This window comes from Aulonocara sp. 'chitande type north' Nkhata Bay, linkage group LG14 (genome assembly GCF_057382095.1).
Source record: "Aulonocara sp. 'chitande type north' Nkhata Bay isolate Kocher_YH1m ecotype deep benthic linkage group LG14, A_spYH_male_GT1.1, whole genome shotgun sequence".
Classification (NCBI taxonomy): domain Eukaryota; kingdom Metazoa; phylum Chordata; class Actinopteri; order Cichliformes; family Cichlidae; genus Aulonocara; species Aulonocara sp. 'chitande type north' Nkhata Bay.
In genome coordinates, this window is record NC_141357.1 from 3,687,335 (window position 1) to 3,759,423 (window position 72,089).

A 72,089-nucleotide genomic window follows, 5' to 3' on the forward strand; every position below is an offset into this window, starting at 1 on the left:
TGTGGCTCCAGCAAACATCAGCTGATACTAGGAATTAATATTAAATAAATTCTTACAACAGCTGATCAAGCTTAAACGTGCTGCTGTTGTTTAGCGCAACCTCCGCTGGTTTCTTCTTTCTGGCGCGAAGTGGGCGATAAACAAACAAGAGAGGAAAGCTGATGAGCTGATCATTGATCAGTTTCATGATTGAAGTAGAAACAGGAGAGAGAGGGTGAGAGAATAACAGAAGAAGAGGCAGCTGTGCAGCGTAAAGACGCAGAATAAATCCAGCTTTGTGTGTTTTTCATTCTAGCTGAAGTCTGGGACAAACTGCGTTCATTTTCACAATACAATACAATACAATTTTATTTATATAGCACATTTAAAAACCCGAAGGCACACCAAAGTGCTTCACAATAATATGGAGAGTCAACATAAGTCAATAACAGGGTACAAATCGGGCACTAGCACAGACAGGATAGAGGCACTAACAGACCAGGAGAGTTAGATAAATACAAAATCTGCTAAGAAGACAAAAACAGCAGTAAAATTAATAAAAAATAATACATTTAATAAAATCTAATAAAAGATTTAAACGTTTAAAATGTAAAAGATTTAAAAGGGTATTAACTGGTCAGGAAAGCCAAGTCAAATAGATATGTTTTTAATCTTGATTTAAAGGATTGGATAGAATCCAAGGCTCGAATAGAAGCAGGGAGGCTAATCCAAAGGTTGGGTGCAGCTGAAGCAAAGGCACGATCGCCTCTGGTCTTCAGTCTAAATTTAGGTTGGGCCAGGAGTAATTGACCTGATGATTTTAATGCACGACAAGGAGTGTACAAATTGAGGAGGTCAATGAGATAGCTGGGCACAATGTTATTCAGGACTAGGGATGGGTATCGTTTAGGTTTTATCCGATACCGGTGCCAAACCGGTACTTTTGAAATGGTGCCTAAACGGTGCTCGAACCGGTGCTTAAAGAATGGAGAACACAGACTTTGTCCAAAAACCTCTCATGTTCAGCTGGTTTTTGTAAAAAGATAACAATGTTAGCCTTTTCTGCAGCTATAGGGCATATATGGTATCACTCTTGGCTGGAAGCAGTGCTTAAACAATGGAAAAAAGCACAAACTTTGTCCAAAAACCTCTCATGTTTAGCTGTTTTCCACTTTTTCTTTGGTCATTTTAGCCTTTTTGGCCAGGGTGAAGGGAGTATCTGCCATCAAACAAGAAGACAGCCGCATGTAGCTATGATGATGTTTGCTAGTTCACCTTACATGCATTAATGTAATAACGTGGTTAGCCTTACTCGAGGTAAATTACACACAAACAACATTAAGCTACTGACCCAGAGAAGAACGGCTGCTGCTGCATCATCATCTGTCATAATTTCTGCTACACTGGCAGGGCTAGGGGCCAGGACTCTATTCTTCGGGTTTTTGGGGGATGTTGCTAACTCCGGGTCCAATAACAGGCACCACACCCGCAGTAGACGTGCACGGTGTGAGATCTCACAGCAAGCTATCAAATACGGCGCATTTCTCGGCTTAAAAAAAGCCGCTATGTGTCGCCAGGTGTTTCATCGGATTTGAGGTGTTACCTCCTTTGCACAGTATCACAGTATCAGCTTAAAGCACTTGTTGCAGCCTGCTTAGTATGCATATTTTGCTGTGAAGTACAGCCAGACTTTTGACCGCTTTGCCTTGTGCATTTTTAATCTGTAGCTCTGCTCTAAAAGAACGTATGTACCTGGACCCGCCAACTATCCTCGGAAACGTAAAACGATTGGCTAGAATCTAAGGTGTATCACAGCTCAGGAAAAAAAAGCACCGAAATAAAGCACCGGAATGTGCGCTGCTTTTCGGTCTGGTTACTACCGTTTATGTCAGAACTGGTGCCATCATGGCACCGGATACCGGTACCCATCCCTATTCAGGACTTTAAAAGTGAGTAGCAAGATTTTAAACTCAATGCGATATTTGATTGGTAACCAGTGTAGATCAACAAGAGCCAGAGTAATAGTGTCATTTAGCCATGGTTGATGAGAAGTTCTGGGACATTTCATCTTTATAGGGGCCACAGTATCTAAGATGGAACAACCGGTGGATAACATAGCGTTGGCAAAATCATCAACCAATGGAGGTGTGTAACAGTTTGTATCAGTGAAGTCTGGATCAAAAAAGGCAACGTTTAGAAAGGTTGTAATGAAGTTAGCCACAGTCTCAGAGTTAATGATACGTACAGGGCGATGACAGCCTTTAGAATTTAAATCAATTGCACATAGCTCAACATCAAACATGCATGACCAAAAAATGGTCAGAAATACCAGCATTATCAATGTCCATAGTACAAATATCCAAAGCATATGAGAGGACCAAATCTAAGGTATGACCTTTAAGATGAGTTGGTTCCCTGACTCACTGTGTAAGGTTAAAAGAGTCAATTAGGGCAAGAAAATCCTTGGCTAGGGGGTCATCAGCAGAACAAATATGTATGTTAAAATCTCCAGTGATAAGAGCTTGGTCATAACTTAATAAAAATGAACCTAAGAAGTCAGCAAATTCACAAATAAAAGACCTATTATATTTAGGTGGTCGATAAATCACAGCACATAGAATCGTTGGGGGTCCGGCAAGCTTCAAAAGTTGAACCTCAAAACTAGAATAGGTAGGAGAGGGCAGTTGCCGAACTTTAAGTTTGTTTTTAAAAACAGAGGCCACGCCTCCACCTCTTCCCGAGGGCGTCGGTGAACTGAAGAATACACCATCCGGAGGTAGTAGCTCTGAAAAAGAAGAGGACTCACCAAGACGAATCCAAGTTTCAGTCAATAATAGAGCATCAAGCCGAGAGGTGAGGAAGAGGTCATTTAAGATGAAGGTTTTATTCACCAGCGATTTTGCGTTTAATAAAGCCATCCAAGAGATCGGCATCTTATCTTTGCTGGAAGCACGTCTTAGCTGGCTTAAATGCCTGTGCCGTACAACATCACTGGGGGACCCAATCCAAACACGAACAAGCAGAGAGACTACCGGAGAAACCGGACAGGTTTGTTTACCGACCGGACAGATCCAGCGATGGTTGAGCAGCCTGAAGGATGATGGATCCCGAGCGGATGGAAGTCGTATAATCCCCGCGGTGGTGAGGGAATTAGCTGCAGCTGATGCTTTAAGGGAAGCCTTTAAGCAAACCTGAAACCCACTCAGTTTGCCCCGCTTCCTATAACGCTTCTTAGGCGGGGAGCAGAGAGGGGAACCGTATGAACCAGTAGAAGAGATGATACGTGGAAAGGTAGCGTCCCCCAAATTCCAGCCTTGATCCAACCCAGCATAGGGGGGAAACGAAGATTTAACAGAGTATCCCGGTCATAGGTGATTAATGCATAACCATCTGGGGTGCATAGTGCCAGAAAGATAACAAATAATAAACAAATATCAAGGAAAAGAGATCGACAACAGAGACGAGGACGGCCTGCCGTACACACTGGCGCCATCTTTACTCGATACGAAATGCGTAATATTTTCTCTGAATATGAGACGATTATGTTTTTTAGGGGACAGTTGGCAACTCTAATAATTAACATTATGAGCAAAATAAAGTTCAACATCAGTAACATAGCACCCACCCAGCTGTATAGAAACCCCGTCATGCTAGTTAGCACGCAGTACGAAAAAGTCAGCATAAGGAAAATAAACTCCAACTAAACTTGGTTTATATCTGACCCAGATAGACTGCAGGTCATAACTTCTTACCTGAAGTTCAGTTCACCTGACACTCGGACGGGCGGCCGCTTCGGGTCTCTCCTCTTGCCTCCACTTTCCCTCATCCACATCTCCAAACACCACACGAAGTAACGAATAACGAGCCTATCTAAATCCCAGTAACAAGTAACGCATTCCTGATTTTGGCATAATAACTAGTTACCGTGCTTGTTACCACAATAATAACTTAGTTACTGTAACACGTTACTTAATTAGTCCCAACACTGCACGTGACCAATCACATTGTTGTGATGTCCCCCTTTTGTGCCTTTGAAAAATACCGACTTAAAAAAATATACTTCACTTGCGAGAAGAGAAATTGCTTCCAGGAACTTTAATTCTTTGAATTTCAGGATACTTTTCTTTAATAAACGGTAAGCATTATACATATCGTCCTTACAGAGGCAGTTTCTCTTCTCGCAAGTGAAGTAGATTTTTTGAAGGCGTTTGTTTTTTTCAAGGTTGCGGATGACGTCAGGAGAAGGTGATTGGTCACTTGCAATGTTGAACCTGGAACAACATTATTTATGATGACGAGGGAACAACACCAACATGAGGATATCAGATCGTCCTAGAGATAGTGTCTGTCTCCTGAATTCAAACTGGAAGCTGGTTCCACAGAAGAGGGGCCTGAAAGCTGAAGGCTCTGCCTCCCATTCTACTTTTAAATACTCTAGGAACAACAAGTAGGCCTGCAGAGCGAGAGCAAAGTGCTCTAATGGGGTGATATGGTACTACAAGGTCATTAAGATAAGATTATTTTATTATTCAAGACCTTAATAATAATAATAATAATAATGGATTGCATTTATATAGAACTTTTCTAGGCATCCAAAGCGCTTTACAATTCCACTATTCATTCACATACTGGTGGAGGCAAGCTACAGTTGTAGCCACAGCTGCCCTGGGGCAGACTGAAAGAAGCGAGGCTGCCATATCACACCATCAGCCCAACACCAGTAGGTGGTAGGGTAAAGTGTCCTGCCCAAGGACACAAAGACCAGGACAGAGAGAGCAGGGGGATTGAACCGGCAACCTTCCGGTTACAGATGAGCTTCCCAATCCCCTTAGCCACGGTCACCCCCACCTTATATGTGAGGAGCAGGATTTTGAATTCAATTCTGGATTTAACAGGAAGCTAATGAAGGGAAGCCAAAACAGGAGAAATCTGCTCTCTCTTTCTAGTCCCTGTCAGGACTCTTGCTGCAGCATTTTGGATTAACTGAAGGCTTTTCAGCGAGTTTTTAGGACATCCTGATAATAATGAATTACAGTCGTCCAGCCTGGAAGTAATAAATGCATGAACTAGTTTTTCAGCGTCACTCTGAGACAGGATAATTTGTAATTTTAGAGATGTTGCACAAATGGAAGTAAGCAGTCTTACATATTTGTTTAATATGTGCATTGAAGGACATATCCTGGTCAAAAATGACTCCAAGGTTCCTCACAGCGTTACTGGAGGCCAAGGTAATGCCATCCAGAGTAAGAATCTGGTTAGATACCATATTTCTAAGATTTTCAGGGCCGAGTACAATAACCTCAGTTTTATCTGAATTAAGGAGCAGAAAGTTAGCGGCCATCCAGGTCTTTATGTCTTTAAGACATTCCTGCAGTTGAACTAATTGGTGTGTGTTATCTGGCTTCATGGACAGATAGAGCTGGGTGTCATCTGCATAGCAGTGAAAATGTATGCTATGTCTTCTAATGATACTGCCTAAGGGAAGCATGTATAATGTAAACAGAATTGGTCCTAGCACTGAACCCTGTGGAACACCATAATTAACCTCAATGTGTGAAGAGGACTCTCCATTTACATGCACAAACTGGAGTCTATTAGATAGATATGATACAAACCACTGCAGCACAGTACCTGTAATACCTACAGCATGTTCTAATCGCTCTAATAGAATATTATGGTCAACAGTATCGAACGCTGCACTGAGGTCTAGCAGGACAAGCACAGAGATGAGTCCACTGTCAGAGGCCATAAGAAGATCATTTGTAACCTTCACTAAAGCTGTTTCTGTGCTGTGATGAGCTCTGAAACCTGACTGAAACTCTTCAAATAAGCCATTCCTCTGCAGATGATCTGTTAGCTGTTTGACAACTCTTTCAAGGATGTTTGATATGAAAGGAAGGTTGGAGATTGGCCTACAATTAGCTAAGACTGCTGGGTCTAGAGATGGCTTTTTGAGTAAAGGTTTTACTACAGCCAGCTTGAAGGCCTGTGGTACATAGCCGATTATTAGAGATAGGTTGATCATATTTAAGATCGAAGAATTAATTAATGGCAGGACTTCTTTGCGCAGTTAGGAATGGAGTCTAAAAGACACGTTGATGGTTTGGAGGAAGTAATTACATACATAGTGAGGAGTTAAAATTATTAACAAGATGATCGACCTCTGTTGGAGTAGCGTTCAGGTAGCTGCTCTACTCAATCTGTGGCTTGTCTGACCCTAGCACTTGTGTGGCACTTTACTCGAAAAGGCATGGTTTTGGAGCAGAGATTTCTTTCTTGCTTTGTGATTTAAAATTCACTTCACTGTGGACACTGGTGTTTTGGCAATTACCAGTTCATGGTTTGCTTCAGCCTTGGTAGTTCCTGGGTGGTTCCTGAACATCCCAAGCTTGTGACAGTCCTGGGTCATTTGACCCAGTGTTTTGATTTTTCTTAGATTTTTTATATTCTTTGTTTATGTTTAAGTCTCATTTAGTTATCTAAGCTCTTTTCTATTTGGCCTAGGTTGACCTGTTATAGTTTATCTATTAGATTCCTCCTGTGTCTTCATTCTGTCACGAGACTGAGTAGTCTGTACCAAACTGAACTCAGGCGCAGGACCCAGACAGAGACAGCAGGTGGTTTAACAATATTTATTTGACTGAAGCTCTGGAGATGTGTCAAAAACAAAGCAATAGAATGTGGAGCGTGACTTGGCGTGACCTGGGAAACGTGGCCAAGGGAATGCAGAACTAGGGCGAGGGAACGAAGCCTGAGATGCAGAGTGGAGCTGGGCAGGAATCTGTCACACTGAAGAGAGAAGACAAGAGTTAGGGAGGTAGTGGAGATAGCCCTGAAGTGGAAAGTATTGAGTGTAGCAGTCTTACTTGCAGTTGGGGACACAGAGGATTCAGGGGTGAATCCAGGGGTGCAAGGGCTACCTGGGATCTGGGGCCCGTAGATGGCAGGAGGGCAGGCAGGTGAGGCACGGAGTGATTCTCAGAATGATTGTTTGGTATCCTGAGTCTGAAAGTAGAGTGTGAGCTGAGGGTTTGAGCCAAGATGAATCCAGGAACTGTAGAACAAGAAAGTTTCATTAGTAAGGTAAACACCAAGAGAACTTGAAGCATGAGGGCTGGTTACTAACATGGGTTGCTGACAAACTGGTGGGGAAAGAACATCAGCGTGTGGCTTAAATAACTCTGGTCTGATTGCTTGCAATTGGCTCCAGGTGCGCAGAAACTGGAGGAGGCCCTGCCCAGGGGCGGATCCCAGGTAGGTTAAGGAGCCTCATGGAAATCTCAGCCACCCACCATGACACATCCCCTGTGTTGAAGTCTCCCTCACCCTATAGGTGTTTCAGCAATGTCTTTGTCTCCCATCTCCTCCTCCTGTTTACATGTTATGTGTGTTACGCCTTAGCCATCATGTTCTGTTTGTGCTTTGTTATGTCCATGTCTCATCTCCAGTCCTCTTTTCCCTCTGTATGATTTTACAGTGTGTGTGTCCCCGTTTGTCCGTCATGTTCAGTCCACATCTGCCTAGGTTTCCTGTTTTATTTTGACAGTCACGTGTTTTTTGTGTTCAGTATGTTTAGTTGTGCTTTCCTTGTAGCATCACGTTAATTTGTACTAGCTGTGTTCCCCATGTGTTTCCTCTTCCCGTGATCACCTCCTGTCTGTATATATTGTAAGTTTTCCTCCGACCTTTGTCATCGCTTTGGCTTTTTCCCTGTGGCTCTCCTGTGTCCTTCCAGTGTTTCCAAGGTTGAACTGATGATTTTGATACTCGATTGTAATGGAAAATGACCAAAACCCAAGTTGAGTAGAGTCAAGCCTCTTCGAGTCAAACTGAGTAGGTACCAGTGGAAAAGGGCCATTACTGTTTTACCTCTCTCCTGATTTCCTTTGTATATAGTGGTTTAGATTCAGTGATCAGTAAGGCCTGTTGCAGCTGATTTTCAGCCTATTTCTTGTATAATTTAACCTACCACAACCTTTTTTTAATGGTTCCCCTTATTTAATATTGGTTTCTTGACAGCCACCCTCACAACAAAATTAATTCTGAGTCTTTGATGAATTAACTGACTGGCCAGAGGCATCTCCCAGATCCTGTCATTTCTTTTTACATGACTTTCAGATACTGTTATATGTGCTATGGATAGTTTTTTTTAGGTGTAACACGTCTTCTTCCACTTATCCAATTTTGTTAAATATTATCAAATACAAATTGCACTCCATGCAAAGACATGTTTTGAGCTAATATCCCTTTTTGGTGCAGGAATACTATATTATGCCTGTCAAAATTTGTCATCTTGGGCATATTTCTGACATTCTGCTAAAGAAATGGGAACAATGAATGTTTTTGTAACAGTTTGACAGTAACAAAGTGCCAAAAAACCCCAATTTGAAATCAGTTGTCTGTTATTGTCACAGTGTGTGAATGTGGAGAAAGAGGACCCAAATGCAGGACTCGCAGGCTGACTCGGGAGGTTTTTACCAAGACTGGATGAGCTGAACACGAAAGATGAACTAAGCCACTGGACTGAAAACACACCCACGGAAGTGACGATGATGAGACAAGGAACTGAGAGAAACTGAGGGATTAAATACCCTGGATAATGATGATGTTTAATGGCCTGTATTTGCAGTACATGACAGTACTTGAACCGAGGGAAAATCAGATTGTATGTTACATCAAAGTAGTAACTTTTTAACATTATTTGTTCTCAAAATCTTATGTATTACACTTCAAAACTAATTTGGAAAAATTCTCAGACAGAACAAAACCAAACTGAAGCCATTCCAAAACAATATGACACAAGACAACATGCAATATAATTGCATAGTGCTCACTGACAGAAATCAATTTGGTAGATGCTAATAACCACAGTCCTGCATTGGTGAGTGCTCTCGTCAGCTCGTATGCTGTTCTATCGGGTACAGAGCAAAGTTGGGACAATTACAGTAATCTGCGAGTCGAGTGATGGTCCTCCATATAGAGTGGAGGTGAGCTGAGTGGTGCTTTGTGTTTATCAGCCTGCAGTGACAAAGAGCCAGAAAAGTAAGCAAGCATCATAGGGAGATTTGATGAGATGCATATTTAACAAGTACTGAAAAGAAGACAGGCAAATACTGAAATATTTGCTGTTTAAAAAAAATACCTCAGAGTAAAGTGTTTGGGGCTGAGAGCTTTAATCAAATTGCGTTCCATAGATACGAATCAAAGATACGACTCCAACATTTACAGGTATTTTGGTTTACATATATCATTATAACATATTTTTTATTTCCATGTGGGTATTAAAAATGATAATAACAACAACAACAGTTTCATTATAAATTGTGGAATATGTCAAACAAAATGAACACATAACTTTAGAAGTTAATGTATTGAATGCTGAAGAAATACTATGTGGCCTACAGCTCTTTATCCTTGAATTTGGGTGAATTCAAACCAGTTGGTATTAAACCAGCTACCCTTGACACACAATGTGTTACAGCGTCAGTAATGTAACATAAATGTAAATATAGCACAACCTAGGAAAAAAAATTTAGAAAACAAAAAGCTTTAGTGAAAGAGCATGCATGAAGAGTTCATATGAAGTTAAAATCTTTAGTATATGGATGGACACACATGCCCCAACCTGGATTTTTATGTAAAAAAAAAAAAAAAAAAAAACCTGACAGGTGTGAAACAACAGCGAGATGGGATTGTTTCTTTGCCAAGGGTGTGTTTTGTGATCTTTATTTTTGTGACTCAGTATCAAACAACCTTGTTAGCTTGATTTTTGTGTTACGACCCGGCTCAAAAGCCGCAACATAAAAAAAGGAGATGAATACCAGAGTATGGGTGAGAAGAGGTTTTATCTTAAAATGGAATAGCAGGTTGGCTCAAATGGCTGATGCCACCAAGGCAAAGACAAGTGAGCTCCTTGGGAAGCTTGCCTCAGGTATGCTTTTATCCACACCTGCCTAGGTGTGGCCAATTAGCACCAGCTGAACACACTAAGCAGATTAGAGGCTGCAGAGGGACTTAACATTTCTTTCAATCAAATTACCCCAGGGATACCAGGGAAAACATGCCAGGCAGCAAGTCCAAGTTAAAATTCAGAGTTGAGTAACCCTAAGATTGCTTCTCTGAGGCTTCAGTTCCAGAACAGCTGATCACATTTAATTTAGTAAGCTCTGAGTTAAGTTCATTCTGAGTTATGTACCACCCCAGTGCATTGTGCTATATTTTTAAAAGATAATTTAGCTCTTCAGAATATTAAGAAGAGATATTCTGCGGCATGGCTGAAACAGACGGGGATGTTGGATCTTTAAAAACATTTTCAACATTCCTGGTGATTTTTTTAGAGATCTGTTGGTGACATTATCAATCAATGGCCCACCTAATTTTGAGGAAATTTGTCCTCATTTTTTGCTTTTATGGGACCTGTTCAGTGGACTTTGTGGGTTTGAGAAACCACTTCATTATAGCTGCAATGTCCCTCCAGTTATGTGGAATTATGAGGTGTAAACTGTGGACTCCTCTGCAACTCCTCCAGCGGAGATCATCTGTTTGGATGCTTCTGTGGGGAATCAAGGTTGGCCATCCAAGCCAACAGGTGTGCGGAAAAGGGGAGGGGCAGGGCTACCATATCCCTGGAAGGTTACATATTAGGACAGATATCAAGTTTCTGATGGAGTAAAACTGTGCCTATCTCCTTGGTTTAATGGAAATAGAACAAAACTGACTCCAGTCTGGAAGAAAATTGTTCCAATTTGCAATGACCGGCAAATCACTTGGTGGAAGATTGTGTCTCTGTGTCAACAAAAGGCTAGAGTATCGTCAGGCAAACACTGAGTGTAGCTGACATTTAACTGTTGCCTGTATCCCTGCAACTCTTTTATTTAGCAAGGGAATTCCAGCAGTTATTCAACACACTTATGTATATTCAAAGGCCATGGCTGATATGGCAACAGAGGCTCCTGTGCAATGGCTTTAAGGGACTGCACCAAATGAACTCTGGATTCAGGTTCTGTAAAACTGAAAGTTTTAAAAGACTTATTGAGAGACAACAAGTTATTTACTGAGAACTGCTATTTGCATGGGAGCATTGTGGACAGATTTAGCTAAGATGGAGGCAAGCACAAGACATCATGGTGTGAGAGGACGAGAACAGTCTTACTTTTAAACAAGAGTGGTTTGGTGTAGGAAGGTGTTTTCCAAAGGAAGGAGACTGAGAGTAGGTGTGTGAATGGGCATGCAGGTGAGTATCTCAGGTATGTCCTTCTATTACACATTTCAGGTACAGACAGAGCTGAAGCTAGAGATAGAGCCAGTGCAGAACTCCGTAGAGTAGCAGATGAAGGAACGAAGGAGGAATCCAGATGAGGTAGGAAGTAAGTAACACAGAAGAAACAACAATATTAGAGTTAAGGAAACAGAATGTAGATTTCCAGTAAGGAGAGCCTGATTGCCACTGCTAAAGATCTGCTGCCCATTCATATACTGCAAGATTGACAGCATTAACTCAGAACATTTGTTAGGAGGACTGACCAGAGAGCAATAATTCAATTCAGTTTTATTCATATAGCACCAAATCACAACAACAGTTACTTTAAGGTGCTTGTTAATGTAAGATAAAGGCTCTACAATAATACAGAGAAAAGGCAAAACTCTAACAAGCCTCTTTGAGCAAGCACTTGGTGACAATGGGAGGGAAAACTCCCTTTTCACAGGACAAAACCCCTGGCAGACCCCGGTTCAGGGAGGGGCAGCCATCTGCCGTGACTGGTTGGGGTTGAGGCCAGGAAGACAAGACAAAAGGTACACTGTGGAAGAGGGCCACAGAGTAAATGCATAGTGGTGTATAAACATATAGTGAGTTAATATAAGGTTAGTGAAGATACACACAGTGCACCATGGGAAGTCCCCAGCAGGCTAGGTATATTGTGGCGTAATTAGGAGAGGATTCAGGGTAATCTGATCCAGCCATAACTATACACTTTATGAAAGAGGAAGGTTTTAGTCCTAATCTTATAAGTTAAGAGAGTGTCTGTTAGGTACTAAGCTACTGTTAGGTACTCTGCTGGTAGTGTAAGGGGCCCTCTTCTATGGAAGAGGGGCCTTCCATAGAAGAGGGGCCTGGAAAATGAAGGTTCTGTCTCCCATTCTAAAACCCCAGGAACCACAATTAAACCAGCAGTCTAAGAGCAAAGTGCTCTATTGGGGTGATTTGATCTTATAAGATCTTTAAGAAAAGATGGGGCCTTGTTATTGAAGACCTTGTTACGTCAGGAGAAGGATTTTAAATGTGATTCTGGATTAACAGGGAGCCAATGAAGCAGTCCTACATATTTCAAATGCACACTGAAGGACATGTCCCGGTCAAAAGTGATTCCAAGATTTCAGTGATGAACAGTCTGTTTTTTAAAATTCACAAGTAAAATAGTGTGCAGGTTACTAAGGATAACGTGGTCAAACCAAGATTCTGTTTTGCTTAAAAGCAGTAATGTAAATATTATGTTTAATGCTCTGGATTATTAAATAGAAACATCTGTGGTAGTTTCTGTGTAATAAGCAGGAAACATATCTGCAAAATGCTAAACTAACGCTTTCTATTTAACTCGTACTGGGAGTCTGCACTTTCTATTTTATTCCTGGATGAAGACAATGAGAAAGGAAAATTACATCCAACTGCCAACTTAAGACACTTTTGGCCTCCTTTTTGGCTTTCTTCATACATCCATGCTTGCATAAACCACTTAGTTAGCTTACACTACCAGCAGAGTACCTAATTTTAGCTTAATAGGTAATATTACTTAAAGTAGTAATAAAAAGTAAGGTTGCCTTGATATAAGCTGAGAATTATTATTGTAAACATGGATAAAGATATAGCTGTGGTTAGTAATACTTTCATATAACACTAATATAATGTGACTAATGTTATTTATAGTATTCCCCCCAAAATTAAGTAGTTCAACAGATTAGGTTTGGGGGTTAGAGGTGTGTTTGCAGAGCATTATCATTCCCAACGTGTAACATACCGAGGACTTGTCACAATTGTCCGTATTTTATGCGTTGGAATGAGAACATGTTGGGTATACTCACCCCCAGTGAATAGCATTAGCAGTGGTTTATTTCTAATGACAGACATTAAATATTCCAATGTGTTACCACATGCTATTTTGGGCAGAAAAGGATGAAATAATTATGTTACTGTATACACAAATTATTTGGTGCAGGGTTTGATCCATATTTGTGAAATTGTTGCTCAAACAACTGCCAATTACATCATACTTACTTTAACATTGTTCGTCTTTTCAGTATACAAGCGGTTGGCTTGCTGTTACTTGCTGCAGGCTGAGTGTTTGGATGGTTAGAGCATAACCCTGAACTGGATAAGTGGGAGAACGTTGATGACATCTTATTTTTGTGTAGTGGATATTTTATGTATTCAATGACCTTTTTCTGCTGAAATATTTTTAGCATATTATTTTTTGTCATCCAGACAAGATATATGCTGTGAAAGAGGGTCATCTACACTCCCATGCAAATCTAATGTATCCATATGTATTTTTATTTTAAACTTTTAAACTCTGACATGTATTGTTATTTTCCAGCTATAGCTTTTGATTAATACATGTTTATTAGGTTTAATAGCATTTAATTTTAAATATTAAGAAACTGTTTGAAACAGGTGGTTTAGCATTTTGTATAAGTGTTTCCAGTTCATTCCATCATTTCCATGGTATTAAAATCCAGCTCACAGAAACTGCCACAGGTGTTTTCTGGTAGTCATCACTATTCTTTAAGTTTGTTTTAAAGGGTTATTAATATGTTATGAAATAGAAACAGTCAGTTCTGCATTTTGCAGCTTTGTTTCTTGCTTATTAAACAGAAGCTACCACAGATGTTTCTATTTAATATTTACATTGTTCCTTTTAAGCAAAGCAGAAAACTACACATTCCTTAGATATAGGACTCAGGAAAGCAGGAGTGAAGTCAAAATCTCAACTCTATTGCTGGAAATCCACAGGAAACAAAATGCAGCAAATATGGTGAAGGGCAGAAGGAAACAGAGTGGAAAGACAGAACAGGGGAACACACCACAAAGAACAAAGGAAAACACAGATATTTAATAGACACTCAGGGAGGAGGAAACTATTGATGGGACATAGTGTGCTGAGGCTTCAGAGTGTGTGCCGAGAAATCCAGGAAGTCTTTACGAACCGCATAGCGTGTAGAGAAGCTGTTTTCATGGAAACTGCAGAAAGGAGAGGGGTTTCCACCCTGTATAGTAACACTTTGTGCTGATCGCTCTTAATAAAGTATTACAAATAATGCCTGTAAATGATGAAATGTTTTACTACTATAATTTTATTTCTCTCTTTTTTAACGGCTATTTTTTTTATTCCTAGTGTTTGTTGTGTGCCAGCCAACTAGAGTACAACAAAACCTTATGTTGTCACTGTCTGTGGAGGACCCAGGTGCGAACACAGGAGAGGAGACGGGAGTGAACTTAAACAGAAAGCGAGCCTTTATTTGGCCTGATACAGAGGGGAGTAGACAAAACATAACAGGGGGAGAGACCGCAACTAACCAGAAACTTAAACTGGAAAAACACTAACATGACTGAAAGGAATAACTATGATCACTGTGAACAGATGCTGTGCAGATGCAAGGAAACTATGAACCAGATGGCGTGATGAAACAGACATGAACATGACCTGCACGGAACCTCATCGTGCGGGTGCATGAAAAACAACATAAACCAAATAGCAAACAAGAACTGCACACAATCCTGAAAAACACTTAACTTGACCAGAGGGAAGGTAGGAAGGACGACGCGACACAGACTGAATGAAACACAGAGACTAAATACCCACAGGGATGATCAGGGGAAGTGGAAACACATGAGGAAGAACAGCTGACACACATGAACCTAATGACAGGACAGGGGCAGTGAAACTAAATACAATGAACAAAGAACACCAGACTCTTTCAAAATAAAACAGGAAACATAGACATGACACGAACTTGATAACAAGGACCACACAGACATGAAACATGACAGGTAGACAGTACAGGGGGAGATGACAGAAACAACTAAATGGTCTGTATTTGTATAGCGCTTTACTTGGTCCTAAGGACCCCAAAGCGCTTTACACTATACACAATCATCCACCCATTCACACACAGGTGATGACAAGCTACAGTGTAGCCACAGCCGCCCTGGGGCGCACTGACAGAGGCGAGGCTGCCGGACACTGGCGCCACCGGGCCCTCTGACCACCACCAGTAGGCAACGGGTGAAGTGTCTTGCCCAAGGACACAACGACCGAGACAGTCAGAGCCGGGGCTCGAACCGGCAACCTTCCGATTACAAGACGAACTGCCAACTCTTGGGCCACGATCGCCCTAAGAAACAAAGGACTAAACTGCAACCTAGAAATTAACTAGACACATAAAATCTCAAACACTGGGTCACATGACCCACTACCGTGACACATCTATGGGTATCCTGCATATATCCTAACTTTTGCGGGCTTGCTGTGGGATACTCTTACACCCCTGCTTCCTCAGCACTATGTGAAAGGCTTCTCTCCGAAGCTGGAGAGGTTGTTACGGACAAGAGAACACAGTGGAAAAAATATGATTTTTTTTTTTTATAAAAATGAGTAAAGTCACCATTACTCCAATGTTCACAAGCACAATCACTGTCCAATCATTTGAAAACACTGCAGCAGTTTTAACAGAAACATCTCATATCCCATTTGATTTATTTAAACACTGACTGAAATGATACTGACACATTTTTTGACATTGATAGACTTTTATCACCATTACCCACACATTAATCAAAAATAAATGAAAGGAACCAGAAAAAAAATCTGATTTAGATGTTCTTATTTATTTTCTTGGTTGTGTTCTTGGTTTTCTTGTAAGATAGTCCCGAGGATAGTCCAGAGGAATGACAAATAGGACTACAAATAGAAATGACAGTAATGGTTTTGACCAGCAGGGGGGTTTGTGTGCACATAAAGCCTTGACAGATTAACCTTTGTCTGAAGCAACTAAGTGTAAAGTTTGAAGTCTTCTTGGTCTTGATCTGGCCATCACTGGAGGAAACAGGTGGCAAACACAGCAGGAACAAATCAGAATAATGAGACAGGGGAAGTAAAACTCCAAACAAAGCACACAAAACGATAAAAGAGGAACAAACATGGTGAAACCAACTCAGATATCCAAAATAAAAGGTAAACAAATACAGTGACAACATGATGAAAAAAGCCACTTTAATAATACATTTCCATCAGTGTGATTGATTAAAAAACAGAAAATGATTGATCACTGACCAGTGTGTTATGAGTTTTATACAGATAAGTTTTATTTAAACAGTGATTGCTATAGTAACATACAGTAAATGTTTTCAGTGCAAGGAAGCTAGCTGACGGTCTGACAGCTGCATTACTGTCTATAGAATAACAGAATCGTAGTGAAAAAGTACAATGAAAAAAAAGAAAAACAGATACCTAGCTGGGATTTCAATGCTTGAAAAAACCCTCTGAAAATTAATTTGCCATGCTATGTACTTTAATAGTGATTTTTTGAATGAGGAAATGAATGGGATTGAAATTGCTGCACCTCAGACAACTTACTGATGAAAGAAGAGGAGAGCAGTCAGTCAGAAACTGGGAGTTTGTTTAACAGAACCTGCTAGTCACTAGGTTAATGCATCACGTGTTCTTCAGTGACAAATCTACATCGTAACTTATGACAATTTTCCACTGGAGCATGATTTAGGCATTAACTCTCTTCATCCCATTAGATGCAGCAGCAAAAACCAGAGTGAACCACAATTTTAGCTAATGGAAAAGGTGCTAGCTAACTAGCCATCCAGCAATAACACACTTATCATTGAGCTGCCCTGACATTATGAGATAGCTTGGATATTTGACAGACATTCTGTCCACATTCCAGCAGCGTCTTCACATTTAGTTTGTCCCACTGTTGGTAGTAAAATAGGACTCAGTTCACCTCTGAGCCCTCACTCTGAACAGCACTGTCACTCAGCGACATCAGTAGATCACACTTCAAGTCACAAAACCAGAGTGTTCCTCAGTACTGATTACTGAGTTCATACAAACACTTGTATAATAAATCCCCGAGCTCAGCAGATCTCAAGTAACTTTATTGAAGCAGGAAGAAAAAAACTTATTGAGATTTAAAATCCCATTTACAGGTGATTCATTTAAAAATAAAGGCTTTAAGAACACAGCTGGCAGATGTTAACTGGTAATTTATAACAACAAAAAAACATGTACTTTTAAAGTAAGCTTTTACTACCAACAGTGATTTATTGATTTTTTTCAAGTTGTTATACATTATATTGTATTATAAGTAGAAAAATGTTGTGTGTCTAAGGGTGATTCTTTTTTTGTTCCAGCACAGGACATTACTGCAGAAACCAGCACAGTGCCACCTCCAGGGTGCAACTCCAGCGACAGAGCCGTGGGACTTGAAATACGCTGTTAAAGAATAAGGCAACCTATTTAAGGTATTTCTGAAAATCATGTTATCTACATTTTTAAAGGAGATCTTCTTTTGTTATTTAAAAAACAACACAGAGTTATGAGTTAAATATTTCCTATGTTTGCTGTTGGCAGTACTATCCAATGAAAAAGACAAACCCTCTGTTCCAACAATGTTACTTAGATGTTAAATTTGAGATGGAGGGAGAGGAATCTCTAAGTCACTCATACAGTATATCTTGTTATATTATGACTACAAGTGGACCCAAATAAAGCAATGGGACAGGTTTACATTCATTTTAATTTTAAAACTCAGCAGGCTGAGCAGTTGAAACACCAGGAAGTGGGGTTTTAAAGACAGAGGACAGCCAAGAATGAGACCTCTTGGTCCTCTGCTTTCTGACCTCCACTCTCCTCACCTCTGCCCACAACCCTCCACCACCCTTCAGTTAGAAGTGCAAGTTTTGCAACACATTCCACACGAGCAGGGTGTTGATGGATGTGTTTGAATGAAGTCTGAAGTGAAATGAAAATGCACCGTACAATCTTGTGTCAAAAGGCAAATCCATGATAAGTAAGTATTATAAGTATTATATGACTGATTGAATAGAGTTTAATGACCCCTAATGTCCCCTTATTACATAAAAAAAATATTACGACCTCAAGTTTTTACAAAGAAAGCATCTCCAGTTTTATAGCGACAGTGATGCAAATTCAGGAGATGATCAGATTAGCTTTCAGCCAAACAAACTTTAGTGTTATCCATTGTCATTACGTGAACATTTGTTATGGAAAATAATTCAATTTAAAATAACAAAAATATAATATATGTATTTTTGTTATTTTGAATGGAGTTGCTTCCAATTTAAAATGTATTGCGATATGGGTATCTTCTCTTTTCTGATGCGGCCATCCAAAACACACAGACTAGTTTGCACACAGTCAGAATGATTATTGTGTCATGAAGCTCAGCTTCAGCTAAAATTCACGGTTTCTGCATCCCAAAACTAATCGTATTCTCTCTTCCTGATTTCAGCTCCCTTGTTTTTACTAAGGACTATATCATACTCCTTATCGTACAAGGACTATATCATAGTCAGCACATCAACGCTCAACATGTATAGGATAAACAATGCCATAGTCAAACCCATCACTTGGCTGCATCCCAAATCAATTTCTTGCACTCTTCTAGGATTAGCCAAGGATGACTTAATTGATTCAGCACAGTCAAGTGAGCTTCAAACCTGAACTCTCTGTAGATGACAAATCATTCCTGTAGGCGAAAGACATTATTCTTGACAATGCTGGTTGGCTGCTGCTGGAAAGATATCTCCTGCCTGTCCTACATTCCTATAGGCTACTACATATAATAGGAGAAGAAGAACCAGCAATGGGTCATTGATGTGATTCACTAAGTGAGAAGTCTTAAATATAAATTTTCATGATAACAGATGTGCCTTGCAGTTGACATGTGGCTCCAAGTTGTCAGCAGGAGTGAGACAGAGAGTCTTTTAGGGGCTTTCCTGACTTAGCTTTTACACCACAGTTTAATCTTGCCTTAGAGTGCCAAGATGACAGTAAGAGCGATTAACACTAGTTCCATCAAGTCCAGCTAAGCAGCAGTTGCTTTCAATGAACATTGTATTGTGCCCTCTCTTTGTGATGCACAGTAATTGTAACAGAATATCCTTCAAGTCTCTGTCCCTCGTTTTCTGCATTCTTCATGACTAAAGTCTCAGTATCTTTAAGTGTAAATTTTACTGTACTGCCAAACAAAGTTGCATTGACAATCATTTGTATCAAACTAAAAAATTTCCAGAGGATTCAACAGATTTACAGGGAGTGAGTGGTATGTATCCACAGCTCTGCAGAACATAATCAGAAAGGAAACAGGCCAGTTTCACCCACAGCTCGTAGATTGAGAAAGGCGATTGCAATGGGAGGAGGGACTGTAAAAACTGTAAAGACAGATTTACAATCAAAGACCTCTTATCTGTTATTTCAGTGTGCCTGTACAACTTAGTACAATTCAACATGGGTATTCTATGGAATGGGTTTTTTTTATGCTTATAATCCTTTTTTTAATGACACAGACACAGAAATGTTCAGTTACTGTACGGAGTAAATAGTCACAACATTAAAACTGCTGACAGAGAAAGTATACAGTATAATAAAGCTTGGGTCTTAAATTGCATGCAGTGTATCAAAGATGCCTCATTTCAGTTTACCGTACTTAAGCTTCAACACCTTTGCTCCTTGTGTCGCACCAGAGGTCTTCTCTCAGAGTCCAGATTTCAGGACTTCCTGGGTCATCCTGACACAGCATAAATTGGATCTACACAATATTATAACACTGTCTTTCCTAAGTTTCTTTATCAAGAAGACTCCAATGAGAGTAGACCCAACAAAGGCCCAAGCACTGGTGGACTGGTCAGATCCTACCACCTGGAAACAGTTCTAGTGCTCCCTTGGCTTTGCTAATTTCCACCAGCAGTTCACCAAATTACAGTAAGTTTGTCTGTCCTCTAATGTGTCTATCCTCTCCTAGAGAGAGAGTAAAAAATAATCCTATCAGGCTAAATGATGATCCCCTAAATCACTGAGATGCCATTTCATCTCTACCTTACAAGGTATCTGCTTTAAGATGCATGTTTGAGAGTTTCACCAGGGAGTCAAGTACTTCTGATCTGAGGCTTTCTTTTTCAGAGCAGCTACAGTATCCAGAGTCATATGCAGTGAAGATGTAAATTCATTAGAAAGATAATAACCTCTGTGTGAGTAGAGTTCAGGTAGCTGCTCTACACTGTGTTGGCACATGACATTGAATAGATAACAGTGGATGAATATATTCATAGATACAGCACTTCCAGAAAGACATCTACTGTGATGAAATCTATTCCCGACTGCTTTGTAATGCATTGCTGTAAATTTAAAAAATTTTTTGAAAATGATCAGACAAGAGAGGGTTTTCACACTGTGAAATATAAAGTTTCTAGTTCATATGTCAGAAAAAGAGTGTGACTAAAGTGGTTCTTTTTTGTTTTGAAAGAAGCCAATTGAATCTAGTCAACACAACCTTTACTTTTAGTATTTACATGGATTTTCAAATCACTCACAAAATTATTTTATCTGAACTGAGAATTAAATCAGATAAAATGTCTGAAAAATCTTAGAGAAACTCTGAGTAATCCAAGTGGATGATAGATAACAAATAAAAATGTTTTTTGAGTTTTCCAGCTAGGGTTGATGAGGCTAAGCATCAGGCTTTCAAATGAAGAATAGCTCTGTCTTGGTCTTTGGTTGAATAAGAAGCTTGAGTGGAAAGTTGCTACCACACCTCCTCCTGGACCTGTGCTATAAGTATTCTGGCAATTAGTATGAATGAAAGTTTAATTCAGTTTTATTTATGTAGTAACAAATTACAAAAACGGATGCTATGAGGCATTTTATATCAAAAGGTCAAGACCCTACATGATTCAAACAAAACCCCTGCAGTCAGATCACCCCCTATGAGCAAGTGCTGGAGAAAAATTCTCGTTGGCATCATAGGAAGTTTTTCTAAAGTTGGTACCGTTATTGAGTTGTTGTCTTAGTTGTCTTATAGTACAACATATGACAATAAAAAGCTACACTTTAGCTATTAGCGGTGGCTCGTGGTCAAATGTCAATTTATATCAAATTAACAGACATTCTGCACCTCCTTCTACTTTAATTTTCTTTTTCCTCTTTTAGCTTTTCAGTTCCACTTTTTTCACTTCAATTTGTCCATCTGTATCAGCTACTTCTTTCATACTAAACTTTGTTTTACAAGCATATGAGCTTGCACGAGCACACAGCGAAGGTAGGGGAGGGGCCGGTTGCATTAAAAGATTTGATTGGGCAATCCAGTACCAGTAAAATGAACGAATGGGCTGCTGTCAGTGCATGTAGGGCTAGTTCACAATGGATATTCAAACCAACCTGTAGCCTTTATGATTATGTCGACAAAGAAGGAAAAAAAAGACCCATCACCACACAGCTGCATCAGCCCACTGGGCAAATGGTCATATATTTTATGTGTGTATGTGCATCTCTTCCTCTTTCCCCATATATTTCTTAGCACCCAGTGTGTTTTCCAGCTTCATGTTCCAGTATCTCATACTTTTCAGTTTTTCTTTCTGGATTTTATAGTTTGTCTTTTTGATTATCTGCGACAGCGCTAATAAACTAGTTTATCTGCATTTTTGGGTCCTCAAATGAATTTAGCCAGCTGCTTTATAAGACAGTTTAGTACATACACTTGTAGCTGCTCGATTAGTTAAAAAAATTTTCAGGTGTTCCTCTACTTTTGCCTTTGTTCTTTGGCTAGCTTTATTCCACCAGTGTCAAAAACATGCTAACATTTTGGGCTTTGGGCTTTGGACTTTGTGTGTTTTGCCTCTGATGCAAGTTTGATAATAAAAGCATGCCTTCTTTTGGCATGGCCTGAATTGAGATTTGTCAACTTTTCGCTTTTATCCCTTTTTATCACAATCACACTGATCAAGATGCTCATTTAAAAAACTAAATTGTGTAAACAGGGCTGACAGTAAAAATAAAGATTTTGTCTTTGAGTAAAGAAATCACAGTGAGAAACAGAGGTAAAGAGGTGACAACATCAACATTGCAAGAGAGTACAGAATGAGCTGTGGTGTACGTATGTGAGAGTGGGGGTTGAGGTTAGGAAGGAGGAGGTTGTGGAGTTTAGTGTGAAAGGGGTTAATAGCAAAGAGGAGGCCCAGAGCTGATCGAAATGCAGAGCGTGTCCCCCCAGCCCTGTGCTCAGTGATGAGTTGGAGCTGAGATCTGGCGCCTGCTATAAAGGAGCTCATTGAAAATAATTCAGAGTGACGGCTGTGCAGAAAGGGAAACAGGGGAGAACGGGGGGTTGGTGCCTGGTGCTGTTGGTGATGGGGAGTGAGGGGAGGGAGTAGAGCGGTGGGAAGGAGGGAGAAAGTGGTATAGCTATGAACTGAGCTAGATGGAGAAAGAAAAGGGTAGAGAGGGAAGACACAAAGGTGTAGCTTGAAAGAAGAGTAGAGACAGATATGGACGACTGTTGATAACGTGAGAGGAGTGAGAATTATTAAAGAGTCAGGAATGTAAAAAACAGTTTGAAGAGAAAATGGAGCTCTGTGTGCAAAGAAGTGTGAGATACTACAATGAAGAAATTTTACAGGAGTGAACACTACACCTGCATACAAGTCAGAAGTCAGAAATGCCATTGCTGCTATTACACTTCACAGTATGAGAGTATTTGAGAAAATGAACCCTGTAGAGTCATATACAGTGGACTTCTGATATGCACTTTTTAGTGACAACAGCAGTAATTCTTATTTTTAAATACACCTGTCAAAAAATCAACCAACCTGAATGGCCATATGGAATGCTTCTCCCTGCCATCTATTACAGTACTTATACTGCATTTTTCGGAGATTATAAGGCGCACTATCAATGAACGGGTCTGTTTTCATACATAAGGAACATTAAGCAAAACCAAACAGTCAGATAAGTCAAACTTTACTCAACTCATTCTTGCTTCCTCCATTTCTGTACCATTGATTCATTAATGCTGAATTCTCTCGCAGCTGCTCTATTCCCATGTTGTTGCAGTATATTAATGACTAACCTTGTATTGTGGATGGATTATCTCAGTTGTTCTCCTGACTGAAGTTTGGTCCGTTTACAGCATCCTGCCATGCGACTGCATTTGTCCCTAACCATCGGGAACCCTCACGTTAACTTTTATCAAGTGGAAAAAAAGTTTGCGTTCATCCTTCAGCTTCACTGTGTTTATGTTATGCTAACATAGCTGTGTCACCAGCGATCACGTAGCACATCATTATATACCACCTAGTCCAACTTCAGTAACCCTACAAACGTCACTGCTGTTTAGTTTTCTGTCTTCATTTATGTTGGAAGTGAAAGCAGAGCTGTACGTTTTATTTTTTTCAGAAATCTCTCAGTCAGAACATGCTATATCATGTTTAGGTGTAAATTAGCGAGCTAACTTCCTGCTAACTTCTAACACTGTTATATTTAATAAATTCTGTTTTCATGCATGTCTGGATGTTAAACTTAATTGTTACACCTGGTAAAGCAGCAACGCTGATCATTTTATTAAAGATGAAAGAATTCAAACAGTTTTTAACTCTCAGTGATGTCGCACTGTTTGTTTGACTTTGGGACCTGAAGGGACGAAGTTTTGGACCCAGATCACTCTGCGAGGCTCCTGACTACGGCAGCCGTAATGCTCCGACAATCCATCAAGCGGTGCGGCTTCGTAGCTTACCAAAGTCGTACTGAAATATTTTTTGACAGCTTTTTGAGCAACCAGAATTCACACATAAGGCAGACTGTCGATTTTTGTGAAAATTTAAGGATTTTAAGTGTGCCTTATAGTGCGGAAAATACGGTAAGTGTGAATTGTCACAACAATGGATGAAAGCGTTTAAATTACATTTAAACACAAACCTAGATTTAGGGAATGATCAGGGTGTGCAGTGAAATAAAGGGCTGGGCAACATTAATTTTACCATGATAAAGCTTATGTATTTTTACAGGTAAAAGAAGCATTAGTTTGGTCATTAGTTTGGCATGTGTATTACAATAATACACATGCAATAAGGGGTTGGAATAGTCACAGTTAAAAGAGTTAGTGACACTGATCTCTTCCACTGACACAGTGCTGGTGCCAAAACTAAGAACTGTTTTCACCAGCTAGCACAGTAAAACAAAATTGCTAGTCCCAATATTGAAACCTCTGATGTCGTACTGGACATACTTATTAGGAAAATTGTCTCTGTGACTGGCTGCAAATGAGACATATTTGAAGCTATGGTGGTCACTGATCAACCTGTTATACATAAAGAGATAATCCTGGCCATCTTCTAAACTGCTAACTGGAAAATCAGTAGAGCACTTTGTGCTTTCTCTAACAGACTGATTTCAGCTCCACAGAAAAACCCTTTTCTGGGGACTTTAACATTCACATCAATATCAATATCACTTTTATTTCTATATTAGTGAAAACAATGGAAAAACAAATACAGATAAATAAGGCATGAAATGAGGCAAAGAAAATTTATTAACATAAAAACAAAGCAAAACAGAGCAAACATAACAAACATAGAACAAGCCTGATGGTACTCAAACTGGACTTGAATTAAAACCCAATGTAAAAAAATGAGTTTTAAGATGCGAATGGAAAAAAAGTATGGCTCTGAAGTACGAATATTGACTGCCCATTTAATTCAGAGTCTAGGCGCGGCAACTGCGAAGGCCAGATCTCCTCTTTGCTTCAATCGAGACCTCGGTTGTACTAAGAGCATCTGGCTAGAGGATCACAGTGCTCTTTTGAGGTTATATATGTTGAGGAGTTTGCTTAAATAACTGGGTGGCATACCATTTAAAACTTTGAAAGTAAGCAAAAGAATCTTAAAATCAGTACAATAATGGACAGGGAGCCAGTGTACATTTGCTAAAACTGGAGTGATGTGTTCATACATTCTGTTAAAAGATACGCAGCAGCATTTTGGACTACCTGCAAGCAATGGAGGCGATGACCCAAATCGAGAGAATTGCAGTAGTCCAGTCTAGAGGTGATGAAGGCATGAATATGTTTTTCTAAGTCTTTAGGAGGAAGATGAGGCTTCGCTTTGGCAATTTCATGTACCTGATAAAAAACGTTTTTCACAACTGTGGACACTTGCCTATCGAATTTAAAAGAGCTATCTAGAAACACTCCGATATTTTTCACACTGTGGGAATGATGACAAGCAACAGGACCAAGGGTGTCAGTTAATTTATCCAAAGGGGCATGACTAAACATCATGTAGACAGTTAAGCAGAGGTTGCAGTGGGACAGAGACATTCAGTTTCAAGGGGAAGTAAATTTGGATGTCATCGGCATAACAGTGAGAGGAAATGTTTTATTTTCTGAAAATAGATCCCAGATGGGTCCAACTCTGTATAAAGAGAACAGAGTTGGACCCAAAACAGACCCCTGTGGCACACCACAACAAATAGGGGCAGAGGAAAAGGAGTATTTCTCAATAGCAACAGAAAAAGACCTTTCTGACAGGTTTGCTTTAAACCAGGATAAAACTGTGCCTTTAAGACTAGCAAAGTACTCAAGTCTCAATAAAAGAATGTTATGATCAATTTTGTCAAAGGCCAACAGAACAACCTGAGTCTACAGTTAAAAGAAGATAATTAAAAACACTTAAAAGTGCTGTCTCAGCACCATGACAAGATTTAAAACCAGACTAGAACACTTCACAAATGCCATGAGTGTCTAAAAAGGTCTGCAGTTGCTTAAAAACAACTTTTTCCAAAATTCTAGACATAAAAAAAGAGTTTAGAAATTGGCCTGTAGATAGAAAGAACATTTGACAAGGAAGCATTTAATAAAAGTAAAATATTCGGCCAAATAATGTGAAGTGCTTCCTTGAAAACGTGAGAAGGAAGAATATCCTGAGCTCAATTAGAAGGTCTTAAGTGATCGATTACTTCCTTTAAGACAGAAAACGTCACAGGCTCTGAAAAACAGTAGAGCACTAAGAAGGTAGATCTAGGTCTAAACACTGTCCGTGAACGTGGAGACTGTAAAGATTTTTTTCAATTAAGTGTTTCAAAAAGTTTTCACAAAGTGCAGAGGAAGTCTTCATGGGAACAGTGGCACAGGGGTTAATCACAGAATTAAAAATATTAAAAAGAACCCCAGGGCTTATGACTGTTGTTAGAAATTATGCTGGACATAAAAGCAGATTTTGCAGCTTTAACACTGTTCTGATATTTTGATAAGAAGTCTTGTAGGATGCCCAAAGATACTTGGACTCATCGGGTTGAAGCCAAGTTTCTGTCAGGAATAAATAAAGTCCTGGTGAAATATAAATGTCATTTAAGATAAAAGATAAAAGATCTGTTGTTTAACAGCCATCTGAAGCGTGATCAAATTGTACTGCTAACAGGAGCACGACCCAGCAGACGAAGGCTATTGTGATTCACGGCACTTCTGTAGGACCGTACCCATCGCCACACAGGTGGAGGCTTCGCCGGCAGGTCTGAGGGAGCAGGAGGTCCAACATGCTGATCCCAGCGATGCCAACTAAATCTGTATCTGGACTGGTCTCAGAGAGCAGGAAAAGATGGTAGCACATGTGTACAAGTATGATGTTTCTTCATTCCATGCAATTTCAAGTAAGTCTTGATGCGTACCAGAATGCTACTCCTTTTATCCCGTCTTTTTGAGCGCTTCCTAGGAGGAAAGGTAGTCAGGTATGTCCCCCAGAAGCGGAGGAAGATTTTCTGGATTGTTTTTCAAATCAATCGTTTGCGGTTTAAGTGGCTGAAGGTTCAGAAGTGTTTGGTGTGCATAGACGAGTAAAGCAGAGCCATCATAGCAGCATAAAAAAAAGATAACAGCAACCAGCAGAAGGAACCCAGAGAGACGGCTCACCATGCATACTGGCACCATCTTGGTCAATGGCTAAAACAGTGTGACATGAATGGGTGTGACGGGGGGAACAGCCTGCCTGATCTGAAGCTGAGTGGTGTTCTGTTATTGGAAGTTGGTGCGAATGGCAGTTTTTCCATAACAGACATTTTGCTCAAATAAAAAAGTGGTTCATAAGTGCACATGGCACTAGGACACCATAGGTCTCAGGTCAATGATTGATTTTGTTATCGTATCATCAGATCTGCTGCTGTATGTCTTTGAAGCTTGGGTGAATTGAGGAGCAAAGCTGTCAACGTATTACTGTCTGGTGATGTGGTAATTCAGGTGTCAGGGGAAGAAGTTGGACAGGCCTAGCATACCCAAACATATAGTGAGGGTGCAGTTGGGACGTCCCACAGAGGTCTCAGTTCCCACCTGCATGCCAGTAATTCTAAAATCAAATGGTGGACACTAAAGGTGAAGGGAGCTGCCAGGCTGCAGAACTAGTCTTATCAAGCTTGGTTAGCCTTTTGGACTCCAGATCAAGGTTTTAATAGTTTTGCAATTTTCATTAGTTTTTATTTTTATTTAGTTTTGACTTCAGATTTTCAATTTTATATCAGTTTTAATTAGTTTTTACCAATTGTTTGCTAGTTTAGTTTAGTTTTTATTTTTTTGAAAATCCTTAGTTTCAGTTTAGTTTTGATTAGTTTCAGTTATAGTTTTAGTTTTGTTTGCAATAATTAAGTGCAACAAAATCCCAGTTTCATCATATCAGTCATGCTCTTCTGCTTATCCTTGGGTATGTTGCTATTCCAGCTACCATACCCTGCACCCTGGACAGGTCGCCTGTCTGTCGCAGGGCTAACACGCAGAGACAGACAACTCACATTTCCACCTATGGGTTCTTTAAATAAATAAATAAAGGCAGATGAACAACCATTGATACCAGGCAAATATAAAATTTATATCTTGGCCCCAATGAGACTATTAACTCTTGCAGCACCGGGTGTTCGTAATTTTGGTTCAAGTGAATTGATAAACCTTTTGAAGGCAATTGACTCACACAGTTATGTAGATATCCCCGTCCTGTTGTCTCGGGATGCATCACGCTGCCTTGCCTGGGGTTAGCTTCTGTTTCTGGGGATGAGGGTTGAGTGTGCTCCCTTACCTTCTCAAGGTAATCTAGGTTAGCCTTCTTGTGTGAGCTTTTCAAGCGCACTTTAAGGTTTGTGGGATTTTTTTCCCCTTTAGAAATGTCCCTCATAATTTGTCTCTTTCCACTACAAGACACTTGCTTTATCCAAAACACAGTCATATTCAAAGTAATCCCAAATTGGACTCTGGCGCTTTCTCCCAACTTTTCCTGACATGATTCTGCGCGTGGACGGAGCAGCAACACAGACGATTCGACTAACGTACTTGCCACCTGCTGGCATAATGAGACAGGAAGAAAAAAATCTGGAAACTAAACTTCTTTTTCACTCTTGACTATTGTATGACACGCACACATCTACGAAAACTAAACACATTTTTGCTATAAATTCAGTTAATTTTAGTTAGTTTTGTGAACACTCATTACAGTTTTAGTTAGTTTTCCTTTTTTTGTTTTTATTTTTATTTCCGTTAACGAAAATGTTTTTTCACTTCTAGTTTTCGTTATTTCGTTAGTTTTCGTTAACGATAATAACCTTGCTCCAGATGCAGCTGACCAACACATCAAGTGGACTGCGGCTATGGCAGTAGCTGAAGCAAACTCTTGGAAAAGTTCGGTGAGACCATGGAGCAAAATGTTTGGTTGGACAGCCAGATGGTTGAATAAACACTTTGAAGATCTCCTTAGTTTTACTGTCATGCATTTCATAATTCAAGCCTAGTTTGGGGATGAAGGGATATGTCTTGCATATCTCTGGGAGTGAGGTCACTGATGGAGTTAAATAATTACAGTAGCCGCCCCTGGGGTGGATGGCGCTGGCCCTGAATTTCTTAAGGCTTTGGCTGTTGTGTGGATGTCCTCATTGACATGTCTCTGCAATGTTGCGTGGAGTTCTGGGACAATGCCTCAGGACAGGCAGAGTGGTTTTGGACCTGCTGTCAAGGATATTCAAGAGTCCATGAGAATTTGCTAAACCACGGGATATCTGGTGCCTGAACCAGTACAGTGAGAGCTTGATCCATACTTCTGGCAGAAGTTGAACAAATTTTATATACATATGTATTACTGCAGTAAGGGAATATTTGATTGTGTTGTACAGTATATTGATATTGTGTATATCTGGAAAGTGATATTGGACATGATTTCTGCAGGAGTAACTTGCAAATTCTAGCCTAAAAATCTGTTCCTCAACATTTCACTTTATGTGCTAAAGGTTGCTCAACTGGAAGCTTCAAAACCACTGCTGTCAACATGCAGAGATTAGAGGAGAAGGTTATAACCCATCTGTGGGGTTAAAAGTTTACATTGTACTGCCACTGTGAGGGTGGACATGTCACTACACACCCAAATGACTTGTCTAATTAAAAAAATATAAACATAGAAAGATGAGGGGAGACTGGGTGTATTGTGGCCAGAGAGGGAAGTCTAAGGTAAGGCCCCTTCTCCAGAAGCCTTAGTATGTTAATGTGCAAAGCTCATCTGGAGGAGTAGGCACATCTTTTCCGCTAACACCACTGTGTTAAGCACACAGGGAGCCTGCAGAGATGCAGCTGGGGGGTTAATGGGACTTGATATACTGCAGGGTGGGGGTGGCAGCGGGGGACTGCCCCCTCTCCCAGAGCTGTTGCCCTCTATGGTCATAGTTATTGTGTAAATGCTGAGGTGGTGAGGGAGCTATTTCAATAAGGGAACCAAATTAATGAGTAATTATATTGTTATTAATAGTAGTATTAGTGCCATTATATAGTCTTTGTGTTAACAAGTTATGTTTATATTTTATTATTAAATAATTTTTTATTAAAAACACAAAGCTGATAAATGTTGAAGTTTTTATATGCATAAAAATAGGATTTTTGTTTTGCCTTTGTATACCGAGCACATTGCAAAAAAAGGACACAAAATTCCAAATACACACAAAAATCATTGTGATTTTTCAGAACAAATGTCTTAAAAATGTGCACCACGTAAATAACTGAAGTAAACTTCAAGCAATGATGAGGTGGTCTTGATGAAAAGGAAGAAAAGGAGATCCTGGGTTTATCCAATTCTCAAGAGGAGGAGGCAGCAAAGAAAATTTCATGGTTTTATTAGTTAAAGCTGTGGCTTTCATACATATTTCAGGATATCAGCGGGGCACTTTGAGGTCAGAAATGGGACCACATCTGACGAGGCAAAGAAATAATTTCAGAGAACCGAGTAGCATCTATCTATTTGGTAAAATATAATTATTTCACTATTACACATATCTTTGTGAATTCAGTACTGGTACACAGAGAGAAAAATTGAGCATGACCCAAAAGAATAAATGACACAAATGTATCCTGTAAAATTGCATAGTCTGTATTAACAGTATAGCGTTAACAGGTGAGTCAGAAAAATATAGTTAATGACTGAAATATTTGCACAAATTTTATGTATCTGTTCTGTAAAAGGCTTTAAACACTTTGAAAATATCCATCTATTACATTATAATGTCATAAAAACAAACCTTCATTGGCATGTATGCATGTTTTTGTTTTTTGTTGCACCACAAAACGGGCAAAATAAATTGTTAAATGTCTGCTATATCTTATAACTTGACTAAAAACACATGTAGCTGTTTTCTTTTTTTCTTCAATATTCACTCTGTCTTACTGTAGCTAAGATTTCAGTCTCCATGAAGTCCTGAAAACCATCATTTAGTCTTCAACTGTGTTTGTTTGTTGAGGTGGTAGTGGACATTTACTTTTTTGGTTGAAAAGAACCCATTGCTACAGAAAAACAATAAGTGTGTAATAAAGCAAAGATAAAAGTGCTGAATTCCCATTTTAGTGTTTTGCGGAAATGATATCAGACTAATTTGTTCAGTGAATTCGGCGAAAGAGGATTCCTTAAAACCAACAATAACGAGAGTTCAAATTTTGGTTCAAATGTTTCTCTTTGAGTCACTTCAATATTTTGTAGAAACGCAGTCAGTTTCTTAAGGAAAAAAATTGACTGCAGATGAGCTGGGGGGTTAGAGCATAGTAATCGCACAAAAATAGTTGTTTTGGGGTTTTTGGTTCTTTTTGCAGTTGTTTGACATGTTTTACAATTTTTGCAATTGTTGCATTTTTATATATTTTTTTTGTTATCTTTGTTTATTTGCCAAGTTCAAATATATAAAGCTTGGCTGCTGCTGCAGAGACCGTACACACAGGTATGTCTGTGTTCATTCAGCTGAATGCACTTTAGCACCTCTGACAAATGAACCATGTTTTCCCTATAAACTGTGAATGCATATATGCATGTAGGACCCATGAAAGCACATATTCATAAATCTGTGTATAATGGTGCATTCTCTGGTCAATAGAAACTCCATATACACACATACACAAAGCACGCACACCTACCAGATAGATAGTTGAGCCTTGGCTCATTGCTCAGGCCACTTTCTCAACACTACCAAGTCTATGATGAGATATCGAGCCGAGGCTTCACACTGCACTCTGATTTATAAAAGACCATCTCAGAACACGTCACCATCCTCACTGTGTGTTTTGCCACAAGTAGCTTTTCAACTTTGAGAAGTGAGAGGCATTCACAAGGGCTGGGGAACGGAAAAGGGAATGAAGCGGCTATAAAAGGAGGAGAACTTAGAAAGCAAACAAACAACCAAAAACATGCTTGGAAGTGAACAGAAACTTTTTGAACTCGAAACACAATATGATTAAATCCAGAATAAGTTTAAGGAATCAAATCAAATAAACAAGTGAAAAGCAGTGATTGGAAATAAGTGAAGAAGAAATGGTTTAGAGGGAGCACATTTCCATCGGAACCCCCTCCCCACTATCTCTGAGTGGAATCAAATTTACAGCAGCCTTTTTTTTCTTTCAATAGCTGATCAATTTAGTGTTACTTGGAACATTGCAGTAAGCATCGACTCAGTAATTTTCAGGCATATTAATGTTTACATCCAATAAGCAGGATGTGGGGGCAACGAAATTAACTCAATCAGCTGGTGGAATGCACCAGCAAATGAGAGACCCACCTAGGGACTACACACAACTGATCACTTCAACCAACTCTCCACTCAATTGTTTCTTGACAACACTTCAGAGCACCCGAATTACTGAAGGTGTATACGGTGATTAAAAAAAAAATGCAATTTTTTTCTTCCTCACAAGCGTGTTTAAAAGCGATACTGCCTGCATCACGATCTAAGTTTGTGAAAGAAAGAAATAGTTGGTGTAAAGCAGCGGGAGAAAGCAGCGCAATAATCTTTTCAGTTATTCCGCCCAGCAGTTTAATTACAACTGGAAAAGCACAAATGATCAAACTGAATATGTTCTGTATTTTGGAGAAATTATTTCTTTCTCTGGCATGAAATTGATCAAGAATTGATTTGGGATGGGATGTGAAGGTGGGATATGAATGACTGCAGACTATTAGTGAGTCACACCCAAGTAATGCCTTTTCTGCTGTCAGCTCACCTATCAGCTTCTCGCATATAGTGAAGCCAGAAGCTACTGTGTCCGTGTGTATGTGTGCTGTGGGGAGAGAAAGAAGGGAACCCTGTTATATGAGAGTAAGACAGAAAAAAAAAGCTCTGAACCCAAACACAATAATAAAACCCCGGCCGTTATCTTCAACATTCCCAACACACACCACCCTTCTGCTTCTGTCCCTCCCCATCTCTCTGTCTTGCTTTTCCACTTTTCCTTCTTTCTTTCTTTTTTTTTTAAACTGGCCTTGCTTCCTTTCCTTGCTTCCCTCCCTCCCTGGATATGAAAAATCAGCAAATAAAAAGTTACATTAACCCCGCAATGACCTTTCCCACGTAATACACTGCGGCCTGATGGGCCAACGCAGGAGCTTCATCGAAAAGCTGTCATTCTGTGCTATCCCAAGCACTGCCTGGGGAACATTTACCGGATAATTAATATATTAAATGCATGAAAAATAGTTACACAGGGGCCCCTTTGTCAGCTCTTCCACCGCATGGGGAAAGAGGGATACAGCCTGTGAACCATCAATATACAAGCATCCTACTTCAATGGGCCATCATAAAAACTGCTCATAATTTTATGGCTTCATTTACGGCCCCCGCTGTAAAGGAAGGCCATATTTCCTCGTAATTCACTGAAGCTCTCTGTGGCTTTTTTATGATTTGGTGGTTTTAAGCCACCACTGTCCTACCAATTATTGAGGTGCTCCTGACCCTGGCGTGAAGGACGGAAAAGGGTCAGTGGTGAGCAGGGGCATGACAGAGGAAACGTACACATAAACCACTTTTAGCTTCCTGCACCTTGGTGTCGATGGCACGCAGCTGACTCACTGCCAGTCCTTCCTATTGCTGTCCGTTCAGTCAGATGCTGGGAATCAGCATATTTGAGCATTTCCTTTGACTGGATCTGAGCTGAAGGAAAGCTATTTGCCTCACTCTGTCTGTGCCACTCCCCTCTCTTGACTCCAGTGCTACAAGGAAGGTGAAGTCATTTGGGGCGACCGTGGCTCAGGGGGTTGGGAAGCGTATCTGTAACCAGAAGGTCGCCGGTTCGATCCCCGGGTTCTCTGTCCTGGTCGTTGTGTCCTTGGGCAAGACACTTTACCCTACTGCCTACTGGTGTTGGCCAGAGGGGCCGATGGTGTGATATGGCAGCCTCACTTCTGTCAGTCTACCCCAGGGCAACTGTGGCTACAACCGTAGCTTGCCTCCACCAGTGTATGAATGTGAGAGTGAATGAATAGTGGCACTGTAAAGCGCTTTGGGTGCCTTGAAAAGCGCTATATAAATCCAATCCATTATTATTATTTACCTTTGCTTTCACACCAGTACCATGAAGCCGAATGGCTGTAGTTGTAGGGTCTTTACCTTATAATATAAAGCACCGTGAAGCAACTGTTGTTGTGATTTGGTGTTAATTGAATTGAATTAAAACCAGCTTTTTCAAGTCCTCCAGTGTGTTAAGTTTGTTAAAAAAAACAAAAAAAACCTCTGCCATGGTATTAATTTAATAGAGTAGATTTATATTGCTCAAAAGAGCTGTGCCTGAATGTATATTTTCTTCTTGTTTATATAAAATGCCACAGTCAGAATTCAGATTCCATTCATGAATTGAAACCTCTAGAAGGGAAAAATCCTTTTTTTTTATTTGACATAAAATCCAGAGTGCTGGACTACATGGGCAAAACTGCAAAAAAAGAAGAAGACTTAAATGAACCAAATCCACAGAATCTCAATACATATCTCAAAATATGTGATCACATTATATTTATATTAATGTTTGCTAGCTAGCAATCTTATTCTTACTTCCCAACACACATAGTTTATAAAAGATGGGCTTAGTCTCCAAGCTTAAAAAGTGAAATCTTAAACCTGCATTGATTCTGACGGCCATTAATGATTTTCTACTATTGATGCCTGGAATATCGAAGAGTTTTTGCATTTGCGCTTGCTCGCAATGTGTTGCTCGCACTCTCAACACTCTCTTGATGTCACTCATTTTCTTTACCATACATTTCTAATGTGACTATGTTGTCTCTTGTTGTTGCTCCCGGTGCTCCATCCTACCTGACAAAACATCCTACCCGTTGTTTCTGCGCATGCGCACAACACGAAATTAAGTGGCGAACCGTCCTACCTTTGTGAATGTGACCTACAAGCATACCTTAACAGCTAAAATTCAGTGGAAAATCATCCTACCTTTGTGAATATGAGCTAGAAACATACTTTGACGGGTAAAATGAAGTGGCAAACCATCCTGGCTTTATGAATATGAGCTACAAGTATACTCTGATGGGCAAAGTTAAATGGCAAACCGTCAAACCTACTTAAATTTGCTGGAATTACTCTGTGACAGCAGAAATGTGCATAAACTACTTACGGTAGGACGTTTTGCCAAAGTAGGATGGTTTGTCAGAACTCTCTTTCTCTCTCTCTCTCTCCCTCCTGCTCTTTTCGTGTGCTACTGCTGTTGTGAGTGCAACCACCGCCTCGCCCGGGAGGGGCGCAAGCAGATCCCTGTGCTTGCGCCTCCCGTCTCTGCTCAGTGCGAACACAAGGCTGACGTGCAGCGTGAAGCGAAAAAAAAAATGAGATAGAGGGCAAGATAAAATAAAAAACTAAAAACCCACGGCTCCCAATAAGGAGTCGGCTCGCATTGTTCCCTTCAAAGAGCCGGCTTTAAGAGCCATTTCATTCGCAACCGACCCATCACTAGTGGTTAGCCAGTTTGCCATACTGCAAGAAAATTTGTGTGATTGAATGGGTTTGTCTCCTAGTGCTAACCCTTGAATAGATTGGCAGCCTCTTCAGGATATACCATGCCTCTCGCTCCGTGATAGCTGGGGTAAGATCCATCCCTCTGACGTTAAATTGGATAAGTGGTCAAGACAATTTCATGATTCAATCCATCCATCCATCCATCCTCTGCAGCTTATCTTTATGAGGGTGGCAGAGGGGCTGGACTGTAGGAGTAAGCCGGAGTACCTGAAGAGAACCTGCAGATAGGTCCAAGCTGGGGGTAGGATTACATCGGGAATTGGCTCTGAGGGCCTTACTGTTTGCTATAGTGATAAATGATGATAGATGTTGATAGATGAGGCTTGGTAGGAGTCTCTGGAGTATGATGTTTATGTAATAGTGGATTATCAGGTGTTATTCTAAGAAGGGAAACCCTCCAAAAAACGGAGGGAGCAGTGGAGCAGCCAAGGGAATAGAACGATATGAATCTGTATGACTAAAATATAAGTTATTATACAGAAAAGGTTTAAAAACCATTAAAACAACCCTGGCCAGGGAGAACACACTGTAAAAATCCAATAAAACGTAAACATTCCCTAACATCCGGTGGCGTCAGCCACATAATTAAAATTCAGTCAATTGGAGCGAAAACCTGGCGGCATCCCCGGCTATCCTTTCAGTCTCTCCGCTCTGGAGTACTAGAAGAGAGAGGGGCAGCGACAGTCATCGTTCTTTCCAGTGGCTCGGTTTATTGCAGCACGATATGTCGCAGGACTTAGCCCGGATGGGCAGACCTCCTAACTCTGCCCGCCGCTTTTCTGTGTCACGCCAGCACTATGGTCTTGCCGTAGGAGGTAGGGCGCTGTCCCGCTGCCAGCTAATCCCCCACCGTAGCGGCCTCTGGCATCAAGCTATTCCAGCAGCAGCACAGCTCCCTCTGCCTCTCCGCTCACTGGCCATTGCATGCCCTCGCACGTACTGCTTACACCAACCCGCACCAACGCTGCTCCCCCGCTTGCGGCCGCCGCAACCTGCCACCATCTACTCCGCCATCTCTACTGCTCTCCCGTTCTCCTGACCGGCCAGGCCTTCTTATTGGGCCTCTGTGACCTCCCAGATGTGCCAAGTTAGTAATCACGGAGGGGTGGAGTCTCTCCAGGACAAGTCAACAATAAATACAATAAAAGCATGCAATAAAACAAGAATAAAACACTATACAATATTAAAGTATTAACAATAATAAAACACAGCAACTCATATGAGATAAAAAACCTAGTTAACTTGTCCATTTCCACCCCGTGACATCTACAGTTGACTTTATGATCTATAGTTATAGTAGGAAGCAGGTGGAAGAGCATCTGAAGAGGTGGAGGTATGCAATGGAAAGTAGAGGCTGAAAAGTCAGTGTAAGAAAGATGTGCGAACGAGAGAGTGACAGGTTGAAAAGCAACGACTTGAGTTTAAACGAGTTTAAACACCCGGGGTCAATCATCCACAAGTGAAGTCAAGAAGAGAGTGCAGGCAGCGTGGAATGGTTCTAGAAGAGTGTCAGGGGTAATTTGTGACAGAAGGGTAGAAGTAACAGTGGAAGGAAAGGCTTACAAGTTGGTAGTGAGACCTTCTATAATGTGTGGTTTGGACACAGTGCTATTGGTGGAAAGATAGGAGGTGGAGCTGGAGGTGGCAGAGTCGAAGACTTTACGATTTTCACTGGGCGTAACTAGGGATGGGTATCGTTTAGGTTTCATCCGATACTGGTGCCAAACCGGTACTTTTGAAACGGTGCCGGTGCTTAAACGGTGCTCGAATCGGTGCTCGAATTGGTGCTTAAAGAATGCAAAACACAACCTCTGTCCAAAAACCTCTCATGTTTAGCTGGTTTTTGTAAAAAGATAACAATGTTAGCATTTTCTGCAGCTATACGGCATATATGGATTCACTCTTGGCTGGAAGCAGTGCTTAAAAAATGGAAAAAACACAAACTTTGTCCAAAAACCTCTCATGTTTAACTGTTTTCCACTTTTTCTTTGGTCATTTTTTGCCTTTTTGGCCAGGGTGAAGGGAGTATCTGCCATCAAACAAGAAGACAGCCGCATGTAACTACGACGGTGTTTGCTAGTTTACCTTACATGCATTTATTTAATAACGTGCTTAGCCTACTCAATGTAAATTAAACACGAACAACATTAAGCTACTCTCCGCTCACTGGCCATCGCATGCCCTCGCCACGTACTGCTTACACCAACGCTACTCCCCCGCTTGAAGAAGAACGGCTGCTGCTGCCATCATCATCTGTCATCATTTCTGCTACGCTGGCAGGGCTAGGGGCCAGGACTCTCCTCTTCGGGTTCTTGGGGGATGTTAATAACTCCGGGTCCAATAACAGGCACCACACCCCCATTTGATGTACTCGGTGTGAGGTCTTGCAGCAAGCTATCAAATACAGTGCATTTCTCGGCTTTTAAAAAAACGCTATGCGTCGCCAGGTGTTTCATCAGATTTGAGGTGTTACCTCCTTTGCACAGTATCACCTTAAAGCACTTGTTGCAGGCTGCTGAGTTTGCTGTGAAGTACAGCCAGACTTTGACCGCTTCACTTTGGGCATTTTCAATCTGTCGCTCTGCTCTAAAAGAACGTACGTACCTGGGCCTGCCTACTATCCTTGGAAACGTAAAATGATTGGCTAGAATCCAAAGTGTAGGACATCTCATCGCTGCTTTTCAGTCTGGTTACTACCATTTATGTCAGAACCGGTGCCATAATGGCATCCCTAGGCGTGACAAGGATGGACAAGATTAGAAATGACTACATCAGAGGGATAGCTCAGTTGAGGAGAAGCGAGGTTGAGATGGTTTGGACATGTGCAGAGAAGGAATTGTAGACAAATGTTGTCAAATATGGAGCTGCCAGGCAGGAGGAAAAGAGGAAGGCCTCACAAGAGGGCTGGTGTGACAGAAGAGGATGCTAGGGACAGGATGAGATGGAGGCAGATGATTTGGTGTGGTGTCTCCTAAAGGGAGCAGCCAAGAAAAGAAGTAGCAGGAGGTGGAAGAATTAAGGAAAAGTACTGCACTAGATTTCTAATACTAGTTTTTACCAGTTTATTAAATATGACCATGGCAGACATGCTCCATTTCCCTGTCTGTTTTTTTTTTTCGTGATTAAACAGCAGTGTCCTATTTACATGGAAAATTAACTTGAGACCATGTGATGGCTATTATCCTCCTACAGATTCATGAGCAAAGACTAACATACTGTAGTGCACCGAGCAGCAGGCACATGTGCACATAGACAAATACAGGAGCATATGGTTGCTGGCATGGAATACTAACACACATCATATTCTTGTGCACAGAGCACATATTTGCTCATCCTTATTGGGAACTGACAGACATATTCACCCCCATGTTATATAAACACTATATATGCATAGATTCTGGCATGTTCTCATGCATTTGAGCAAGATATCTAAATAGCACTGAAATAATTAGTTGTACTTTTACCCATGCTTTCAAAAACAGACTTTTGTGCAGCATTATTGCAATTCAAAGCTCAAAGGTCAGTCTTGAGAATTCTCTGTATTCCCATTTATTTGTGAGTATCCAAAAAAACATACACACAAATAGGTTAATGCTTCCGAATGTCTCTTTGAGTTCCACATGCTGTATGTAATCACGCCTATTCATTACCAAGAAATATAATCTTAGACCTGCATTTAAGTACAATTCATTAAATATTACCGTTGTCAAACAAGTGCTGCAGGTAGCATTTGGTTTCTAATGAAATACAACCCTGAAGAAAAGGACAGAGATACTAGAGGAAGCCACATTAATTTTCTGGAGCATAATGCCTCAGACCAAATGACATTATATACAGCTAGCATTTCATAATGTGACACAAATGGCACTGAAGTATAATTTAATATCAAAATACAGAGTCAGGTGAACGTTCCCTGGATTCACTAAGAGAAAATCACTAGATTGGAAGGTCAAGCTAAGGCTAAAGTACTGCTTTGTTATTTGAACACATTTATAGAAAAGGAAATTTAGCAGAATGACTGGCACATATTATGTTTGTAGTGGAACACCAAAGAGACTGGTGGCTCAGTCTGTTGTCTGGCTCAGTCATACCACATTTCTAAGGGTAGATATTTATATTCAAAAACTGTACTTGTTTCTTGTACTTGAAAGCAAAAGCCAACTATTTCTTTCCTCTTGTGTCATTTTTTAGTACCAGGCATAATGAAGCAGCATCTAGTATTGTTGCATCACAGCAATAACATTGCTGGTTCTAATCTCCTTGTTAGCTGAGACCTTGCTCTGTGGCGTTTGCATGATATTCCTCTGAATGCATGGGTGAAATCGGGCTTCCTATCACAGTCTTAAGACAGCTTGTTAGATTAATTTGTATGTGACAGATAGTGTACAGAATAAAACGCAATGTCTGGTTTAATGTGGCTTGTAGATCAATGGATTTTGAATTATCAGTAAGAATACATCTGGTTGACACAGAATTAAATTCTTGTAGTGGTTTAATTTTTTTTTCTTTCTCATTTTCCATTTTTGGGATTAAAAACATTTACTGTAAAAAAAATCTTCAAAATCAACGAGATCATAATTTTTAAAGTTGCACCAAATGTGAGTTAAGCAAATTAAAATGCTCGTAAAGTTGCATTTAATAGTGGATGTCCTTCAAATTCCTGTTTTATGCTATGTTATACTATTTATACCCTCTTAGAAACTTTTTTCTCAAAAAAATCACAGCCTTAACTTCAAGACACCTCAGGTGTATACTTACAATAAAAAATCCCACTATATATGGATACAAGTACTCACCTACAGAAGTTGCTGACTTTAATACACTCTGTTCCTCAGCACCCAGGGGCCTGGTCTCTTACTTTATATGGTCTGCAACTTCATTGTGGAGTTGTTGTGATTCTTAAATGCTTCATAAATGGCACCACCTACAAATTATTGTAGAATATCTGTGAGGGATGTTCCGCAATATATATGCTCAAATAAAGTGAGCAATGACCTTTAGAATGACCTGTTCTTTCACAAATATTTGCAAAGACAGATTGAATGGCTAGGTGCTTGATTTTATACACCTGTGGTAATTTAGGTGCAACAACCTTCCAAGTAAACCTCTGAAAATTAATATGTTGAAATATATAGATTAACATTGCTTCATAATATCATAGAAAAAATATTATGCATAACTGCATAATTGACATTTTTTCATGTCATAGTTATTATTATGCTTCAGAATTGCCTTTGATAAATCATATTCCAGTAGTTACTGAAAGTAATTTCACTAGCTCCCACTATTTTCATATGTTAGCACAGTACTTAGTAACAGGTTCTTGACCAACCTTTTTATACAGGTTGGGAGAGTGACAGTTAGCTATGTAATTGTCTCTGTGAAAAATTCATCATAAGATATTGTACTTTAAATATGAATCATACATCATTGAACAGATACACAAATGTAATTTATTTGATTCAAATTCAAATATTATATATTTTGTAATTATTAATGTTTTATTCATTGTAAATAGATTACATTTTAATAAGGCTAGTGTCATGGAATAGCATATGACTGACACAACAAGTCATTTTCCACCATAAACACAAATTTTAAGCTTTTATTAACAAGCAAAAAGCTTAAAATCCAAACGTTTGTGTATAAAATGTACCAGAAGTAAAATGCAAATTATATAGAGTATAATGCTGGTGAGTCTCTGGTCCCTGTTGTCTCCACCTGAGGCAACTTCCTCTTTATTTATTTAAATTTTTTATTAAGCTAACTTTGGGCTTTACTGTGAAGTGTGTAATACTTTTTGCTACTTTTTCCTAAGTCAGTCCGATTTCCCATTTTGTAGTTCTCGTCACCTTGCTCCTAAATTTCTCAACCTTATTTCTTATTAGCAAAATGCATGAATGAAAAACAAATGCCACTAAACAAAATGTGCCTGTTTGTAAAATTTGTTTTGTACACCACTGACACAATAATGAAAAACAGCGTGGCATTTAATCAGTCACACAAAACAAATAAAACCTCATTTTGTTGCTAATGAAAACATTTTGTGATACAAAATGAGCAATGTTAACACCGATTTGCTTACTGCGTAGTGTTTGCTAGCTTGTAGGCTTCTTATTGGGCCTTACCAGTCCTGCTGTGAGGCATCAGTGTAAATCTGACCCCACAACCAACCAATGCTTTTAGTCTATTCAAATGAATCCCAATTTATAAATAGCATGGCAAATTAACTCAGATTCCCCACTTATTCCTGGATACAACTGGCCTCAGTCACCTCTCAATCCTCTCCTCTCTGTGCGAGGAAACCACATTCATATTTTTCCAATTCAAAGAAGAAGAGGAGGGGTGGAAGGAGGCAAAAAAACAGCCTGTTGTAGCCAAATTGGTAAGCCAGCATTGTGAGTGTACAATATGGAGTATAGGTGATCCTGGAGAGCTCACACTAAGCAAGCTTAATCCTGTTGACTAAGAATGGGCACAGGGAACCATGCCAGCCAGCACTGAGCTGTGGGTGTGTGGAGCAATGACAGGGGAATTACTCACCATGGCAAGGGTGGTCCTCCAAAGCACGAGCTGCTGCTGTTGGCTGCCAGTGGAGCCAGTGCTGGGACAGACTCACCAGTTGGCCTGTTCCCTGCCACAAATCCCCACTCTCACTGACTGGAAGTGCTTCAGGCCAAGGCTTTCATGGCTTTGACTTGGGGGCGTGGCATTTGAACAATGAGTTTCACAATGTGTGACATGCTTGTTATAGAATCAGAGCCTCTGATAGCATTTGCCTCTATTCTCTGCATGCTATTAGCTTTAAAGGGGACATATAGGATGGGAGATGTCTGAAAGGTTTGTTTCCTATAGTGTTAAACATAAACATCACTCACAAACGTCTCATCTCGACATTCCTAAAAAAATGTTTGTCACACTTGACTGTTGCAGATCACCTTTTTTTTCATATTACCAAGCAATTTTCAGAGGTGGACTTTACTGCTCGTTGTCCTGCTACATAACCCAAGTGCAAAAGAGGCCCAAAACTGATGGTCAGACATTCACCTTAAGGATTTTCTGGTAGAGAGCAGAGTGGTTCTATCAATTACAGCAATTCATTCTGGTGCTGAAGCAGCAAAGCAGCTCCACACCATAAGACTATCACCACCATGTTTTACTCTTACTATGGTATTGTTTCATGAAAAGCTCTCTTATTTTTACACTAGATATAAAAGTTCAGCTTATTCAGTTTTTATCCTCAATAAACTAAATCATCAACTACAATTTGTATTTACCTGGGTTATCTTTGACTAATATTAAGGGCACCATACAACTTTGAATAGTTACATGTCACATCAGCTTACCACTGATAGTGACAATCAGTTGATTAATTATGTCACACTTGTTTTTGACCTAACAGGGCCTAACCTGCTAAAGCCCCCAAACTGTGAATGGAAAGCATGAAGTGAAAATATTTAAATTAATTTCACATACAAGATGTTATTAAAAGTGTGTAAGACTGGGAAGGTGAAAAGTCAAAATGAAAAGTCATGGGCATACCTGTTTTGAATTTGGTTGATTTTCCATGAAAGATCCTCTGTACCCATTGCAGTATGGGTATATTTTTAGATGTTGAAATTGACAGCGTCTTATATCCTCTTATATATTTGCCATTGTGATTTACCTCTGCATCTCCTCCAATGTGTCAAAACTGTGACCCTTCAGTTTCAGAAGCAAGTGAAGACCTTACTGTGTGGTCAAATAAAAAAAAAACTGTTCATTTTTAGTGTATTTGTGCTAGCACATACTTGCACACTGGCACCCAATACAGCTGTGGTTGTTTCTACTGAAGGTACTCCCTGAGAGGCTTCACAGTGTCACAGTAAACGACCGTGCTGATAGTCTCACCCTGGTGGACAGATTCATGGTCCACAACTCTGTGAATGTCACAAAAATGCTCCTGGTCTCGTTCCTCACTTGTGAACTATTAACTGGTTGTAAGGATGCTTATAGAGAGCAATCTAAAAATAGCAGCTGTAATGGAAGCTGTCTGGAAATGCACAGGAGGATTCTCTTGAACGTCTTTGATCAAATTAAAATGAACAATGATTCTTTTGGTCCTGTACCTCCACCTTTCTGATCACACCATATATATTAGGAAAATAGAGTATCCTGCTGACTCATGGATACAAATCTGAGAGTCATTAGAATTAAAATGTTCGGAGCAGGAAATGAAGGTTGTATTTGTGTGCTGCAGTGAGACTCATGCCCAAGACACACTGTAAGAGAGAGGCGTCACAATCAAAGAATCTTAAATTGAAATTTATGGGAGACTTCTATTAGATTGCAGTCTCCCCTGAATGCCAGGGGCCCTGTTTATCCACAGCTTTAAAGGTGATTGAAGGACAGATTAAATATATATATACATTGCTTAAAATGTTTGAGAACTTGAGACTAAAGGGATATCGTCATGAGACTGACATATTCTCTTTGTGTTTTCCTCATCAGACCTTTACTTATGTAGCACCTTTCTACTTAATTTGAGCACTCATACCGCTTTCTGCTACAAATCAATCCCCCAATCACAAAGATTTTTCATACAGTACTTTTAACTCTACCTAAACGCTTTTCTCTAACTTTAACTCACACACTCTCACGCTGATGGATGCATCAAGGGAGACTTCCTCCCCCACCCTAATTATATTGACATGCAACAAGCTACCAGTTAACATTATTAACAGGCATACACAACTTCACTGTGATTACTGTTTAGTGAATTTCACAAAACAAAATCCTGAAATGCAGCTAAAAGATGTCTGCTTCTCAGAGTCAGCAGCAGCCAACTGGGATTACTGGTGCACACTGACAATACTAATGTTTTAACACCTCAGAATGTGAGGGGCTTTTAGATAATGTATTCAAAAAGAACAGTAATTTCTGAATAGTTAGTATATATATTCTGCCAGCCATGCTTCTAAGTCAACATTTACCCCAGCTCTGAAGGTCAGCCTTTAATGGCTTTAACATCTAAAAATCCTATGGAAATGTGCCGACCTGTTGAAATCTCTCACTTCAGATTAGTGCTGTCTAAGCGATTAGCACATTCCCATACACTCAGAGCCATAAGGAGACGATGCCACTTAAAAGCTACATTGTTCTGCAGAATGAACATGTCAATCCTAATTCCTTTAGCTGTGGTTAACAGCCCATCAGCAAACTGCCAGTTGCAGACTGAACACCAGCTAAATCCAGGCCCAGAGAAAAGACCTTCCTGAGGAATTAAGGCACGGTGTCATTTGTATTCTCTAATATTGTGATACTGGGCACACTGTAACAAACTGCAGCCCCTTCGTGCCCCGCTCACTTCCTTACCATTAAATGAGTGAATATGAGCTGGTTAATCAGCTCCTGTTCAAGGTTATCGAGGTGATGCGGACCAACATCATCTTCTATGACCACACTGGACAGGCTTCTGCGCGCTCTTTCGGTAAAAGCAGTGGGATGGGAGGGATTCCACTGAGGGCCTGAAGTCATGTAGAAGGAGAGCAAGACAGTGAGAGAGGTATTTAGGTGCACACAGTATCATACATGTGGGCGCATAAACACACATACATTTGAGTGAACACATTCACAGAGCCCTATTCCCCGCTGCTCCTAACATTGACACTTAGGTATAGGCAGCTCCTTTCACATCAAAGCTTTTCAGGTACACCTCTCTCATTAAGATATCTGGAGTATTTGGAGGTTCGCATGCAGTTTGCTCCAAATTATTATTTTTTAATTTAAACTGTCAAAAATTGTAAATACAGTCAGAAAAGCCAGAAACACCCATTTAAAAAAATGAAAAACACACTTTTACTTTATTCTTAGTTCATACATTTATAAATAAATAATAAACTTGAATCATGTTACTATGAAACTGCAACTATAAAGCAATCACTTTGTTGGAATTCTCATTTGATTTTTATATTTCTACGAAATGCAGAATTAGTGGTATTATAAATTATATAGTCACAGGATATAGGCATGTGCCTCTGTATTTCATTTTTCTCATGCCAACACAGTGGCTGAAATATTCAGTGTGTCTGCATCACTACTTTGGAGTGTCTTGGGCTGTGACCCAGTTTATCACCATAAGTAACACCGTTCACATAACGCGCCTAAATGTCTTAGTTCAACATAATTATTGACAATTTGCAAAACTGTATCCAAGCAGCAAAACAAAACACATGCTGTAAGCAATCAAGTCCAGAAACCAGAAACCTGATGAATCCTGATGAATGATTCTACTGTCACCAACGTCAAGTTACAAAAATGAAAACAGTTAAAGTGAGTTGCGTTTGCATATATGACATTATCTCTGTCTCTCTTGGCGTGTGTGTGTGTCTTCATGTGTGCAAGCAAGGGGTAGTTGGGGGCAGCAGCCTCGGGCCGAGCAGCTGTGAGCAGATGTCAGTATAAGTAAACAAGGGACTTGGGAGAGAGAAAGAACGTGATTGGGCCAACCCTCTTATTTACGCATGAGTGCCGCTGCACCACCGATATTTACATTTAAATTGATGTTTCAGATACTTAATTAAAGACGAGGACTGGGCTCTTCTGGTCGGCGACTGCCTCTTCCTCATCTTCCTCCTCCTCAGCAGAGTGCACAGACTGCTCACTGGAACCCACACCACTTCTCTGAGCCCTGTCAACAATATTTCACTGGGGGCCAGTTAGTGACAATGCACCCTATTTTTGCTTCAATGGTATTCTTTCTGTGTGCATTATTGAATACACAATGCCCCCTGGTGGTTTGTGATGCCCAGCTTACATGCACATACAATGCAACATGTCTTTGTGTCCTTAGGTTTGCAAATAGAGACAATGGTCATTTATATAGTGAGTGTATGAAATATGTGAATTGGGAAGCTTTTGAAGGGCCTCTGCTGTCAGACCACCAAAATGATGGACATGGGTATTATGCAGTCATGATAGTGGGCAAACAACATTACAGTCATACAGTCATATTAAATATTTTACACTAAATAAATAAATATTACAACAAACTTGTTCAAGTTTTCATTTGTAGTTTATGTCATTTATGAGGCTTACCGCAGGCTTAATCTAGGATGCAAAGGTTACACAACTCAGACAAGAGTCTGCTAATACTTTGTCATTTAAGGGAAAAAAGAAATTGCACAGAGCACCTCAGATATCCAGTGGGCAGAGTAGTTTTTATTTGAAATGGTGTTTGTATCCACCTGTTGACACTGCTCTGTTATGTCCTCCACCACAGTGCCAGTCTTTCTGTGTTAAACATGTGCTGTTTGGAGCAGGTAGTCTGTTTATTATGCTCCTTTTGACTGATAACATCTTCCCACTCCATCTACTAGAAATCAGGTGGAAGAACATAATCTGCAGGTACTAAAATGAAAAAACACTAACGAATTTGATCATTCTTTTTTTTTTTTTTGCCTGTCCTGTTTGGCTCTTTTGCCATAAGAATTGTTGTCTAAAGGCAAAGAAAGATGCCCAACTGATTTACTTTACCAAATTGACCATCCCAGCCTTGCCGTAATGGTCTATTTGATTCACCTTTTATTGTTTATGTTATTTTATTTTCACTTGCTAAATACGGTACAGACTTGACTGGGGAAAAGAAAAGGGAGAAAGAAAGAGGGAAAGAAAAACAGTGGGGAGGAGGGACAGGGGCAAAAAACAAAAACCAACAAAATAAGCAGACAAAAAATACAAATATCAATCACCTTGATCAGCTGTTGAGAAAGAAAAAAGAGAAAAAAAACAGAAGAAAAAAAAAAAGCAATATAATAAACAACATCACGATGATCTATGGGAATATAACAGTAAATACTAAATATTAAACATTATTGTGCAGCACGTAAGATCGACAGCGCACAGTGTGCTTTGAGGTAGGAGCCTAAAAGGGTGTAGTTTGTGTGTGTGAGCACCCGTGTGCACACCTGTGAGCATGAGCGCGCTTGTATTTAAAAGGTTCCTTCATGTAATGATCTGCTAGAGGGTGTGGGGGGGGGCACAGCCCCGTCCACCAGGGCATGAAGCAGGTATGGAGGAGATCAAAACTCCAGACATCCAGAGGCCCCCAGAACACAAGAGACCAAGGAAGACCAACAGAGGGGCAGCCGCGCCACTGTCCCAGAAAGAGCTGAGGAGAGTCCCAGATTTGGGGTCACCCAGCAGCCGCGGAGCAGAAGCCAGGGGGGGTTGCAGTAACGTGCCCGTGAGCTCCGCCGGCGGCCAGCTGTGCTAGAGTGAACGAGCCCCGGGCCGAGAGGCTGAGGGCACGCCACCCCCGAAGTGGCCCGAGCGAGCCCCAGGCTCCAGGCCCCGACAAGCAGCCACCAGGAGTGATTTGATCATTCTTAATCAGTTCGATGCCATTTGATGGTGCACATACGATGCTTATACTATTAGTTTAGGTATTGCATGGACAAATTTAAAACACTGGTTGGAATAAAGTCACTTGTTTAAGACCAGTTTAAACTGATTTGGATCAACAGATAGATTGAACATGATGTTGACCCAGTAATTTGACAATCCATAGCCCTGTCCAACCTGGTGCTTGTGCGTGCTTGTGAGGTAATTTTGCACAATGGCCAAGGAGCTACATTGCTCTTTATTAACACAGTCTCCAAGGTGGAAAAGTCTTAATGCAGTGGCACTCCAACCCTGATGAACCGTACTCCCGGCATGCTAGACTGTCCTCACTGGGGCCCTCAGATGGGCCGCCTGACTGCCCCACAGGCCGACTCCTGTCCACCACTTGCTCCCAAACAGGCTTTTAATAGGTTTTAAAAGAGGGTTATTAACATCACCTGCTAATTATGTTAAGGACCTAATTAGGGAATGAGAAAAAAGGCCTTTTTGTCTAATTAGGCTTTCTTTTTAAATACACTGATAACCAAGGGAATGCTGAGATCTCTGTAGAAATGAGAGTGCAATGAGCCAGTGAGAGGATGCTTCAGAAAAAGACTTAACTCTTTCGTCAGAGCCTTGACTCTATTAACAGGCCACTAGCAGAGTGCAATTACCACCCAAATCGTTTATTTAGGACGTGTTTATCTGGAGTGGGAGTCTGCATCATTTAGCGCATTATAAACTCAATAGTAGCTTCATTAGCGATTACAGTCAGTGGGTGGTATTACCTGCCTGACAGCCAACCACAGCCTGATGATATCAGCTCCTACTACTGAATTACAAGGCGGGGACCTAATTTTTCAACCTATGCTGCTCGATCTTGCTGTTTCCTCCAGTCAAGCGCTACCTGGCTGGTGCACCGCCAGCAGCACTTCACTGGGCCTTCAGCTGCAACGTGGGAATGGAAAGAGACAACATACAAAGGTGTAATCACAAAGTAAGAACAAGAGACGCTGGAGCAGGGAGAGAAGTGGGCAAAAGAGGAATTATGTTATATTCCTACAATATCAAAGTTAGTGACATGGCTGCAGTGTATTACAGGTTGACGTTTGACAATGAAACAGCACAGGAAAGCAGGTGAGGAAGGGTCGGCAATCCAAGAGAGAGAAAAAGGAGATCCATTTCATTTACATGTTGCACATTTAAAAAAACAAAAAGATAAAATTAGGTGAGTGTGAAATGCGTTTTTTACATTCCTAATAAATTATTCCTAATAACGTAGTTATCGACAACTTTTTTTAATGTTAGATTGTTTTAGGTTTATTTGAATTTGCGTGTTAAAACTAAAAAATTTAAGTAATGAGTAAATAAGAGATTGTATACCTAAAAAAAAGTCTGATTGAAAATGTTTAGAATATGATTAGAATGTTAAGCGGCCAGATTTTCTTCTTGGCTTCTGATAACTGTCAAACACAACGTAAAGATTAATTTAATGAACCATCGAGCCAGTAGTTCTGAACTGTTGTTAAGCCAGTGTGATCATTTTTAAACAACAAACCTACTGAAAACATTTATACACGGATACAAGAGTGCATACAGTCACACTACTAATAATCAAAATCATAACTAATGAAACAGAACAGAACAGATCATGTATAGATGACTCTGTTACATAGCTTTATTCCTGATTTTTTTTTATATTCATGTTAACTTATAGATATCAGAGGTGTCAACCTTGGGTTCAGGGTATGAAAGTAATATATATAGTCATCTTTCTTTCTTTTCCTTTTTCTCTGGAGCCTCATTTCAAAAACCATAAAATACTGATGTTTTTCATAAACACTTTGATAATTGATTTTTAACACAGTGGGAACCCCGTTATCACCATTTTGCAACATGCAGAGTAGTCCAAAAAACAGATATACCTAAACATGTTTCTTTAATATCTCTATTATGAAGCATATAAAATAAAAATGATAACCTTCAGATTAAAATTAATGCGTACGTTTTTGTTTCTGTTTTTGTTTTTGTTTTGTTTTTTTTTTGGGGGGGGGGGGGGTCTTTGGGGGGGGGGGGGGGGTTGTTTTTTCATCAGACAGCCAATGCTGTATATATCCACACACAGAGAAAAAAAAGTTTCAATATTTTATTGTCACTGAAAAACTGTTTTACACGACTTAATTGCAACAGCAACATTTATTTTCTTTCCGACTCTATTTTAGCCTTCTAAGGCCCGAACTCTTTCACGGCATGAATTTAAAATTTTTCTTTTCTATTTGGGTTGATTGGGACCTGATGAATGCAAAAACAAAGAATTACCAGATTTATTTTTTTTTTTTTACCTAATTTTTGTTTCTGAGACAAATGAGATCCACATATGATATATATATACCACACTGGTTTTGATAGAACAGTGGCAGTATAATGTCCTCGTAAGTAGATATCAGGTCCTTGTAGAGAAAAATTAAGTACTGTGATGTCCACATATATGGACGCCAGGTCCTAGGAGGTTACGTAAGAGATGAAAATATCCCTGTTAAACATCAGAGATTAGAGAAAGGGACTGCATGCTGTTAAACATCAAAACAGTTTGTATGTGCACCTTAAAGGTTGGCAAACAATCTTTATCAGGTGCTACAAAGAAGATATTATGCTGTAATTTAACGATCGGAGACGGAGGTAAAGATAGAAGGGTAACGCACTGAAAACGAGCTGGAGTGAGACACCTCCGGCCGCTCGGATATGGGAGTCAAGTGTTGGGAACCAGCAGCATTGCTTCCTGTGTGATTACATGTTTAATTTACTTCGCATCTCAAAAATTGTCTGCTATGACAGAGCCAATTTACAGTGATCCTCGTGTGAGTGTCAGGCAAACGAAAGGAAGACTGCAATGAAACTGCTCTCCACAGCCTCTAATGGAATCTCAATGAACCCCTGAGCTGTGGGTCCAGAAGAGCAGACAGCTCCGCTATTAGAGCGCAGGACCTGCTTTACCCAACCACCCCTCGCCTTGGCCCACGTGTTATTAGTGCTTCACAGAGAAAGGGGAGGTTACTTCAACTTAGGCCTGTTTACCTTGACATTTTCTAGATCCAGCTAGGGTGTGTGGAAAGGGGTAAAATAGCAGCTTTCTAAATTGACAGAGCAGGACACTGTGTTTAAAGTGATAGCTGATCACCAGGCTGTCCTTGATGTCCAATCTTGATTCCAAACAGACAAGCAAAGCATGGATATTGCACATGGTAAGTATACCTGGCTGTCATTTTCAAGCAGACTTTGAGAGAAAAATCCATCTGGCAAACAACATTATTCAAATGATTTTAATGTTCCTGGGAAATTTAAGGTCAAATTGCAGAGCTGCAATTGAAGGTTTGTGCTGCTATCTCAAATTCATAAGCATATTGTCTTTGAGGCCGCCAAAATTCCATCCTGGAAGAAGCAAGTTAAAGACTACAGTCAGAACAGCAGTTATGTTAATTCAGTGCTGTTTAAACAAATGTCAATGGCTGAGGGCTGACAGACTACAACAGTGGTAATGTGCAAGGTTTGCACCGACAGTAGGAGAGAACCTGCCTTGCTCAGGGGGCCTCGCCTGAGTCCACTCTTGCAAATGCATGATTCTGTTTAAATAAAGCAAAACACCACTCAATAAAAATAAAGAAAAGGTATCCTTCTGAAAGGGAAAAAGAGAAAGAGGATAAATGATAAAGAGGAGATAATGATGATCAAATAAATAATTGAATGCTGCTAATCTGGTCTTAAATCTGGAGGAGATGCATCTAAATGATAAAGGTTTCAATAGCATTGCACTATTTCTTTTGTTTACTTTGACATTTAATGTTAGTTAATTTAGCTAGCAGAGCATCCTAGTGTGTCCAGCTCTGGTGGGTATGATATGAACGAGTCTTGGGTAACCAAGAATCAGAGTCAGGACATGGTGTTGGATTATTTATAACATAATAGCGATGAAAGTTGGTTGGACTGGCGATTAGCAAATTTTTGCTTAGGGCCGCAACAGACTTTAAAACTGTCACTGCTAATATTGCAGCATCAAAATGTGCCTTGATGAAACTGTTGTGAATCTGCACTTTATAAATGAAGTGATTTTCCATCACCTGTGCACAATTAGTACTGACACTTATGAACTCTTTGACACAATTTGTATTCCTAAGTATGTTTTTTACTGTATTTAATTGTAACTTAGTTTTCTTCACTGTATATCCTTTGACAGAGATATAGATAATGAAAAGTAACTCTAATATTAAATGAAATAAAGCTGAAAATGATTAGTGTAGTTTTGTAATAAACAAAATTACACCGCATACAGAAAGAGCTTGTGCTCCATTTCTCCCACTGTATTCTGTAAGTTAGAGGTTTTGATTGCAGGTGTGAGGAAACCTTTGGTTACCGCCTTTTTTAATAGTAATTTACTGTGATGTATTTAAATAATTCCACTTCCTGAAAGTTTTTTCAAAATTAAACTTTCAAAAAGAATTAACGGTTCGCACACTGCAGACCTCCAGTGAAGAGTTGCTCTTCATCAGCGAAGAGCCGGCGTGCTCGAAATGCAATAAATAAGAAATCTGCCGTGTTTGAACCGTTAATTCTTTTCTTTGTCCCATTTTTCCGGCTCTGCAGCTGCTCCTTAGAATCAGGAGGTTGGACTCTTTTTTGCTCATACTTTTACCACAAAAAAGATTTTATTTATTTATATTGCATGCACAATATAACATGCACAGCTAGTATTCTGTATCCATCTAGACACTGTATGTACTTCTTGCCTCATTAAATATTTGCTTTAATTGGCGCTGTTTTTAAAAAAAATATTTTCTAAACTACTCAAAAGACATTATTTTCCATCTAAAAACACAGTTTTGAAGATTCTGGATACTTGGATGGAGTCTACTGTGTGACCACTTTATCTTTTCTTTCTTTATTTACCATTTACTTGGGTTTAGGGAACAAAAAACCTTGGTCATGTTTAAGAAGAAACATCTTTTCAGTTAAGATACACCTATTTACAATTTTAACCACTTGCCTTAAAAGAAAATTGTAAACTTACCTTAACTTAATGGAATAAGGCTGCAATAAACCAAAAATATTGGGTTTAATTTCAAAGATCCTAAAACCAGACTTTACTTAGCAGTACAAATAAAAACATAACGTTCACAAACTAAATCTCTCCTTCCTGAACCTGTTGGGAAAGTAGCCTGGATGTGTTTCTATCTCCCCCATGGAGTCATACTTCACAGAAAACAACATTTTCACAGAAAACATTTGTGTGTGTGTGTGTATGTGTGTAGTTGGGGGGAGGGGGGGGCTGGGAGAAGGGTGTTTACTGTTTGCTGACGCTGACCCCGGCCATGGAGAGACAAGATGAATTTGACAGCTAATGTAAAAATAACAGACAATCATAAATCAAGGAAGCAGGCATCGTGAGTCGATGATGAGAGTTAATCAATACAGGCCTGACTTTGCCATTGTGCGAAATGGCACTCCATTTATTACAGGGGGGACTTGGAGGAGAAACATTATTCATATTAGATTATGCACATGCTGCTGGGAGAGAAGCAGAAGGAGTGTTGAAGGAGGGAGCTGCTTAGCCATTGCACAGTTGATGCAAAGGGCCAGCGCTTAGAGTGAGACTTGACCCCAAAATAAGAAATTACTCACCATCGTTTACTTTCACAGAAGTGTGACAATTAAATGTCCATACCACAAGTTAGCTGGAGCTGTTCCTTGCCAGCTTTCATCTAAACAACTAAAATGGTTTCTCCTTTCCCACTACATTTCACTCAGTTAATTCAGTTTAGGCAACATTAAACCCACACTAATTGTAGATGCACTTACAATTTTTCATCAAAAAGAAAATTCAGAAGCTATTCTTTGTGCAGGCTGCTTTAACAACCAGTGTACAGCAATCTAGAAACTCCCTAAAATTTTGCTTATCTGGTAGTTGGGTAGTTGGCTTTCCGAACTGTGTCTAGAAATCGAAAATAATGATCACAAGAGATTGAGACCTGGTTAATAGGCTTTTTGGCTTTCACACATTACACATCCACTAAAGTCTGGAGTATACAAGACCTATGATGGTGTCCTGTGGTTTTCAAGAACTTTCAAGTTCTGTTAGTTATGAGTTAGAACTGTTGCATACAAGACTTGTTCCAGGACAATTCTAAACACACTGTTGTTGGCTTATGGTTCCTTCCTCCATGGACCACTCTTGGTAGCTAATTCGAACTTACTGACTGGGAGCACTTCAGAAATGAGTTGACCCTGTGGTCTGGCATCATCAGAAAGTTCCTGTGATGTCCAGCACAGTAACTGTGAGTACTGACTCAGCCATGCTTATAAAATAAATAAATGAACAAGTAACTAAAACAAAAACTTTTTTTCACCAATGACCAAAAATAAAGTTTAGGCTCACAGGTGTGTGTTCATTGTTCTCTCACAATGAAAACAAATCTACATGGAACACCTTGATGATTTATATGGCCTCAGAAACTTCATGCAAGTATTAGCATTTTTTTAGCTTGTGTCATCAGTCCCTGAAACTGTTTCACGTTTTCTGGAGCAGCATTGGTCTTTTGGAGTGTTAAGGTAGTTATAGAGGTAAGAGCAGGAGATTACAGACAGCTTTTTGGCACATGGACTGACTTGAGTGGCTGTGACTGGCCTCCTCTAGGGAAATAGGGCCTTAGGAGTGGGGCTTCTGATTTACTCCTGGCTCTGGCATGTCTCACTGATGAGCTCCAGGCAGCCCAGGCAGCCCAGGCCCCATGCGGGGATTGGCTAGGACCAATATGTTCCCTTCCACTCAAAAAGACAGGACTAATGTGTTAGAACCCAGGAACCAGTGCCCCTTCGCTACCCTTAGTAAACCCTCCTTCAACTTTCATTTAAGCCTCCCTCTATCTCACCTGGCTCTTCTGCTCTCCCATTGGTTCTTCTTCATATCAGAGCCTCTCCATCCGTCGCCACCTATCTCAGCCTTGCTCATATCACCTCTTTTCCCATCTTCCCCTCTACTCGCCTTTGCCTCCGTCTCATCCCTGCCTGCTGCTGCTTCCTGGTGCTGCAGTCATTTTTCCTCACCTGGGGCTCATTCCTAGGTCTAGGGGAATGTATGGCTTTATTTGTGTGGCACCAGCATTTTATTGGATTCCTATTGCTTTGGAACAGAGGTACCACCTTCCAAATTAATCAAGGGCCAATTTAATTCAAAATTCATGAAAGGGGCATCCGTCAAAGTGCTGTCTCCAGTCTACTTTGTGTGTTCTCAAGGTGCCTCTTCTATGCACAGAAAGCCATCAGTAACTCTAGTCCCATTTTCCTTTCTGATTAGAAACTACTGGGTGGTTTCTTTAACTCAGTGTTGGATTTCAACCCCAAAAAGAACCTCATTGCTTCTCTCAGTTGGGTAAGACACTGTACCTGATCACACAAGCCTGATAAATCAGTGTCTTTCAAGGCCCAGATTTTGTTTAATTTTGGCGTCTACTTTGACATTTCCATCATCATCAGTAAGCCAATTCTATTCAAACAATAAGTGATTTCTATTATTTGAAAAGGCAATATATACATTTGTACAGTCTGACTGATTTTTTGGATAATCAGAGGAATCCATCCCAATCCATGAAGTATTTTGTTTGTATCTCCAGAATTTTATCAGAAATTGAAAAATCAAGTGCTTATTTGTCCAGTTTATTAGCCCTGATGGTTTCTTTGTGCAGATTTATTAAGCTATTTTTTTTCAAGCTTTAATGTGTCTAAACAATTCTTAGGTTCTAGCTGGGTATATATACATATATCGCAGGTCACCAGCTCACATCACTCTCTATTAACCCCCGCTCCAGCTCTACCCACTATCCAGCTCTTTATCCCAACTGTCTCTCCTCATTCTGACCTCCAAAGACCATGCTGAAAATTTCACACAATCGCTCTGCACACCAGTGTTTGCACCAGTACTGGGAGCCAATATGTTGCTATAATTGGGCCTGTAGTGGGGGCAGAGTCCAAGGCAATTAATCCTTTCCTCCTGTTGTTTGCACCCTGGTTGGCAGTGACAGGGTGGAGCATAATTGGACAGGAGCACACTTGTCCCCTCCATTTTACATTAATATCCCTTCAACTTCAGACTCTAATCCCAGACAGGTAGAGAATCCCACTTCTGCCACCAATATCCACTCGGTCTCTGTTTCCTGCTCTCCCACTCCCACCTGTCAACTCTCCTCCATCGCCATGCTGGGCTAATCTGTGGTCCAGATGAAGTGAATGGTTAGCTGAGACTGAAGTGGGTAAAATGGGATGAGGAGGAGGGGTAGTGTGTATATTGTGTGTCTGTGTGAGTGCAACCATGTGTGGGGCCATGCAAGCAGAAATTGTGAATAGATCTCCATCATATTTTTGAGCACTTTTTGGATTCTATACAGTCTAAAGATGTTCAGAACTTTCATTTACTTGGGGCTGCATCACTTTTTTCCGTTCCCCTAGCTGTGTGCGTAACAACTAAAGCTTATCTCTTCACAAGTTGGTATGTCCTGAAAGTATGTACTGGGACATCAAGAAGCCAGATGACACACACCAATTAGTTAAACTGCGGGGCTGTCTTAAAGACAAAAATACCTGGATGACCTCTACTTTCCTCCTTTTAAATTCAAATCAAATTGAGGTTATTGTGCTAAACAGATATTTTCTCTGGATGGTATTACCTCGGCCTCGAGTAACATTGGTAGGAATTTTCCAGTCACTTTTGACCAGGAGCATATTGTAAATCATTACTATCAAGTCACTATGAAAGCTTTCAGTTTTTCCAAAATACTGCACCAATGGTACTGACACGGCCTAACAAGAGAGACTGTATGTCTCTATATTGGCTTCTCTCCATTGGCTCCCTGTTAAATCCAGAAATGAATTTCAAATCTTTCTTGTTACACACAAGGCTCCATTTTATCTAAAGACATCAACGTATCTTATTATTTCAACAGAGCACTTTGCTTTCGGGTTGCTGCTTACTTGTGGTTCCTAGGGTGTTTAGAGATAAAATGAGAGGGAGAGCGTTCAGCTTTCAGGCCTGTTTCTGCTAAACCAGCTCGCAGGTTGGATTGGGAATCTTACTTTTTATATTAAGCCTATTTTTTTCTGTTTCAATAAAGCTTGTAGTTAGTTATGCTGCAATATGCTTAGGCTGCTGAGGGCTTCCCATATTGCATTGAGTGTTTCTTCCTCACCCACTCTTTTCAGTCTCATTTGTTTATACATCACTTTGCATATACTCATTAGTTATTATTAATCTCAGTCACTCTTCTACAGGATATATCCAAAGTGTGAAGGAATGTAGCTAAATATGCTTATGGAAAATGAAGATGAATTTTAGACAACTACCACATTTGCCATATCCAAAGATATTTATCTTAGTTTTCAGCTGTTTTGGAGCTGAATCTGAGTTTTTAGAGAAAAGTTCCAGTTACACAGAGATATTTTTTGGTAATATATAAAGGTGTGGATAAACAACACATCTTTCCTGTCAATGAACCAGTAGATTTTGCATATTTGGAAAAACTGCATTGGTGAAGTATTTTTTTGACCTCTGATATTGATTGTTTGATTTACAAACTATGTAGATGGTTTACATAGGCAAAACTACAAAAATTGTGTTTTTTTCCTCAATATTATGGAGGGCATTTTAAAGAAACATAGGCAGAAAATATTGCTATACTTAATTCTTGTAGCTTCACACCTTTTAAATAGCCTCAATCTTCTTTGTTCTTCCCTCCCTCTAATTTCCAAATTCTCTTATTTTCCTGTCATGAACACCTCACCCATCTTCACAGCCGTCTTTCTCCTTCCTCCTCCTTTTATGAGCTATTTCTAATCTTCAAGTGACTCTTCTAAGCCTAGGTGTGCTTCAAAACAAATCAATAAGACTATAATAGCACTGTGCACGCTTTGTAATTTTTATATCATTAGTTTTTTTTGTTGTTGTTTTTTTCTTAAATTTTCTTTCCTTTACCTCACCGTGCTTAGTTCTCCTGCATCAAAAGATGAGGGGTGTAAAGAGTGCCTTAGTAAACTTAATTTAGTATTATTTGAATTTTTATATCAGTTTGTTTCATAATGACACAGCAATGCAGTTTGCTTGTAGAAGGAGAAGGTGCAAGAAGGGCGCATGGAGCGGCAGGTGGAGAGGAGACAGAGAAGGCAGAGAGTGAAAAAGGAAAAATCAATACAGCCAGCGCACTTTTTCCCCGCCATGGCAAAGAGAGGGGATCTATTGTGGGGGAATGATGATTTATGTCAGGGGTGGAAAGGCCGTCAGGGTGCGTCGGGGACGAAGGTGTGCGCCAATAATGATTAATGCCCCCCTACATCCTGGAAACAACCCAGCCAGCACTCTTTCAGGCTACCATCATGCACACCACCCCATCCTGCCTCCCTCCTTCACCACCACCAGCCCCCTTCTTCTCCCCCTGCCCTCTCTGACACAGGACCTTTACCTCTCTTTCCAGACTGCAGTGCCAAATTCCTTACCCTGCATGCAGTCTTCTGTATGCATGTATTACAGATAATAGTAAATAAATGTAGATGCAAACACATATGAGAAGAACACTTTCAAAAGAAAATGTAAAAATATGTATTTTATCGGTCTCTAGAGTGCCCACAGATCTACAGAAGTCAAATCATCTTCACTGCACCTCTGATCATATGGCAGCTGGGATAGGCTCCACTCTCTTCCAACACTGTTAAGGATAAGTGAAAGAGGATGAATGGATGGATGTCTGGATGGATGGAATTAACACTATGCATACAATAGATTTAATAGTCTTTGCATTAGTCATTGTGTTACCAGGTTTTCTTTTCTCAGATTAGCTTATTTTAGGAATGGACTCTGACTTATTCTAATATGATAATGGTTGGGTCATTCACAGTAATGTGGACTTTTAGGAGTTTTATTTTTACAAATGTATAATGTGCATCAGAGATCTAATATGGAAGGATTAGGTTGAAATTTTACCATTTGCTTGGCTAAAAAAAAATAAAAGAAATGCTTAGGCTTTGGTTTAGCACCACTGTTGGGTAGATAGCTTGGACTGGGAGGACTGTAAGGTGCTAGTTCAGATTTGCAGCTACCACTGTCGGCCAGAACACTACTCAAGGCCCGGATGAATGTTCAGAAGGGAAACAATGAAGACACCGAGGATAGTGCAGACTCTTGTATTGACTTCACACAGTTGAAGGTAACAGGGATTGTCAGAGGAGCAGGTATTGCATACAGGTTTAGGTGCATGGGCATGTGTATGTGTGTGTGTGTGTGGTCTGTTGCTCATTAACGCACACTTCTCACGGAATGACCAATTCTCTGCTGGTAATCTGGAGCAGAAAAGCTCAGGTGCCTTGCCCACGTTTCTCCCTGCCCATAGTCTCTCTCATACAAAGCGGTGGGGTGACCTCTACTGGCCACTCTAAAACTACAGGTGAACTAACAACTGAACAGAATAAAACCGTAACTACGGGGCCTTTTGTACAGCCGTCCCCAAATGTATGAAGTACATTTGTTCACAACAAAAGGGAACTTTACAAACAAAGTCACGGTGATTGTCCTTTGTCTTCGTCCGGGATGGCAGGCAGTACCACCAGCCTTACCACAGGTCGGGTGAAGGTCCTGCCTTTCACCTTGATGTCAGCGGACCTGATGTGCCTGTCGGCACTGGGGTGAACTTTGGAGATGCGACCCACGAGTCAGGAAGCGCGAGGCAGCTGAGGATCTAGATTTAGGGTAAGCCACTTGAGAAAGTGTTCCGTCAGGCTGCCCCATTAGAAAGCAGTTGGGGGTCACTGGATCAGGATCACTGATGTCAGATGGGACATAACCTAGTGGTTTGGAGTTCAAGATGCCCTCCACCTCCACCAGGACCATGAGGAGGACCTCTTCTTGAAGGGGTTGGGATCCTACTGTAGTGTAGAGTGCCATCTTGACAGATCTAATCTCCCGCTCCCACACTCCCCCGAAATGAGGAGCCGCTGGTGGATTGAAGTGGAAGACGATCTTCTGGGGAGCCAGGAGCTTCTGCAGGTCAGAGGTCATGGCTGCAAAAGCTGCTTGGAGTTCCCTTTCTCCCCCACGGAAGTTGGTCCCTTGGTCTGAGTACAGCTTAGCTGGGGTACCTCTCCTGGCAATGAAACGTCAAAGTCTCATTAGGAAGGCATCCATATCGATGGAGGTTAGGACATCAAGGTGGACCGCTCTGATAGTTAGGCACTTAAAGATGATGATGTTTTTTTTTTCACAGGAAGAGGAGGAGGTAAGTGACGGAAGTGACGGACAAGGTAAGCGACTCATGTTGTAACTGACGTCAGACGCCGGAGATTTTGGCGGAAAATTAAAGCAAATGGTAGTTTAGATCTGAACAAATTCATTTAAGCTTCAGTATTACCAAATACACTTATCAATTGTCTTATAACTAACACTATTTGTCTAAATAATCTCCAACACCCTGGAGAACAACGAGGAGAGTTTAGAGGCTCTCCAAGATTATATTGATCAGTGCTTTCAGGATCTCGTGATGAAGAAGACCCAGTGTGCAGCTTCCCCGGCCAAACCTGAGACGCCGTCGTCGAAAAGACAACGCCCGGCAGATTCCCCCGGCTCAACATCGCCAGCCGGCAAAGATATTGCCGACATACTGGAGTCAATCGACAAGCGATTGTCCAGTTTCGACGCAAGGCTGTCCTTGGTGGAGATTCTTCACCGAGAATTTAAATGCTTGCGAGAATCCCTGGAGTACAGCCAGCAGCAGGTGGAAATGCTTGCTGCTGAAAATGCCACGCTAAGGGAGTCGGTGAAATGTCTCACAGATAATGTTACCCAGCTCAATAGAGAAAATAAAAAAATAAAAGAAACAGTTATCGATCTACAAGCTCGTAGCATGCGTGATAATCTGGTATTTTCTGGTATTCCATAAGCCACTGGAGAGGACGCGGAGACCACAGTAAAAAGCTTCATCAAAACCCACCTGAAGCTGCCGGAGGACACTGTGAAGAACATCGTCTTCGATCGGGTACATCGCCTCGGCCCCATTCGGGCTACGGCCGGGAGACCACGTCCTATCGTGGCCAAATTCGGCCACTTCAAACAAAAGCAACATGTGAAAAGCCACGGCAGGGAATTAAAAGGAACGGACTTCAGCGTGAACGACCAGTTCCCCAAAGAGATCTTGGAACGACGCAGGGTCCTCTTCCCAATCCGACGCGGCTTCATCCAGAAGGGCTCCCGCGCTGTCATCGCTGTGGACCGGCTGTACGTGGACGGACAGCTCCACCGCGACCCCAACATCACTCCGTGGCTGTATTAACCTCACACCAGATAAGAATCAGCTGCACCCTTTCCCTATCCACTCACACTAACTTGCATTAACATCTGTTTAACTTACCAGCATCAAATCGCATCTTGTGTGATTGTGTGATTTCATAGCAGAATTAACACCGTCACTCTCCGTCAGTGATTTAATTGGAATGTTTACGTTTTGTTTTGTTTTTTTTCTTCTCGTTTTTTTTCCCTCTCTTTTCCCTCTCTTGGTTTTATGCTGCTCACCCCTGTCCTTGGTTTCTTTCTTTATTCCTTTCACTGCCTCGATCACCTGCTTCGACACTCATCCACAAACATCCTTTATTTCGACACATACGCACCATGCGCTCAGTGGCAGCACATTTACATCAGTCAGACAGCGCACACAGTCGTTTAGGATACACACACTTAAGCCAAGCCTACTCATATTAGTAACTATGCATACACAAAGTCAGACTCAGGGAGCATCTCGCCACACATTTTTTCTCTCTCTCCTTCTCTTTATTTATGAACAAGTGACGTATTCTCTCCACCTGTCTAAGCGACGCACACAGCATACATCCCTAGTTATACACAAACATCTATGGGTACACTGAGGTTCATTACATGGAATATAAATGGAGCTGGCTCCAGAGTAAAGAGGTTAAAAATATTTAACCAACTCAAAAAACTACAGGCAGATGTTGTCCTTTTACAAGAGACCCACAGACCTCTTAGAGGTTTGAATGAACTTAAAACACCTGAGTTTCCTAATGTGTTCTCAGCTTGTTATAATTCTAGACAAAGGGGAGTAGCAATTTTAATACATAAAAATATTAATTTCACAGTACTCGACACAGTTATAGATCCAGAGGGCAGATTCTTAATCATTAAACTATCTATACTTGATAAAAAGATATGTATTGCAAGTGTATATGGTCCAAATGTTGATGATCCCTCATTCTTTCACGGTTTTTTCAGTGCACTCTCTGAACACTTAGATAGCACACTTGTTCTTGGAGGCGACCTCAACCTTGGACTAAATGAAGACATGGATAGGCTCAATACAGCGGGAACTCAGCGTAATTGGCAGTCCACAAATATAATCAAACAGTATATGAGCGACTTTGGTCTTTGCGATGCATGGCGCTCCCTTCACCCCACCATAAGGAATATACTTTTTTCTCACATGTCCATCACTCCTACTCTCGTCTGGATTATTTTCTGGTCAGCAGCTCACTGCTGAACGACATTTCAGACACTGAGATTCACCCTATAGCTGTCAGCGATCATGCTCCTGTATCTTTAACACTAATGCACAAGAATAATACTACGCCAAGAAAAAACTGGAGATTTAATATATCACTACTTAAAGATGAAGACTTTATTAAATATTTTAAAAAAGAGTGGACTTCATATTTGGACTATAATGACACTCCCGAAACATCAGCTTCTGTTCTATGGGAAGCAGGGAAAGCTGTGATGAGAGGTAAAATAATTTCTTTCTCATCACATAAAAAGAAAAAAGAAAACAAAAATATTCAGGAATTAGAAAAAAACATCAAATCACTAGAAGAAGCCTATGCGTCCCACCAAGATCAGGAAACATTGAACAAAATACGCAAAACAAAACTAGAATTAAATGAGATAATTGATAAAAAAAAACAAAATTCTTAGTACAAAGACTACGCCTACAAAATTATGAACATGGTAATAAATCCGGTCAATTTCTAGCAAACCAGCTAAAAATAAATAAAGAAAAAACAACTATATGTGCTGTTCAAGATTCATCTGGGAACACATTATATGAACCGATACAAATAAACAACATTTTCAGGGATTTCTATAAAACGTTGTATTCACCACAAATAAACCCATCTAAAAAAGAAATTGATCAGTTTTTGGACAACATAACTCTTCCAAAATTATTGGACACTCAAGCAATGGCACTGGATTCACCACTGACACCAGGTGAACTCCAGGAAGCTCTGATAAGTATGCCCAATAATAAGGCTCCAGGTCCAGATGGCTTTCCTGCAGAATTCTACAAAGAATTCTGGTCGATTCTAGCACCAGTTTTCTACAGAACGTTGTTGGAAATTAAAGAAAAGGGCAGACTTCCATCAAATATGAATTCTGCAAACATTAATCTCCTGCTAAAACCAGGCAAAGACCCTGTATATCCCTCAAGCTATCGTCCAATATCCCTTATAAACGTAGACCTTAAAATAATCTGCAAAGCTCTCTCAAAGAGACTGGAGAAAATAACCCCCCTCTTAATTCATCCTGACCAAACTGGTTTCATAAAAGGTAGGCACTCATCAACAAATACACGTAGATTACTTAATTTGATAGACTACTCATACAGTAAAAACCTAGAAACTACAATATTCTCTTTAGACGCAGAAAAAGCATTCGACAGAGTTAACTGGAAATTTCTATTTGCAACTTTACACAAATTTGGTTTTGGATCCTCTTTCATAAACTGGTTAAAAATATTATATAATTCCCCAACAGCCTGTGTTAGAACAAATGACCAGACATCCTCCAGCTTCTGTCTCTTGAGGGGCACCAGGCAGGGATGCCCACTCTCCCCTTCACTGTTTGCAATTTTTATTGAACCACTAGCAGCAGCAATTAGACAGAATTCAGTAATTAAGGGCATAAAATGCAAGAACGTGGAACATAAAATCAGCCTTTATGCGGATGATGTGTTACTCTTTCTCCAAAATTCACAAACCAATATCTCTGGGGTGATTGAATTGATAAACTCTTTTGCAAGAATATCAGATTACTCAATTAACTGGTCAAAATCTACAGTTCTACCGATTAATTGCTCCCTCCATAATTCCTCTTCTACACCACTGCAATCGGGAAATATAAAATATTTAGGTATTAATGTTTCTCCCAAGCTTGCAGATCTAACTAAATTAAACCATATCCCACTTTTAAAGAAGGTAGAAGATGATCTGGCTAGATGGAAATGTCTACCCATATCACTCATGGGAAGGGTTGCCGCTATAAAAATGATGGTCTTACCAAAAAGAAATTATTTATTCTCAATGATCCCAACTAAACCGCCACAAGATTGGTTCAGATCTCTAGATTCATGTATGTCCAAATTCCTTTGGAAAAATAAACCCCCACGTATAAGCTTAAAAACACTACAAAAGACCAAGGATAAAGGAGGACTAGAACTGCCTAACTTTCAGCACTACTTCTTAGCCAACAGGCTTCAGTTTATCTCAGGATGGCTAAAACATACCCTCTTAGATGAACCTTGGCTAGATGTAGAACAAGCACTTTGCAATAATCTAGAGATCTCAGACCTACCATTTATCAGCTCAAACATCCAACGACATGAATGCTTTAAAAGCATCAACATCAGCTCTTCTCTGACAGCATGGTGGGAGTTTCTAAAATTGACAGCGTCTTCATTAATCCCATGCAAACATACACCTATCTGGAACAACCCTGACATATTACAAAACAATAATATGATAAACTTTTCAGATTGGAGTGGTAAAGGAATCAAATATTTAGAACATATACTAGAAGGAACAGAATTTATTTCATTTGACAGACTAGTTACACAATATGGGATCAACAAGAAAAGATTTTTAGAATATCAACAAATTAAATCCATAGTAAAAAAGAAATTTAAACCGGGTCAAGATGAACTACAAACACCACCAAGTGTGGTTCAATTTCTTACTCTTAAAACCCCCAAATTACTATCCAAAATATACAGAATGCTTTCTAAAACAGATGAATCAATATCACTTCCTATTGCAAAATGGGAAGCGGATTTATCAGTTAACTTAGACCTAAACTTCTGGTCTCAGATTTGCTTAAAAACCTTTCATCTAATTAGAAATCCCAGTCTTCAATTAATTCAATACAAAATATTACATAGAATGCACTATACAGGTCATCGGATGTTCAAGATGGGCTTTACGTCTACCAACAACTGCTCACACTGCCAAACCAATTCACCGGACAATTATATCCACGCTCTTTGGTTCTGTCCACCAGTTAAGAAGATTTGGCGCGAGATATGTGAAGACTTATCGAAGTGTCTGAAATGTAACATTCCAACTTCCCCCTTAGTGTGTTTGTTGGGCAGCTTAGATAATGTCACTTCAGAAAAGAATATCGCCCATATGGTTTTCACTGCCCTATGCATAGCCAAGAAAACAGTCCTCATGAACTGGAAAAATAAAAATAATCTTAATTCTAACCAATATAGAAATTATCTATTAGATTACATTAGTCTTGATACAGCCTCTGCCACCACATCAGATCAATTGCTCTGGGCTCCTTTGATCAGCTCCATCACCTAGTGGGGGTGGGGGGTCATAGTTTGGTCCCGCCTTCACTGTTGTGATTGGTGTGGGGGTAGGGACAGGCTTAGGGCGTCGGGGGGTTCCCCGGAGGCATCTTCCTTGGGGGGCTCAACCCGGGGTAGCGGTCATGTCCGGATAGGGGCTCTGTTGGCTCTCAGGTGACTGTTTCCTCGCGGCTGCGTGCAGCGGGGCTAGGGGAGGGTCTGTGCTGACGGACGTGGGTTACTGACCTGGTAGCCTGGCTGCCCCTGGGTGGGTCCGGGATGGGCGTGAGGTTCTGGGGGCGCTCCGTCTCTGGGCTGGGGCCCGGGCCGGGCCTCGGGGGCTTGGGTCCTGGTTGGTGTGTTGCCGGGGTTGTGGGCGGGTGGGTGCATGGGGGCCCAGCCCTGGAGCAGGGTGCCGCCGGTGCATCGAGCCACCTGGGGGGCTCTTCAACTGGTAGGGAAGATTGTCACATCTTGCAGGAGCTTTCCTCTCCTCAGGGGCTCTCTCTGCAGGAGGGGGAGATACAGGAGAGGTGGAGGAAGATCTCAGCCTGGGTGTTTATTGTCTTATGTAGTCTGGAAGAAGAGTGGATGGTGGGGTGGGTGCAGTTTTCTCTGTGGTGGGGTTGGGTGGACTGTCCTGGGCTCTGTGGGGCCGGGGGGCGCTGCTGCGCTGGGCCCCGGTCTGGATGGGCCTGGGCCCCCTTTCCCTGGTGGGCCGCGGAGTATGGGGGTGCCTACTGGGGTCAGCGGGGGAGCTGGCCCCAGGGAGGGGTCACTTGCCCCTCCCTTCCTTCCCTCCCCATCTCCAGCTGCCTCCCTCTTCCCGCTCCACCACAACCACCCACACATGCAGGACCTTGGAGTAGGGGTATGTCACCAGGGTGCAGAGGAGGCCACCCCCCCCCACCCCCCCTGTCCCCTTCTGGCTGCCTCTGCCTCAATTTTATCCCACAACTTAGACATTCACATTACTCACACTCTCATTACACATACATATAGGATCTTGGGGGTGGGCACGATACACGGAGTCCAAAGTACCATCAGGGTGTACACCCCACCCCTGGCATCGTTGCCCACCTCTCAATGTTAAATACACGTAGACATTGAGGGCCAGCAGGAGGGACCATGCGCTTACCTGCTGCTCTCTGGCAGGTAGCTCCATGCCCTCCTGGGTTTTAAATGCACCTTAGAACACACATGCATCAACATTACAATGAGCAGGTGGAGGGAGGTTTGGAGTCTTCTCTCACCCCCATTCTCTGCGACCTGCTGGAGCGGGGGGGCTAGGAGGAGGAGTTGGCCGTCCGACTGCGGTCTGGAGTGTGGGGCCTCCCTGCTGCTGCGGAGTCGGGGCGGTCTGCTTCCCCCCACCGCAGGGAAAAGGGTAACACCACCTTGGTCTGGGTGCAGTTCCCCCCCTCCAGGGGCAAGGGTACCTAGACCCGGGGCTTAGAGTACGCTTGGGGAGTGTGATTGTGTGTACAGCGTCTCTTTATGTCTGTCTCCACGTTGGTTGAGTGTGGAGTAAGTGTATATGAGAGCATGAGGGTGGGAATGGATGTTTGTATATGTGTGTGCCTGTATTTCTGTGTCTATATGTCAGGTTGGGTGTCAGGCGCCACCTCTCTGGGGACATCTTAGGCCCTCCAAGGTATGGAGGCCTATCTCCCCCTACCACCACTTCCCCTGCCAGTGGCGGACTCCCTCAGACATCGGTGCGTTGGTGGTTCTTTGTGTCCGGGGATGGGCGTCCAGGTACACACCGGCTCACTCCTTGGCGGCCGCTTATCGGGGCCTGGAGCCTGGGGCTTGCTCGGGCCACTTCGGAGGTGGGGTGCCCCCGGCCTCTCGGCCTGGGGCTCGGTCACTCAGGCACGGCTGGCTGCCGGCGGAGCTCACGGGCGCGTCACTGCAACTCCCCCTGGCTTCTGCTCCGCGGCTGCTGAGTGAGCCCTCATCTGGGACTCTCCTCAGCTCTTTCTGGGACAGTGGCGCGGCTGCCCCTCTGTTGGTCTTCCTTGGTCTCTTGTGTTCTGAGGACCTCTGGATGTCTGGAGTTTTGATCTCCTCCATACCTGCTTCATGCCCTGGAGGACGGGGCTGTGGCCCCCCCACACCCTCTAGCAGATCATTACATGAAGGAACCTTTTAAAAAACAAAAAACAAGCGTGTCCATGCTCACAGGTGTACACACGGGTGATCACACCCACAAACTACACCCTTTTTGGCTCCTACCTCAAAGCACACTGTGTTCTGTTGATCTTATGTGCTGCACAATAATGTTTAATATTTAGCATTTACTGTCATATTCCCATATATCATTGTGATGTTGTTTATTCTATTACTCTTGTTCTCTTCTGCTTGTTTTCTTTTTTCTTTCTCAGCAGGTGACCCAGGTGATTGATATATGCATTTTTTTTTCTTTTTTTCTTCTTTTTTTTCTTTTTCTGCTCATTCTGTTGGTTTTTGGTTTTTGCCCTTCTCCCCCGTCCCTCTTCTCAGCTGTTTCTCTTTCCCTCTTTCTTTCTCCCCTTCTTTCCCCCAGTCAAGTCTGTCCCGTATTCAGTAAGTGAAAATAAAATAAACAATAAAAGGTGAATCAAATGGACCATTACGGCAAGGCTGGGATGGTCAATTTGGTAAAGTAAAATCCGTTGGGCATCTTTCTTTGCCTTTAGACAACAATTCTGATGGCAAAAGAGCCAAACGGGAAGGGCAAAAAAAAAAAAAAAAAAAAGATGATGCCCCACCGCTTCTCCACACGGTGCCCAATTTTGACCTCAAAGGGTCCAAAACAGTCCACGCCTGCTGAATAAAAGGCAGGTTTGTAAAGGCGGAGGCACGCAACTGGCAGGTCAGCCATCTTGGGAACAGTTGGTCGGGCTCTCCATCTGCAACACTCCAGACAGGTCCTTTGAAAATGCTTAACTGCTTCCCGGCCTCTCAGGATCCAATGAGTGCGCCGAATCTCCGCGAAGACCCTCTCTGGCCCTGGATGACGCAGGCGACTGTCGACATCCTGGATGAGCAGGCGGGTGACTGGATGTGTTGGATCCAAAACTAAAGGATGGGAGTTGGTAAAGGCGAGATCTTCGGAGCGGCGAAGATGTCCACCTACACGGATGACCTCATTTTCGTGGTCGAACTCAGGGGATAGTGCAAGGAGACGACTGCTGCAACTGATAGATTTCCCCTGCTTAAGGAGTCGGTACTCCTCAGGGAAGCTCTCCTGTTGAGCTTCTCTCAGGACGTGCATCTCTGCTCGAATATAGTCATAAGCTGATGAAGTTCCACCGCCTTTAGCCGCCCGGTGCAACTGCGTAATAGCAGCTTCCAGCAGCTGTATCCAGGTGTCATATTTGCTGAAGTTCGAGGTGGTGGGGTCAAAGGTGGTAGAAACTCCACAAAAGGTCTCTTTACGTAGCTCAGATGTGCCTGGAGGCTCAGCCAGGGTGCCGCTTGGCTCTGGAGGCCACTGTTCTAGACCTAGGAGCAGGAAAGGAGGCCCATCACTCCATCTGTTGGGTCTGGTCAGCTCTGGAAGGGACTTCCCACGGGTTATATCATCCGCGGGGTTCTGGGCTGAATCCACTACGGGGCCTTTTGTACAACTACAAAATATATACTTGAAAGATGTTTTACTTTCAAACATTGAACTATGATTGATGACCCATTTGCTGATGAACAAAAAAATTTGGACAAAGCTGAATGTGAAACAGACAATTTCAATTAAACTTACAAAAGAGCAGTGATGGGAATAACGGCGTTATAAGTAACGGCGTTACTTTTTTCAGTAACGAGTAATCTAACCAATTACTATTCCTATCGTTACACCATTACCGTTACTAACAAGAAAATGCGGTACGGTCACGTATTATTCAACAAACAGATGGTTGAAGCTGTGTTCAGCTTACTGCACCTAATATCAGTTGCACGGAAGTAGCTGTCTACATAAGTAATCTGGGCGCTACAGCTTTAAGCAGCTGCACTCCTGCGGACGGCAATCACTTTCTAGCAGATTATCACTTTTTGGCACAACACCTGTAGCTAAGGGGGCAAAACCAATGACTGTAGAAAACATGGACGACACGACAGCTCCCAAAAAATTAAGCCAAAATGTCTCTATCGCCCCCTGGTGTCTGGCTGCATTATAGGTCATAAACCCCGCCTCCTCCATGATGGGACTGGGGTCAGACTAAAATAAATTAATTCTCCTCAGATAAATTTTTTCCAAAGATTCTTTCTTTTGTTATCAATATTTCTCATCATGCTGATATATGTCCAAGGGGTCTCCTTTCCCATAAGTTTGATTCTAATTTCTACCGCGGTGATGTTAAATTGGGGTGTAACGTTATCATAAGAGCTTTGACTGACAGCTGCAGTCATGGGGAAACTTGCGTATCTCTGTTCGGGAATAGCAGATAGAGCGTAGGCTCTGAGAGGAGGGCCAGCGTTTACGTTACAAAACCACGACTGACTGTTTTAACCTGACAGCCTGAGGTGTTCTTCAGTAAACTGGACTACCCGACAGAAGGACCCGAGGCCCCGCTGCACTTTTTCAGTAAGTTAAACGTGTTTGTAAGCTAATCCATAACTACCGTCCTTAGCTAGGTTCTGAGACCTAGCTAGCTAAGATGTGCACTTGGCTGTCTGGGAAACTTGTTTTGAATGAATTTACCCCGACTAAAGAAATCAAGAGAAACGCCCCAGGTTGCTCTGTCACTAATTACCGTTACTGTACTTTTATTACAAGTGTTATACTGTAAAAGCAACAGGCTGCACTCTGCTTCAGCTCCTGTGCAGAGCTGATTATTAAATATCTTGAAACAGCAGCATATTTTCAGTGTCTTGCCACATCTTTAAAGACAGTAAAACTATTTTTTTCTGTAAAAAAGCTTGTACTTCAGTAACTCCTTATTAATCAGTAACTATGGATTAAACTGTAGAACTGAAAGAAATGTAAGAGAAGAACTTCAGATCCTGGGTGTGTGAGAACAGAGAAGGATCAGCTTTATTTTAAATTTGAGAGAAACTTTATATTTCAGTTTGTGATGATTCTGTTGTCTTTGTGATTACAGGAGCTGCTCTCAGATTCAGACCTCAGCACCACCCAGTCAAAGCAGACAGATCATCCAACATGTTCACATGTTAACTGCAAAATTAACTGATGAAAACAGTACAAAGGTTAAAGTACCACATGTGCTGTCAGTGAAAGCTGCAGCTGTTTTATTGATCAGAATCAGAAAGGGTTTTATTGCCAAATGTTGAGCAGGTTTACAACATTAGAAAATTGCTGCGGTACTTAGTGCAAATAAAGTTAAAGACAAAAAGTCAAAAGGATTAATCACCCCTGTAACTGTGCCACTATATATCAGCACTAACAAGACCTCAGTTTGGTGTTTCCAAACCGTTTGGTTTTGGTTTGGTGTTTCAGAGAGCTGCAGATCTCAGACCTGCACAGCTTCTGTTTTAAACACTTGATGTACTCAGCTGCATGAAGAGCACAGCTAAATGCAGCTTCATGCAGCACAGCTTCATGCAAGGGAAAAGGCACAGCCACATAGTCCAGGTGTGAGTGGGCTCTGTGTAGGAGGTACAGGATGGCATCCTCCACTCCGACATCCGCCTTGTAGGCGAACTGTAGTGGGAACCAGTATGCTGGGTTGTTTGGCTAGCTGCAGTGAAACAACAAAAAAACAGCTTTAAGCCGTAATGTTTGGGTTTGTAGAGCAATTTATAAATGAGAACAGTGTAGAGGACAGTCTGTTTGAGTCACCATACTGAGAAGCTGGAGTCCAACACTCCAGCTTTTCCGTGACAGGCCGGGTGCAATGAGCCATGCAATCAGCTGGCAAAGGAATTGTTCACAAGATGTGCTCAGTTCACATCAGATCAGAATCTGACTAAGCATAAGCAATAAGCAAGGAAATTATGTGGATCATTTTGTGCAATAAAATAGTCTTCCATTTCCCAAGCACATCCAAATGGTTAACAACATAACAGGTTACTATATCAACATCATGCCACAAATAACTGTTTCTTACACGATCAGAAATCCTAATATCCATTTGCATGTACAGAGGAAAAAAAGGATCTCCACCTTTCACTCTCCTTCACTTGTATTTGGAGGAAACTTGAGGAAACCTGGTCTTTTTAGGAGAGACGGCATCCATCTCACTCCCATCATCTCTCCAAAACCCCATCCCCTTGGAGATAGTGTCTTCTCCCAAACAGAAAAAAATCTAAAAAACAGCAAAAAAACTTACTTGCTTGACTTAAATATAAAGTTTCAAAGAAAGAACTATACAGGATCCTTAACAGCACTAAAGAGTAAAACGATTATTAAACATTAGGTCTCTCTCTTCAAAGTCTCTGTTAGTACATTAGTTAATAACTGATCAACAAGTCAATTTACTCTGCCCTACAGCTTAAATGAATGAAGTCATGCTAACTATCAGAATCTTCAAAGCACATGCTGAGGGATTGTGTGGCAACAATTTTTCACACCAGCTTATTAATCAACCAAAGACCAAGACAGACTTTGAATTCATTTGACAGCCTGACGCTTAGCCTTTTCCACCCTAGCTGAAAAATTCAAAAAACAGTCGTATTTTTTATTCTCTATCAGCTACCTGGGCCTTACACAGAGTTTCTGTCTGATTTCTCAGACTTATCTGATTTTATGCTCAGCTCAGATAAAATAATTATTGTTGGTGATTTGATAATTCACCCATTG

The 72,089-nt window shown here is 41.0% G+C and overlaps 1 long non-coding RNA gene across 1 annotated transcript; it reads right to left on the reverse strand.

Annotated features, from left to right (window-relative positions):
• Positions 1-6,522: 6,522 nt before the first annotated feature.
• LOC147313888 (uncharacterized) lies at positions 6,523-42,007 on the reverse strand. The gene is made up of 4 exons (XR_015124578.1): positions 41,880-42,007; positions 40,133-40,260; positions 6,846-7,033; positions 6,523-6,768 (listed from the first exon to the last, which is right to left on the reverse strand). It is a non-coding gene; the product is annotated as an uncharacterized LOC147313888 (long non-coding RNA).
• Positions 42,008-72,089: the final 30,082 nt, after the last annotated feature.